Source organism: Carya illinoinensis, chromosome 7 (assembly GCF_018687715.1).
Source record: "Carya illinoinensis cultivar Pawnee chromosome 7, C.illinoinensisPawnee_v1, whole genome shotgun sequence".
NCBI classification, from domain to species: domain Eukaryota; kingdom Viridiplantae; phylum Streptophyta; class Magnoliopsida; order Fagales; family Juglandaceae; genus Carya; species Carya illinoinensis.
This window is the reverse complement of record NC_056758.1, coordinates 18,600,689-18,672,777: the sequence shown is the minus strand read 5'-3', so window position 1 is coordinate 18,672,777 and position 72,089 is coordinate 18,600,689. Positions and strand designations below refer to the sequence as shown.

Sequence of the window (72,089 nt, the reverse complement as noted above, 5' to 3'; positions counted from 1 at the left end):
TGGGTGGGTTAGGACAGCAAGAGGTAGTGATGAAAAGATGGTGGCCGGAGGTGGAGTGACGGCGCCGAAAACGGCTCAAAACCGTGCGGCTTAGATGGGTTGTAGGGGGTGATCGGCGGCACGGATGGGTCTGGGAATTGGTGGGGTGGTGCGCCGGCCGGAGGGGAGTCGAACGATGGTGGCTGTGTTGGCCACATTGGCCAGCGGCGGTGGGTCTGGGAGGAGAACCGATCGGCGACGGGAGAGAGAAGGGAGAAGCAGTTCGCGCGGGAGAGAAGGGAAAAGAGGAAGAAGAAAAAGAAAGAAAGAAGAAAAGAAGAAAAGGAAAAAGAAAAAAAAAAAAAAAAAAAAGAAAAAGGAAAAAAGAGAAAAGAAAAAGAAAAGATGGAGGAAGAAAATGAGGTCCAATCTTTCAGTAAAAATACACGTAAAAAGGGGGTATCACAGCCTTGACCCTTCAACCCAAACGGAAGCTACATCACTTTCAATTTAGAGTAGCCTGCGTCAGAAGTAAATTGTGGAACAACTTTTTCACGTTCAGCTGCTTCACGTTATAGGAAGCACTTCATGCAAGCCCCCTGCGTCAAACGGAAAGCACATAAGTAAAGCCAATATCATGCTTCAGCCCCTGCTACTCATTAACTTTACGGAATTCACGCATGGGGTTTAGCAGCATCACATGCTACAAAAAACAACTACTCCTTAATTCACGTTGCACCTCATGGAAGCCACAAGTCAAATGCGGAAATTATTCATGCCAGCTCCAGCCTGCAAAATACAGAAGTGTTGCAATTTTAGACACACTCCAGGATTTTCTTGTTTTGGGTCTCTTTGGGTCTTGAAGAAATGAAAGGCAAAGAGTAGTTTTGCTCTATTGGGATTGACAAGACGCGACAGGAGAGTCAGGGAAAATTTTGTTTGGAGTCATGCTGCATTAATTTTTGGAAGTTTAGGCTTCAGCTTGCCAAGAAAGGAAAGAGGAGCAAAACAGGGGATTTGGATGTTGGCTTGCGAAAACAAAGAAAGGAAAATGAGTTCTTACACAAGTATTTTCCTTTACAAAGAACTCAATCTTTGCAAGAACAAATTAGTCAATTCATATAGAGAGCAGATGAGACCTTCCATTCAAGTTGGGAAAGGTTCAAAGAGCTAGTCAACATGCGTCCTCATCATGGGTTCTAGTCATGGCATTTGGTAAATTACTTCTACACTGCTTTGACCCCTGAGTCGAAGCAAATTGTTCATACCATGTGCACTGGGGAATTTTTTAATAAGGACTTTGACGATGCTCTTGGTTTTCTTAATTATTTGGCTGAGAATGCTCAACAATGGAATACAAGGGTCGATAGAAAACCAAGGAGAGCAATAGGTGGTGGAGGGAGGTATGAACTAAAAGATGATATTGATGATTAGGCACGGTTGGCTGCTATTGTTAGAAGGTTAGAAGTCACAGAATTGGAAAAAGAGAAAGCAGTGAATAAGGTTCAGGAAGTGTGTGCTCTTTACGCCGATGCTAGTCATAAAACTTTGGAGTGTCCCGCTTTGCCAATGTATCAAAATGGTGATGTTGAACAACCTTAGGTTGTAAATTGGGTGAGTCAGCCTCAGAACCTACCAATGTCAAACACCTACACTTCGGTATGGCAAAACCACCCTAATTTTTCATGGAGAAATGACCAAGGACAATCAAGTCAAACAGTCGTACTCCCTCAGAGTAACTTTCAGCAACTTCCCATGACTCAGTATCAGCAGCCTTTCTAACTTTCCAACCATTTTTGAAGTTCTAGAGGAACAGTGAATATCCTATGACGCTTGCCTGACCTAAATGGCTCTAGAAGAATAATGAATATTTCGCCAAAACTATGTTATACACAAGAACTCTAGAAGAGCACAACTCTAGAAGAGTAGTGAATTTAATGTTAAAATGATCTTGAATTAATATGGTGAATCTGTTCACCAAAATATTACCAATTACATCATTTAAAGAGTTGATACACAATATTGAGATGCATTAACGTAAGGACCTTTTACTATAAAGACATTAAAGTTCTACATACATTTGAAAGGGAGAAAATAATCAGATGGATTTTACTCTCTTCATTTTTCCTTCATTAAAGTTTTATTTTACTGGGTTTTCCTTGGCAAGGTTTAATGAAGCAATCTTAAAGCTTTGAAAGACACAGTAGAGTGTTGTACTCTTTTTCCTTTGCCACAAGTTTTTCCCATTGGATTTTCTTTAGCAAAGTTTTAACGAAGAATATTCTTCGTATGTGGTCATCCAAGGGGGAGTGTTGTAAGTGCATGCATTTGGTGGATGACCATGTTGTAAATATTATTGTGCATGTAAATTGGTTGTTGTGCATGTGATGGTTTGTGGTACATGTGAATTGTTTGGCACAACAAACGACCATGGAAGTTGCCTATAAAAGAAAGTCTTGAGGATCATTTGTAACATACAAGAATAGAAGAGTAGTGAATGATATTGAGCTCTTGAAGAGCCAAGTATATTGCAGTCTCTCAATCTTGCTACCTCTCTCTTAAAATCTTTCAATCAATTCCTACTTCTCTTTAGTTTTATAACATGAGCTGATTTAATGTATATTTTGAGATGTGTTAATGGACCTTATTATCATTAATTAGTTTCAGCAAATGTCATTAATCCAGATCAAAATTTTATCATAACAAATTAATGATATCCAAAATTATACTAACATTATTGATGTCTCAAGTCGCATGGTTGAAGACAAATATAATCGAGTGATGTATATTCTAAAATTTATGTGTATAAACTTTTAACTATCTCGTTTCCATCATTCCCTCTTGACATGATATCAAATTATAATCAAGAAACTATTTATTATTTTTATTCTTGACCAATTATTTGATACCAAATTAATTAAGTAAGGAAAATTCTTCTCATTAACAGATTTAATAATTTTGCACCCTATGTGGTAGACCAGGTTCACTAATAAATGAACCAACTCTGTCCCAAACTCCTCTTTTGTGTAGCCGACACCACTCTTCTCTGTGAAGCCAAGGAGAAGCCCGAACCCTCTTCTCCTCCCTTCATCCCTCTTCTCTGTGAAGCCAAGCAAGCCCATCAACCCTATGATGCTAGACATCTCCTTTCCTCCCTTTTTCATCTCCTTCATTATTTTGAAATTGCAAGTCTTTACTCCTCTCTCTTGTGTCTTCGCGATTTTAGGGCAAAGCCATGCGTATGAGATTAGCACCCATGGTCCTCTCTCCTTCTTGACTCCATTTCTTTGTTTCTCTTTGATTTTAGGGCAAACACATAATATTGTTCGAGGGCAAGGGGTATATGGACAGATTTGCGAAAGAGAATCTGCCTCCAAGTCCAAGGTATAGTAATATTTCCATCCAAAGATTATTCAATTCAAAATTGTGCAATTCAACGTTTTCTAATTTGTTGAGAATGGGTTTTTGCATAGAAATCTAATGAAACCATGCTAGAGGAGAAATTTAGCTATGTGTTGGGAAAAAGAAGTAAGGATTGAACTTAAGAAATTTTGAAATAGTCTAATTTATGTAGTTACTAGAAACGAATATTTTTATATGAATTTTGGCTTGAGATTGGAGTAGGATTTTATATCAAGTTTAATTCTAGAAGGAAGTCCTCTTCTCTCAGGTCGAGTCCTCTGCTGTCAGGGTAAGGTTTCTCTCTAGCATAGAGTGAGTCTCTTGAGCTAGTTTCTACTGGTTCGAAGGGTAAGATATGGAGGAAGAACTAGCTAAACAATGGGAGGGACTTTGTCTCACTGATAAAGAAAGAGAAGGGCTGGTTCTACCAGCAGATGCATTGAACAATGCATTGCACTATGGCAAATTCTGCCTGCTAGCAATGATAGTGGCTGAGAAGTTTGTAAACAAAGAAGCTTTTAAAGTCACTACGACTAAGGTTTGGAGTTGGGTCCAGTTTTCTGAAGTTGGATCCAACAAGTTCTTGGTTGAGTTTAACCTGAAGGAAGACATGGAGAGAGTAACAGCTGGAAGACCCGGGTCCTTTGATAGGTGGCTGATATGCTTGCAGGTCCTTGACAACAGCAAGTCCATTGGTGAAACCACTTTCACCAAAGAGGAATTCTAGATCCAAGTCTTTAACATGCCCTTTGATTGTATGACACAGGAAATTGGAGTGCAGATAGGCAATACTATAGGTAAGGTGCTACAAGTCCATGCTGACCAACGAGGCATTGGCTGGGGAAACTTCCAAAGAATTGGAGTAGAAATGGATGTAACAAAACCTCTTCTAAGGGGAATGATCATATCTATAGAAGGAAAACAAACTTGGGTCCAGTTGAGGTATTAGAGATTGCCATCTTTTTGTTTTAGCTATGGCACAATCAAGCACCCTACACAAGGATGCATCTCAACTTGAAATGAAGAAAAGAAGCAATATGGAGCTTGGTTAAGAGCAGCTGCAGCTAGGGAGAGTGACCTGTCTTTCAAAAAGTATGGAAATGATTTGCACCAGGAAGCTGGTTCAGAGAGGCAGTCATGGAAGAAAGAAGAGGAGGTTAGGGATGAAGTCCATTCGAGGCAACACAGAAACCAGAATAGGGATTAGAAATTGACCAGGGGGGCCAAGACCCATTTTTGGAAACTGCTATATGACTCACTCAAAAATGAGTAGCACTAGAGCTATCCCAAGTGCAGGAGGATGTCGTGTAATAATTAGGAATAAATTCCTAGATCGTCTCCTCAGAGAAAGTTATTTAAAAATCAAACTCGTTGAAAAATGTGAAAAACTTCACAAAGAGAAAATAAAATGATGGTATGTGCAATGGATGGGAGAGGACACTAGTCTTGGACTAGATTCATATTTTTGGATTTTGATTGTCGGATTGGAATGTAAAGGACTAATGAATTAAACTCAGAATTTAATAAAACTAAATTAAGAATTAAACTAAATTAGAAAGTAATTGACAAAACATGTACTGAAAATTGAAAAGCCCCAAAATCAATGTTCTAGGGTTCATCATTGTATTCAAATCACAAATTCTCAAATTAAACCACAGTAATTGTAATCACTATTAAAATGAAAGCTTAACAAAACGATAAAAATAAATAACATGAATTAAATGAATAACAAATAAATTACTCAAACGTCTAAATCAAAATTCTCCAAAATAATTCAGAAACTCAAAACTAAAATGAAATAGCAAGTAGGGAATTAAAAAGATCAAGCCAATTGAATAGAGATGAAGATTCGAAGCGGTGGAGGAGGCTGAGCTGCAATGACAATTGGACCCCTCAAGGAGTTCTTCAATCTGCTGCAGTGTGAGTGAATGATCTAGTGGAAGTTGTGTAGCTGCGTGAATGATCGATTGTATGAATCCTCCTCTCCGAATCTGAATGAAAATCAAAGGAAAAATAAATTCTAAGTGTTTCTCTAATCAAAATAGAGTTTTCCCAGCCAAAAGTCCGTCCTAAGATGTAAAAAAACATATATATGCTCTGACGGCGGAATAAACCCTGATCTGTAAAAATGCGATATTCGCTCGAGCGAAGTGTCGAGCGAACATCGAGCGTTCGACTCTACCTAAGTTAGCTCGAGCGGCTTGTCGAGCGAACATCGAGCGTTCAACTTTGCCTGAATTCGCTCGAGCGGCCAAATGCCTCCGCTCGAGCGATCTCTTTTCCCGCAACTCGCTCGAGCCCACTGTTGAGCGGAAGTCGAGCGTTTGAATCTGCCTGACTTCGCTCGAGCGGCGGCTTCGACTTCGCTCGAGTGGCCAGAAGCCGCCGCTCGAGCGATATGTACCATAATCCATATTAATCAATAGTTGATAAAATTAGAGCAGAAATTCATGCTTTTAATCAATTAAAATCACAACTTTGATTTATTCATTTTTCCATATAAAACCAATGATAAAGTAATGAAAGAATTAATATATATTGGTTCCAAAAGAATTAAAAATACAATAATTCAGCTCAATCACTATACCTATAGCTAAAGAACTAGAGCAGAGTAGATAGCAGAATGGCAGGATTCTGACCTCTCTGAAAGCAATCATCAAAAAGGAAAGTCAGACAACACCTTTCCAAGAGAGGCTGGCCACTACCAAATCAGTGAAAGAGCAGAATCCTATGTCACTGCCTCAGAAAGCTGAAATAAAAAGCAAAGCAATTGAAACAGTAGCCCTTGCTCAAATGACCTCGATTGACCTTAAGGCCCAAGCAGCATTCCTGAACCAATTCATGACTGAACAAGTCAAAGAGCTGGAACAAGCCAAAAAAAGGACCAGCTGGAAGAGAAGAGCTCGAGATAATTGCTTTGTAGGCCTTAAGTTAAGCCCATCAAAGATACAAGCAGGTATATCAAACCATAAGAAGAGGCCCATCAAGTTGTTCCAGGGAAGACACACCAGGTCCATAGCAAAAAAAGCAAGAGGGGAGGAGAGTGCCCCAATGGATCTACATCAATCTGATATGGTGGAGGCTGTCTCACAGTCCCACCAAGAACTATGATTTGCCTAAGTTGGAACTGTTGTGGGCTTAGGAACCCAATGACAGTTCAAAACTTGCACCAACTAGTGCAAACAAAGCTCCCAACCTTTGTTTTTTTGATGGAAATAAAGGCTAGAAGAAGCAGTATTGAAAGACTCAAGAGGCAACTGTAGTTTGCCAACAATTTTATCATTGAAAGTAAGGGGCTTAGTGGAGGTCTAGCTCTCTTCTTGAGTGAAGATATGGATGCTGAGGTTCTGTCATGTACTCAACATCATATATCCTTACCGATCCAAGGGGAAACAGGTAGTAAAGAGTGGGTTCTTACAGGCTTCTATGGAAATCCTGACATAGTAAAGAGAAAGGAGAGCTGGCAGCTTCTAAAAGCTCTCAACCCTACCAGGGAGATAGGGTGGTTATGTGTGGGTGACTTTAATGAGGTACTTAGCTCAGGAGACAAGCGTGGGGGTAGGCAAAGACCATTCAACTAGATGGAAGCATTCAGAGCAACAATTGAATCATGCTCTCTTTCTGATATGGGATATATTGGTAATAAATTTACATGGACCAATGGCAGGTCAGGACAAGCTTTTATCAAAGAAAGGATTGATAGAGCTTTGTGTAATATGGCATGGTTTAAGCTATTCCCATTCTCCAAAGTCTACAACCTCCCAATCTTAAGCTTAGACCATTGCCCCATCCTCATTACTATGGAACAGTTTGAAGTTGATTCAACCAGAACAGCTAGACCATTCAGATATGAGGCCAGCTGGGCCTTGAGGGAAGATTGCTATGAAGTAAGAGAGAAGGCATGGAGCTCATCTAGAAGGGTTGATAACAAACTACACCAGGTCATAGAAGGCTTGAACCAATGCAGAATGGACTTGGTACAATGGAACAAACAACATGCTGGAAACCACAGGGACGAGCTAAAAAGACTCTGGGACCAGGTGTCTGAACTACAGAATGATAATGAAGGTCACCTCATAGAAACCATAAAGCAGGTGCAAAAGAAAATAAAGAAGATGCTTGAAGAAGATCACATCAAATGGAAACAAAGGGCCAAACAAAAATGGCTGAGATAAGGGGATAGAAACATAAAAATTTTTCATCAATGTGCCTCCCAGAGAAAGAAAACAAACCTAATCAAGAGGCAAGTCAATGACAATGGGCAAGCTGTCACATCAAAAGCAGGGATATCTAACCTATTCCAAGAATATTTTCAAAATTTATTCTCTTCATCAAATCCTATGAATATTGCAGGCAATAACCAATGGACGCCACTGTTACAGAAGAGCAAAATAAAATGCTTCTAAGGCCTTACACTCAGCAGGAGGTGAAAAATGCTCTTTTCCAAATGGACGGACTTAGCTCTCCTAGCCCTGATGGATATCCTACAACTTTCTACCAAAAACATTGGAGGTTAGTGGGTGATCAAATCAGCACAACAGTGCTTCATGTGCTTAATGCAAATGGTAGCTCATCTGAAATAAATAGCTTTTACATTACCTTATTCCCAAGAAGAGAAACCCCACCAAATTTTCTGAATTCAGACTCATATCTCTATGCAATGTGTTATACAAGCTGATATCCAAAATACTAGCCAATAGACTCAAGAAAATACTACCTTCCATAATATCCCCATCTCAATCAGCTTTTGTTCACAACAGACTAATCACAGACAATGTGATTGTTGCCTTTGAGGCTTTGCACACAATGAAGGCCAAGATGATAGGAAGGGAGGGTTGCAGGCCTTAAAACTCGACATGAGTAAGGCAAATGACATAATTGAATGTGAGTTCCTTAAGAAAGTCATGCATAAGATGGGCTTCTGTCATCAATGGGTGGACCTAGTGATGAGATGTATTGAAACTATTTCTTATTCCATTATAGTCAATGGAGTGCCACAAGAAGTCTTTCACCCTACAAGAGGTATCAGACAAGGTGACCCCATTTCACCTTACCTCTTCATCCTATGTCAGAAGCACTTAGCAAGCTCATTGGAAAAGCTGAGGCAGCTGGTGCAATTCATGGAGTACCAATAGTAAGAGGCCCACTTCGAGTATCTCATCTCTTCTTTGCTGATGATAGCCTCTTATTTTGTGAGGCCAATGCATTTGAATGGGGAAGGCTATTTAATCTATTGAGAGTCTATGAAGAAGCTTCAGCGCAAAGATTAAATATGGACAAGACATCCATTATCTTCAGCAAGAACACCTCCAGGTTAACCCAACACTACATTTTGTCAATTGCTGGAATGATATCCTCTATGACCAATGAAAATACCTTGAATTGCCATCTATTGTGGGGAGGAACAGAAATAATTCTTTCAAATGTATTCTTGATGCAGTCAAAAGGAAAATGAGTGGATAAAAAGTGAAAAGTCTATCTCAAGCTGGGAAAGAAACTTTCATAAAAGCAGTAGTCCAAGCCCTCCCCACCTACACAATGAGTGTTTTCAAACTTCCCAAGACCTTGCTGCATTCCATCAACAGTGTCATTAATAACTTTTGGTGGGGCCAGAAGGAGAAAGAACATAAAATCCATTGGATTTCTTAGAAAATAATGGGAAAAGCTAAATCTGAAGGGGGCATGGGATTTAGGGACCTTGAGTGCTTCAACATGGCCATGCTCTCTAAACAATGCTGGAGACTACTACAAGAACCTGATTCAATTACAGAAAAAGTCTTGAAAGCCAAATATTTTCAAAATAGCTCATTCATGTCGGCCAAACTGGGTTCAAAACCATCCTTTATGTGGAGAAGTTTCATGGCAGCTAGACAAGTGGTGAATGTAGGAACTTGTTAGAGGATTGGTAATGGAAAAGAGGTTCAAATTTGGCAAGAAAAATGGCTTGGTCATACAGTGCCTAGAAAGATCTTGAGTCCAGTGACACAGCTTGATAGCAGAGCAAAAGTTTCTGAACTAATTAACCATACCTCAAATCAATGGAAGGAAACACTTGTGTGGGAGGTGTTTGTGGAAAGGGAAGCCGAATTGATACTACAAACCCCTCTAATTTCCATGAATGTTAAGCATAAAACTAGCTGGTAGGGGCTAAGGATGGCAGGTTTTGAATAAAGAGTGCTTATCACATGGAAAAGTCACGAGATCAAGCAGAAAAGGGCCAAGCCTCTTGCAGTAACAACCTCAGGGAAGTGTGGCAACACCTATGGAAACTAAAGGTACAGCCTGGTGACAAGGTATTTTTATGGAGGGTTTGTCTCGTGGCCCTCCCAACTCAAACCAATCTATAGAAGAAAAGGATAGTGGATCACCCACTATGCCCTATATGCCATAAGGAAGAAGAATTAGTGGTGCATGCAATATGGAGCTGTGTCTCAGCTAAGGATGTTTGGAGCCTAGCTTCTAAAAAACTACAAAAAAGATGTCTATCCCCCTCCTTATTTGTGGAACTTTTTGAATCCTTCCTACACATATTGGATGAGTCTTCAATTCAAGAATTTGTTATAGTGGCTCAAAGGATTTGGTGGAGGAGAAACTGTCTTATTTTCAATAACGAATTTAAGCATCTCAATTCAGTTATAAGAGAAGCTTAAGTTACACTTGCTCTGTTACAAGGAGATGACATTAATATAACCCCCAAGCCCATCCAGGTCTGTCCATCTCCTGTTGCTTGGAATCACCCCCCACCACATTGGTATAAGATCATCTTGGATGGTTCAGTGAACAAGCAGAAAAGCCTAATAGGAGTTGGAGTGGTTGTAAGAGACTGCGAGGGACATATCATAGCTACTATGAGACATAACAAGCACCTATTCCTAGACCCTTTGTGTGACGCCCCCAGATTTTCGTTTGGGATCAGACGGATATCCGAAGAGTCGGAACATACAACATAAGGTTACATGCCCCCGTTCATGACATATAAGATGCAATGTTCTTAACATGCTTCTAGCATTATTCAATATTCGCAGCGGATAATTTTTTTGAGCAATACTATGCACCAAACTTATAAAATCTCAAATATTTAAATCGTAATTCAAGCATACTTAACAAAATAAACATCCACAATTTCAGTACGAGTCTTAGAAGGCTGTAATCTTAAAAACATGGGAGACCAAACTCCATATTTACATTACCAAAATACACTATTGAGGAAGTTCGTCGAGTAACTCGTGTAACTCGACTAACAAGGCTAGAATACTATCCATAAACTAACTATGGAAGCTATAAGTTTCGCGTCGTGTCTATGGCATCTAGTCAGCCTCCTTCAGTCTACAAACGTTCACTCCCTGCTCTAATCCTGACACATTGCCTACCATTCGGGGGGAATGGTAGTTGGGACTACCACGGTGAGATTTGATTACAAATCTCAGTAAGTTAACAAGAAACTTCCACATAGGTTAATGATACATACATGGTAGTAAAAGCATGAATGCATAATTAAAGTCGTAAGTAAGCATAACATAATTGACATAACCTGAATTGAAACATGAACCGAACTTGACTTGACATGATATGAACTTGAACTTAAAATATAGCATGGACTAGCAACATAACAAGAACGTAAACTTGAAACATAACATGGACTTGAAACATAGCATGAACGTGAACATACATAACATAAACCTGAACTTGAACTTAACATAAACCTGAGCATAACATGACATAAACATGAACTTGAGATATAATGTGAACATGAACATAACATAACATGGATGTGAACTTGAAACATAACATGTACGTGAACATAACATAGCATGAACATGAGCTTGACCATAACATAAACATGAACATAATATGATATGAACATGAACTTGAAACTTAACGTGAACATGGACATAACATAACTTGAACGTGAACTTGAACATAACATGACAACAGATTTTAATCCTTCACCGTAGTACTCGGCAGTGCATTGCCTTGATCTTAGTACTAGGCAGCGTGTATCATCCTTCTGTAGTATGACAGATTATACTCCTTCATCAGAATACTTGGCACCGCATAGCCTTGACCACAATACCAGGCAGAGCGTATTATCCTTGACCATAACATATTGCTTATTCTTAACTTCATGACATAAACTGGGAATCTTGTTCAATAGACTTAATTAATAACGTGACCATATGGGTGCTACACGGATCTCCTTGAGCTGTGTGTCCCTGCTGATTACCGCATCACAACACTGGTATCTATACTAGCTGTGAGTGCGATAATACGTACTCCATATTTGTTGTGGCCCCACGTATTCCACGTGTCACAATTGTTGTGTCACACGTAGTGTATGCTCCACAATTGTTGTGGCCCCATACTCCATAGTAGTTGTGGCCCCATACTTCATGCTCCACAGTTGTTGTGGCCCCATGAATTGTTTGTGTCACACTTGCTACAAACACATGTAAAACAAAATATGGCACCATCGGCATTAGTGCCTTGTGCGCTCCGGTGACTAGCTAATTAGGTCACATTCGCAACCTGTTGACTGTACCTCATCAATTTAGAAAATTTCACACCTATTTAGACACTCCAGTGTGAACAAAAGAGTTTCACTAGGATATTACCTCATCCTAACACTTAGGGTTATGATTGACATGAATAACTTAACATAAACTTGATTTGACTTCTTTACTTATCATGGCATACTTGTAATAATGAATATTACATGATATGACATACATATAACATGTGGGATACTTATAACATATAGCAATACGTGACAGAATAGATTATGTAACATATAAATATTCGTGACAGAATAAAACATGCATAACAGATAAACATGTAATGACGTGGCATGGCATGGCATGGCATATATGATAATATACATACATAAATTGTAGTTCCTTTACCTATCATACATACACAGTAAACTGATAGTAAGTTAGAAGCTAACTTACTTCGATTGTCACGTTCTACGAGAATAAAGCGCGAAACATGACAAACTATAAGAGGTATTCTAAATTTTAGAAATTTAATTACTAATAATTAGAAATGTATAAAAGAGACAACTTAGAGTAGAATTATCATTTTACCCTCTACATGTGGAAAAATGACCATTTTACCCATAACTTAAGGATTTCACATCCTAACTCCAAAAATTTTCAAAATGTACATTTTTCATGTAAATTTTTCATGTAAATTTTGTCCTAAACTCAAATATTAACTCAGAAAAATTTAAAACAAATCACAACTATGAAAAACACACTATGGCTGAAATATCTATAGCTCATTTCTCTTATTTTTGTTACAATTCCTTCTAAATTCAAAACTCATGCTTAAACTAAAATTTTGCAACAAAGATCTTCCTATCCTAAATTTAAAATCATACTTAAAACATCCATTTACAAAAAGCTAATAATCAACTCCAAACTTTTGTAAAAAGGTCCAAACACTTGAATCACAAGCTTTGACCCTAAATCAAAACATCTCCAAGAATTCAAAAAAAATCAAATCTTACTTCTAACATATTCATAACATCATCCTAAGATCAACCATGTTTTAAATCATCAAAATAAAGTCACTAAAATCCCAAAATAACACTTGGAGTTATTTGGTTTTACATTTAACTCGAAAATAGAAACTTTTTCCTCAACTAGTTCTGATAAATCTCTTGATCAATGGCTTAAGAAGGTGAGATCTTCGAAATAGATCATCACATGGTTTAGAAATGTGTCCTAAAGAATATCCAACCATCAAACTTAAAATCACATGGCTAAAAATAATAAAGCATGGATCTAATCCAAAAACATCAAATCTTATGCCTACCGAAATCCTTTTGCATAGAAAAATCATATCTTTGAAGCTAATACTAAATATCTTCAAAATAACATCCTAACATGAAAATAAGAGACTTAGGATCATCATATAAAAATATCAAAACCATTAGAGTAAGATCGAACCACGAAATAGTCAAACTTCTCTAAATAAAAACGGTTTTTCCACTTCCAGTTTTCAAATTTCTAGATCTAAGAAAATCTATCATCAAAAACTTTAGTCATGCAACAAAAATTCAATGAAAAATATTAAAAATATTATAACAACACTCCATAAAAGTTTCGGATGAAGATATGTCCATTAGCTTGGTCAAAAATTTCAAAACATAACATACTCTCCAGTTTCATGCCTAGAATGACCTTTACATGGTTAAAAATACTTTTGACCAATCAAATAACGATGGAATGATACAAATATTATATATATGGAAACTAGACTTAAATGAGAACAACTTTTATGAAGAAGTAATAGTGTGAAAATGTGACATCCCATTTTTACGTGTATTTTCACTAAATGAGTATTTTAATTTAATTAATATATTAATTCTTTTATTTTAAATTATTGTATTTTAATTAGATTTATTTAGTTGTAATATTTGTTTTGTGGACCTTTCTTTATATTAATTATCGTTTTGAATTTAAATTGCTGTGTAATTTAATTTAGTTTGTTTTTGGATTTAAAATTTAGTTCTTAGTTTTTATTAGTTATTTATTATATTTTAACGTGATGTGGTGTTTAAATTAATTTAGTCGTTCTATAGTTTTTAAAATTGTTTTTGTCAGATCAGTTTTTGGACTCCAGAGGTGAGAATTGGACCTCATTTCTTTTCCCTCATCTTTTCTTTTTCTTTTCTTTTTTTTTCTTTTTCTCTTTTCCTTTTCTTTTTCTTTTCCTTCTTTTCTTTTTTTCTTCTTTTCTTTCTTTCTTCCCCGTTCTTCTCCCGCGCGCTGCACCTTCTCTCCCTCTCTCTGTCACCGGTTGCTTCTTCAGCCCAGAACCGCCGCTTGCAGGCAACGTGGCTGGCACAACCCACCCACAAAATTCTCCCTCCGACCGATGAACCACTCCACCAAATTTCACCTCCATCCGAGCCACCGAGAGCCCATCTAAGCCGCACGGTTTTTGTGCATTTCTACTGCCGTCGCTCCACCTCCGGCCACCATCTTTTCACCACTTCATCACCTACCTCTTGCGGTCTAAACCACCCATTTCCGGCCCCGATCATTGCCAGAGCAGTTCTCACGAGCTCAACTCCGATTTGCCCTTTTTCCACTTCCACCGCCATTTCCACCGCCACTCACGGCCAAAACTCACTTCCATTAGCTTCATAAATATCTCTAAGCCATTCCCTATCAATCCCAAGTTTTGGTTTGTTCCCGTTCGAAAGTGGGTATTTTACAACCCACGGCCACAGTGTAAAATATACTATTACATTACTTTTTCTCCGTTGTTTGTAATATCGTGATCTTTCAAAATATCTTATAGCGCTGTAAGTATTTTCCAAACTCTATTTTAGATTTAAATATATTATTGCTCTTACAATTATTTATTTGACTGGTTGGTTAATTCTAGACTGAGTTCGAGGAGTCGGGGGTCAGATGGATTTGACGACGGAGTGTTTGGTTATTGTTGATATTGTTATTTGTTGAATGAATTGTGTCTTGAGGTGTGCATTGCATGTATGTACATGTGTTGGAACTTGAAAACTGGGCTTTCAAGCGAGAAATATTTTTGGTTTATGTGAACATTTGATTGACTAGTTTGAGTCAGAGGCACGTGTAGGGATGGTGGTAAGCAAGGACGGTGGTAGAATCCCACCTGTGGTTCCCGCCTACGGTGCACGCAGCGTAGGGATACGGTGCACGCAGCGTAGGGATTGTGGTAAGCAGGAACGGTGGTAGAATCCCGCCTGTGATTCCCGCCTACGGTGCACGCGTAGGGACGGTGGTGAGCAGGGATGGTAGTAGAGTCCCGCCTGTGATTACCACCTATAGTGCTCTGATGGTTTGGTTTTTGGGCCATTATAGGGGATAATGGCGAGGTTATGTTTAAAGGAATGTTTTGGGCCAAAATATGATTTTTTGGCTTGCATGGAAAATGTGGATTTATGGGATATGTGCATTTAGCATTCTTCATGCATATTGTTGAGTTTAATATGTTTTTATCTTGTGGCATTTGGATCTTTACTTACCTGCGGCACCATTTTGGTACCGTAGATTTTGATGCAAAGGTCGAGGAAGAGGAGGAAGCTGAGTCCGAGGAGGCGGCTCCGCCGAAGTTTTGATTTGGAGTTTTATGCCTTGTAGTTTGGTTTTGAAACGATATTTGAGGCTTGTAATATTTTATTATGTATGTTTTAATCAGGTTTGTATTAAACAAAGAAAAATTCTTGTACTTAGTTATAAGACTTTTGTTCTCCGCTGCGTATTTTAATTTGCACACTTGTTGCATGTACACACACTTGGCACTTGTCGATAGGGTGGTGACCCGTGTTATCATCATCCCAATGTCTCAATTTCCACGTGTCCGTACATGAGATTTGGGGGCGTCATAGAAAATACTTACAAAGGGTAAAAAATCTCCAAACAAAAAGACCTAGAAATCTGCCCGAGAGAGCTCTTTTGGGTTTCTCTCTAATAACGGGGTGAAGAAGTGATGAAAGGGAAGGAAGTGTGTCTTGTATGACTCAAGGCTTCTGCAGGGGGAAGATATGGACCTCAGTGACCTTGATTGGAGGTGGCTATGTGACATAAAGTGGAGAATAGTAAGGGGCAAAGGACAGCCTGCAGAAGCTATGAGGTATAGAGGTTGATGGGGTGGGTTTCTCCATCTCATCAAGACACTATTGGGTGCAGCCAAGGGCATTGGATGGTCTGCCATGTGGGGGAGCAAACTTCTTCAAGAAACCTTGCCAAGGTGGCCAAATTCGTAGGCCTTGGTGGGCCTCAACCAAGTGGGCTTCAATTGTTTAAAGGGGGTTTGGTTAGGTTTTGAGATGCTATCAAGCCCAAATTCAATTTTTCTTGACCCAATCAAATTTCCAAGGTCTAAAAGGTTGGATAATGATGTCACAACAAGAATTTGAGAAATTAATAGAATGTGGAAGTGATTTAATCAAGTGATCAAACACAATGTTAGAAATTGGATCAAAAAGGATATGAAGGCCAACTTTAGGGTTTGGGGAAACCGTTTAGGGTTTCGGTTTCAACCAAAATTTTGGAGTTTTTCAATTGAATTCCAACCATTTAGGGTTTCACTAGAGTTGAAACCCTCTTTAATTTGGCTCAAATTGGTTGATCAGATGAAAAAAGGTTTTGCTTAGGTGGTATAATCTCACACCTTGATTTCCTTCACAAATCCATCTAATGGTTCCTTTTGTACCAAGTGTCTAATATTATTCACTATGTGTGACTAAAATCTTACCAAGTGTTCAAATAAAACTTCTCTAACCTAATTTGGACATTTCACACTGTGATTTTGAAAACACTGCACTTAGTACGCTTATCAAGATTACTATTCACTCCTAAAAAAGCATAATAAATTTAGTACTGAAAAATTATAAATATTCATATTAACCTACAGTGAAAATCGTTTACCAAAACTCAACCCTGAAGTGCCCCTAAAAAAGATTTCATAATTTCAAACAGGCATTTCATTCGAAATTATGAAAATGAGTTATTATACCATAAAATCCTAAATATTCAACTGAGTCTAGTGGTATAGGTTATAATGTATTCTGATACTTCTAACTACCTCAAACAAATAAAATCACATTTCTGGCACCATAATGAGTGATAACACTGACTATGTTGATAGTCTAAAACCTTTGCGACTAGTCGATTCATAAAAATTTATGGAGTTTTCACGAGATTCCTAAAGTCTATAGAAATTCCACCATTGAGTTTCTAGTGAGCCGTTACACTTTGCTTACTGAATCATATGTGGCTCTTCAAGCTATCAAATTTGGTATGGAATTAGGCTAGAGACAAATCATTTTAGAAGGTGATTCTCTACAGGTTATCAATACTCTCCATGTTCTTGAGGCTATTCCTCAATGTATCTCCTATTTAATTCAATGAAATGGTTCAAGAGTTTTCCCTTAAAAAAAAAAAAAAAATCTAGAAAAAATTTAGCTATGTTCCTTCCTTGTAACTGTTGTTGGGAAAAAGAAGTAAGGATTGAACTTGAGAAATTGACTTAAAGATTGGGGAAATAAATTGAATTAATTTATGTAGTTAATAGCAACAAATATTGTTATATGAATTCTGGCTTGAGATTGGAGTAGGAGTTTATATTAAGTAAGTCCAATTGTAGGAGAAATTTAGCTATGTTCCTTGTATTGTTGTTGGGAAAAAAAAAAAAAGTAACCTTGATAAGGATGGGTCCTCAGCGATGTAGAGTTGAAGGTTTCTTTTCTTTTTTGCTTATTTGCAACTCTTACTTGTAGCAGGTTTCCCATCTATCTGAGTTATGTTAATTTTTGCTTAGGATAAATGAGGGATCTATTGTGGCGCCCAAGTCATGTTGGCCTTGGAATTGACATCCAAGATTATTCATCTTGTTAAGGAGCCCTGAATTTCCCACCATAATCCCTCGTGCACAAAATTTGAAGTTCTATTAAACTTCTTTGCTTGAGTATAGCATACCATTTAGTTCTAATATCATGTAATATGTAACTAAATCATATATGAACCATATATACCCCCCATACCCCCCCCCCCCCCCCCCCCCCCCCCCCCCCCCAAAAAAAAAAAAAGGCTGTGAAGCATACAATGTTTGTTAAAAATGCTTACTGCTGGTTCTCTTTTGTATAGAGTGTGGAGCTGACAAATGAAGCCATTGAGTATCTAAGAGGAATCTTTGAATTGTTTGATAGTGATCATGTATGTCGTTTTATGTACTCTCTGAGAGTTTTCTTTTCCAAACTTGTTAATTATATATTATCATATAAACAAATTATCCAAAGACATGTTTAGACACAAATGAATGGGTTGGAAATACAAGCTAGATTGCAACTTGACCACCATCACTAAACCACTTAAAGTCACATGCCTGCACAATGGGAAGAATGCTTAACCTTCCAAAGACAGGAAGATCGAGAGAGAGAGAGAGAGAGAGAGAGAGAGAGAGAGAGAAATCTTAAAGAGGAAAAGCGAAAATTATTAGTCATATTTGTAATAGTGTTTGCTTGGTTTGGATACTATAAATAGCACTTTGTATAAAGTAGATGGTTTTTGAATGAATCAATTGTAACGGTGCTCTCCCCATGTTTTGGTTATTATATACAAATGGGGTATCCGTATGTATGGGTCAATTGTGTGTATGAAAATGTTGGTTCCTTACATTAACTTGTTGGTACAGAGTATGTCGATTAACTTGCTTCTGAAATGCTGGTCTTGACCTTGCAAGTGACTTATTTGAACTGTTGTTGGTTAATCAAATATAGGAAATTTCGTATGGGTCCCATCATCAATTTGGTAATGAAAACTTGTGTAATTAACCTGCTAACATGTACATACGAAGTTAAATTAAAGAAATTCTTGTAGGAGCACATAAAATCTCCACCAAACACAACATCATATACTTGAACTTCAAATTAAACACAACATCCAAATTACTTGAACTTCATATAAAGTTGCTATATTCATCATAGTATAGTAATCCAAGTACATATCAGTATATACACAAGGTATATATGGATCATGCTACTAACGCCCTTAGTCTGCATACAACACCACAATATCTCCACAACCTTTCCAGAAGGGACAAAAATCAAAACACAACATCTCCAGAACACATAAACTGGATACACACAAAGCCCCTAGTTTACAATCTACATATTCAGCATCAGGTGCATCTTCACAACTGTCTAATAAAATAAAAAGCATTACAAACTCCCCTTATAGGGCCACCCACCCATGCACCTCAGGCATACTAAGTAAGACTTTGCAAAAATCTCCATGGAGTTACACAGCATCAATATGCTCACATATATGAAAGAAAACAAAACACATTTAATAATAGGCATTATTTATTGGAAAAAAATAGTTAACCAAATAACAAGATCTAAAGACCTCCTCATTTCCTGATGGCCTCGATTGTGTGACAATGTTGTTTTGGGTTCTAACGCCAACCACCTCATCAATAGTGCCAAGTCTAGATCCCAGGTTATCACCCAATTGTGAATCCTCATCAAATATTTTCCTGCAAGCCTAAATCCCCCCCCCCCCCCCCCCAAAAAAAAAGCATATTAGTGTAAAAGGAATATTGACTATTAACTTGCAAAAAGTAATTACCGGCTTCTTCTTTCTCTTCGTTGCTATCTTCTCCACGGGCGGAACCTTTCTCTCAATTGGAGGTCTCCCTTTCACTCGAACAACATGGGGGCTCGATATCTTCTTACCCTTATCCCCAACCTCCTTTGGTCTAGCATTCGTTGATTTTGATTTTGACTTCAGTTTTATACCTTCACATTTTGTCTCAAAGTCATCGACATAGCGCAGGAATGCATTGACATGGTCATCACTTGGGGATATCTTCGTTGCTAATTTCAAACATCTTTTAACCACAACCCCTTACCTTCGTGCATTTATACTGCCCTGCAAGTCATCATAATTACTTTTGATCAATGTGTATCCCCTTTTTATGTCCTTCTCCAACGATTTAAGACATATATATATCTAGCAGCACATTAATCTTCTTCAGTTGACAAACTCTAAGTGCATGCCTAAATAGAATCCCCCTCGTTTCAAACAATACACATGTGCATTTTAACTTGCACTCCTTTTCACTATAGTAAACTAAGTAGTTGACTGTTTTGGTGCAGTCATCAGTAGATATTTCATTCAAGACATCAAAGGTTGAAATGCACCATTGTGTGCTTATAAGTGTGCAATTACAACACATTAGGTCTAACAGCTCTCTTTGGACCTCTTTAAACTTTGCACTTGTGACTTTTGAAATTGCTTCTTAATGCCAAAAGGGGACATGCAGAGAATTATTTTGTTGCAGGAATTGAAATTAGCCTTTGTCTCTACCTCCACCTTCTTCCTTAGAGTATTATTAAATTGGTTGAAAAATTCCTTCAAAGTCATACCAAAATGGACATACTCGTTAAAGAAAGCATTCATGCTTTTCGACCACGATGTCATGCTCATACCAGTCCAAAATACACTGGAACCTAAAAAGACCTTTCATTGTATAAGGACTAATGCCATGCATTACCTCCAAGATCGTACTTCTCAAGTAGTTGCCCCCACCTGTCCTCAAATTCTATGAAAGTCTATGAATCATATAATACAGTCTGTATGGAAGTCTTCAATTTTGCATTGAATTGGAAGAGAGATCCTAACTTCTCTAGAAGTTTGTGCCTTATATGTCATTGATAATATCTATGACGAGTTTCTGGAAATATAGTGGCAATAGCACTCTTCATTACTTGGTCTTGGTCCATTTGATGGCTTTGGGCACTCGACCATTCATGCAATTTAACCACACTTGGAACAACCAAATAAAAGTATGTGTTTTGCTTGGCAGCAACCCCTCCTCTAATAGTATAGATTACCCATGATGGTTAATATCAACAAAGAGAGCAAAAGGCATCTCGTACCTATTTGTTAGGTATGTCGTATCGAAGGTCACAACATCTCCGAAATACTCATAAGCCGCTCGACTTTATGCATCAACCCAGAACACATTTTCATCCACGTCCATGACAGAAACGAAGCCATCATTCATCTCTCTTATTCTTTGAAAGTACTTACTAAATGTTTTGCCACCTCCTTTATCAAACCTTAAATGTTTGGCCTTATCAATAAAATTTCAACAATCTTTCTCTTGAAAATCAAGATTCTCAAACTCCCCCGTGTCAACAAGAAGTATGAAATAATTCTTATTCACTTGAACACTTGCTCTATCATTCAAGTCGAGCATCCTTTGACTGTATTCATCTACAAACTTGTGAGGTCTCAAAAGTCTAGATTTCTTGGGGCTTACAGTACTATGGTTATGCACATTTTCAACCATCGTCAAAACCCATATGCCATTCTTGTTTAAGGTCGCATTTACCTTCGCCTTATAATACGTTTTGATTGTTGGCTATGGCTTCGAGATATTATTGTGGTTAGGTGGGTACTTGCCACCACGGGCACAACCAGTTGTCACATACAACCCTCCCATCATAATCTCTCTTCGTCCTCTATGTCCTTACACCAAAATCCTCTTGCTTGGCATATCGTTTATAATAGGTCATAAGCACTTTATCACTCTTAAATTCCATACCGAATCTTGGTGCTTCAACTCATATAACATCATCCGAGACAACAGCGGTACCCTCCGCCTCCGCCTCCGCCTCCGCCTCTTCACATTTGATACAGTTTCTAAAAATGCAAAGGCATGAATGGATTAGCATAAATTCAATATTAGCAGCATTAAAGTAATTTTTTAAAAAGTGTAATACCACCATTAGCATGACAACTTTAATCAGTCATTCGTGATGTACTTTCAATATTTTGTTCAAATTCCGTACTACTTGACACACTTGATGCGGGAGTCGCTTCTTGCCTCAAGTCCCTTTGATTACTCAACGGAGGGTAGGGCAAATAAGGTGATGAAATCATAGGATGCTGCATTCAAGGAAGTTGTTAGGAAAAAAAATGGACATAGTTCAAAATTTTTAAAAAAAGCTAAGTCTAAATATACCTGGAAGGTCATTTCAACATGCCTCAAGTCCTCTGGATTATTCAACGGAAGGTAGGGCATATAAAGTGGCATCATAGGATGCTGCATTCAAGCACGTTGTTAAAAAGAAAATGGACGTACAAAAGAATTTGTTAAAAAAATTAAAGTAAATATACCTGGAATGACTCTTCAACTCACCTCAAGTCTTCAATATTTCTTGATGCATTGTAGGGCATATTTAATCCAAAAGAATGTTGCAATTATGCAATTTGTTAGATTCAAAAGTATGCCAAACAAACTTTTTTTAAAAAGGTAAAAGACATCATTCTGGCTACCCGCATGGTAGACGTTTGGATTTCGATAAGTATTTTGAGGTCTCATTAATGGCGGGTAGTATGGATTTATAGGACCAACATACAACTGTGAAGTCCACATCGAATTGGGTGGCATTCCATCTTCCTCTTCCTCCATCAATCTAAAACTAAGAATGCCAATGAGAGGACTAGTCAAGCTTACAGTGCTTAATAATAGCAAACACTTGAGCATTAAGAGCACTGTGTTAGATTGGGAGGAAAACCGTACATGAAGGAAGTATACACAAACTCCTCAAAAAACCAAAAAAATTAAACTAAAAAATAGGCAGGTCATAATAATATAGGTAACCTATCTCATGGCGGAATTGATGTACAAGAATTAATGATGCGCTAAAGAAACTCTAGCAATTAGGAAAAAATGTAGCCTATCTCAAGAATCGTGAAAATAGCATGATGAAGTTTGAGTCAATTCTCACATAAAATAGTCACGTGAAAAGAAAATCGCTTTAGTGTAGGATGAAGCCTTGTTCAGGAAAGGATGATGATATGGTGAAGCTCTAGAATTTACAACACAGAACATGGGTTCATACTACTACAAGTATTGCTAATCAATTTTTTTTATAGGTAAAATAAAGTATTGCTCTGTTTTTTGAGAATCATCAAAAGTTATATATACTTAAATTGAGATAACACACCGCAAGTCATCCATTAATAAAGAATAGCATAGTTAAGCTCTACAAGGACATCAATAAATTCCTACAAGATATATAATAAAAATGAGTCTTCTTTCTATTGTTCCTCGTAGGCGATAAAGGTGAAGTAGTGAGTCTGCTACTATTTCTCAGGAAGTAGGAAGGAGATGCTTCTGATCATTACGGTGGTCGGTGTGGAGGTAATGGAAGGATTAGAAGAGCGATGGGATCGTCTGAACCTGAATGAAGAAGAGCCCGATTGTGCTTGAAATAGAGGAAATAGATGAATTAAAGTTGAAAGGGAAGAGAAGCCTGGTGGGGAAGATCTGTGCTGATAGCGTGATTGGGAAGGAGTTGTAAAATTGATGATGGAGAAAGTGTGGAGAGTTAGTATACAGATGGAATTCAATGAAATTGGAGGGAATTGCTATGTAATTACATTTGCGAATCAAAGTGATAGGGACAGAGTTTTGGATGGATGCCCTTGGTTATATGATAACTATCTTTGTGTGCTGAACATGTACTCAACCACACCTACTGGATTTCTCCAGTGAAAGATTTTGGATCCAAATGTATAACCTCTCTCTAGGAGGTATGAATAGAGAAATGGGTGAGAAGATTGGGGGATCAATTGGAACGGTCAACGAGGTGGATGCTGATAAAGGTGATGTAGCATGGGGAAAATGCCTTAGGGTGAGAGTCAAGTGTAATTTATGAAAGGCACTAGCAAGAGGCAGAACAGTGAGTTTTGAGGGCCAAAATATTTGGATCCCATTTAGATAGGATCTGTTTTCATTGCGGATTTGTTTCACATGGGAAACAAGGTTGTAGGAGTGGGGAAATAGGAGGGTAACATGGAAAGGAGGAATCCATGCATCCATGCAATTTGGATCATGGATGAGGGCACTAGCAGGTAGTAGAAGGAACATGGGGAGGGAAGGGGATGTAAAAAAACAGCAAAGTAAGAGTGGAGTGCAGGAACAGGTTCAAGAAACTATTGTTGTGGATGGGAAATGGACTATGAATGATGATGAGATGAGGAGGAGCCCTGCGGTGGTGGAGGATCTTGATGAGGACCAAAGGGTGATGGTGGAAACAATGGAGGGAGTAAAGAAGCTAGTGGAAAGGGGGGTCGGCTGAAGGGGTGAGGAGTTAATCCTGACTCATGATATTTTGCAAGAATTGGGAGAACAAAAAAAGGAAGTCTTGTGTACCTTGAATGGGCTAGAGAAGCATAAGAGAGGCAGCTGGAAAAGAAGGGCTAGAGGGCCAAAAATTCCTGGTGAGTCCCATGCATCTGTTACTTCTGTTACAATTATTAAGAGGAGTGTAGATAATGTTGTAGTGGAGGGGAAGTTGAAGGGTGGTAAAGGGAAAAAGGCTAGGGTGGAGCTGGCTTAAGGGGATAAATTGATGGTGGATTTAATGGTGGATAACTGACTACTGCCTCTAGAACAATCTTTATACGCTACATTGCATGCCAAGTGCTCATCAACCAAACGACTCCACACACCCATTAATCCAAACGCTGCGTTACATGCCCAATCCTTCTCCAGCAAATGGCGTTGCACTACTGAATCATAACAATTCCCTTCCCTTAAAGAACCTTGCCCTCAAGGTTTAGAGGGCTGGTGTAATTGTCACATACACCCAAGAGAAGAGTATAGAGAATGAAAATACCATCATCCACTCACAAAACTAACATCAAATGTCCAACCCCCGGGGTAAAAAATAAGTATAATCTTTTTACCCAAAGATATATATGCCAGCATGGAAGCTTCAGAAAACCGTGATACCCTAACACTGGCCAAAATAGTGAATGCATTTCCAACCAAATGCATGTCACAAGCTTGCCAAAAAGAACAACCTCTTTATCATCAGTATCATTTAAACAATTCCATGCTACTTTATAAGCATAAGGGGTCTCTTCACCAGTCTTGTCTTCAAGGTCACAAGTTGCAACCCATTCTACAATAAGCTTCTGACAGCAAGTGACAGAAGCATGCAAAAGAGCCTTTAAAACAAAGAGATAAGAACCTGAAAGGCTAGTGTATTTTCCAACCATGGCAATTTTAATTGGATCATGCAACTTGTCAAAAACTATTTTCCTTGCAATCCATTTCTTTAACTCAGGCTCCCTAGCAACAACACCAAGGTTTCCACCTGTACAATTTGTTGGCATGGCATAGTTGAACTCTTCAATGAAAGGTTTGCTTTATAGAGTGAAACTAAGTGTATCCCGTTTCCCCTTCAACTCTTTCTCCTTCTCACAAGAATTGACAACCATATATGCACATTTCCACTTCCCTTTGTCAGATGGCAATAAGCAGATGATGGTTTCTACCAAAGATTTGTTCCATTGGTAATGAGCAATATAACCCAAAGTATCAATAGATTCTAGCGACCACCTAACTACATACATTTTTAATACCTCTCCAATCACCATAGCATCCATTCTTCCCTTGCCTTTTTCAGCAACCAAGTAACTGAACAAATCAAATTAGGCAAAATCCACACAACCCGCATGTGATCTACTCTCTACATCTTTGCAAAATCGAACCACAAAGTCAGAGTCCTCCTTGACAATAAAGTTTTCAGACCCATCCAAATTCTCACATCAAGCCCATTTTCTAGTCCACACTCAAACTTCCTTTCCAACACCCCCTTCTCTAGTAGGTTGAGAACAATCATTTTCTATAGGAAAATAGCCATACCTGACAATAGGATCATGAGGTTGGAAAAAACTCATAAATATAGAACAGTGAAGCTAGAAAATAGCCATACCCGACAATGGGCTTTCTTGGCTTTTCCTGATGCGAAGTCTTTTGCTCCTTATCAAGAAGAAAAAGACTACAGCAAAAATTGCAAATGCAGAGAAAAGAAATGCAGCTAATCCTCCCAATTTGTAAGTTGGCTCTTCTACTTTCTTTCTTATTGCATGTTCATCTACGGAGATGCTTGTATTTGTGATGCCTTGGTCCTCAAAAAAGGAAACAAAATAGTCCCCTTCTTCTAGAGTATCCATCGTAATCACAAGGGGAAGAGACCAAAAAGTTTTTAATCGCCAATTATCAATAACATGAATTGAAGAGCCCTAGCCACTAGAAGCAGAGAACCCAAAATGCATGAACTTCTTGAATGTGTTGGAGAGGTCAATCTGAGAAATGAGAATGGGACTTGAGGGTCTAATCTGCGAGTACCCAAGCCATACTCGGATAATTTTGATGGCCTCTCCATACTCAACCCAAGCCATAATCTACCTCTTGCTTTTCAAATAAATCCCTCTCGAAGAGATCGATCGACAATAGGTTGTTCTTTAATAGCAATACGCAATGATACTGCCTAATAACATTGAGGAAAAATAATCCAGAAGTAACGATATTGTTGACACTGATCGCAACCAGATCAATCCCAATAGTTTTGTGGATTCCAGTTGCAAATACTAGCTTAAGTTTAGTTCTCACACCATGTGTACCGACAACAAGGTATGAGCCACCAATTCCCGATACCATTTTGGCAATCCCATGAACAAGTTGAGAGCTAACATTAATGTCGACATCAGCCCCCTTTTATGTTAGACTCTCAATGATGGAACTGTTCTTTGGCATCGAAAACAATTTTAGAGACATACGCCGAGGGAAAAGTATAGAAAGCCACCAAGAATCGCTGTGCATGGCAACCAAGGAAACCTAATCTTCCTGATTCTCACTCACAGATATAGCTCCTGCACTCGTGACCTTCACAATGGTAGCGATGATGTCCTCGGCCTCTGTCTTGGCTGGAGTAGCATATTCATCTATCTTGGCTTGGTCTAGGTTTTGAAGCCAAAGGAACCAGTTTGAGTTGGGGGGGGGGGGGTTGGTGGAAGTAAACGAAGACGACGTGGGGTTCTTGAATTGAAGGGCTAGAGTCTAGGATTTTTGGGGTTGTTGGACCGAGAGTGAGTGGGGAATGCCTCCTGGCCATGGAGGGTGCCATACGAGACGTACACAAACACCATGGAATCTACAGCCCATCAACATCCTAACATCGAAGACATTGTTGATGGAGTTTGCGATGACTTAGTTTATGGCCCCATTAATGATCTAGTGCTCCATCTCGGTGAGGTTAATCTTGGATGGGGTGTGATGGGGAAAGGAGAAGAGGCACGGAGATGAAGGAAATCATTTTAGAAAATTTTGGTTGTTCAGAAATTAATTTTGGCTTTAGATTTCTAAGGATAGATGAAGTGATTTCTTTGGGAGTAACTTCCATGGACACCACCACACTCCCCTCCACCGCTATTGGCTTTTCTACGCCTTCATCTGCAACTTCAACTTCAATCTGCGTTCCATTTTCTTCCTACAATACCAATTTTTGTGTTTCTTTGGATGAATCCCTAGCTGCCGAGTCTTCTTCATCCTTATAATCTTCAACAACTACTGGTTTTTGTTTTCTCACCTTTAAACTCAGTAATATTTTTATAAGAGCATACTGATTAGGAATATTGTTCTGCTTTACCACCCAGGTAAGTAACATATCTGTCAATTCATCCAAGTGGTTATTAAGTTCCTAAATACTCTGTTCATTGGAGTCTATCCGCCACTGTAAGGCTTCTTCTTGCTGCTAGAAAAATATTTCATCCTCCATAGATCGTCGACTCTGGATACCAATTGTCAGGAACCTGTTGAGAATTATTGTAACGTAACAAGGAAACGAATGGGAGATGGAATGAAGGTTGTTGTAATGTAAATGATAGAAGCCTGGAAGATGTTTGTGAAAAGGACTCTTATAGTCATAAGCTTGCATTGATAAAAAGGGATGAGCTATTTGAGGTGTTCAACGTCCAGTACAATTCAGAATCTTCAACTACACAAAAGATATCCCATCCCCCCACTAATTCTACTAATTATATATGGATAACAATTCCCTTTAGAACTTAAGATAATTGAAAGCATTAAAATGGAAAATAAAAAATTAATAGAAATTGTTGGAATCCTGTCAGACATGTGTCCCTTGCTAGTAACTTACTGCTGCCTCCAAAACAACCTTCATAAGCTGTGTTGCAAGCCAAGGGCTCATCAACCAAACGACGTCGCACACCCATTAATCCAAATGTTGTGTTGCATGCCCAATCCTCCTCCACCAAATTACGTCGCACTACGGAATCATAATGCAAGCTGTAAGATTGTAGCCAATACAACCCTTGTTATGTGTCATTCTGGAAAAGAATAACAGAGTATTATAAAGTTGTTATATCCTTTCAAGATCTCTCTTATCATAGGTGCTTTTCCATCAAATATTTGGAACAAAATATATTTCATTTTTAGAATAGAAAACGCAGTAAAAGACCAAGCCATGCCACTTAATTGTTATTTGCACTTCATAGCATAATTGATTGCTAATGCCAAAAATCACACAACATATTGAAAAGGACAATGATACACCACCAACCACATTACAACCCATTTACCACTTACGGTGTATTATTTGAGGACCTGGTGAGATCTCCCTCCCAGGGGAAACTAGAGCCCCAAACTGGATATATTCTCCAGTTTCTTCTATTTCAATACCTTATGAGTGGAAAATAAAATATATGATGAGTCTGCAACAGGCACAGACTGTTCTGTAGCATCAGAAACTGCATGCTGCAACTCCACTGACCCTTTTGAGAAATTGGGAGGCTGGGTCTCGGCTAGCATTGAATACGAATAAGCTCTTCTTTCATTCCTCTTGTTCATGGCCCTCTGGGGTTGGTGGGGCACGTCAGGGCCCAAGTGCTTGCGAAGGGAAGAACTCAAAAAAGAATGCGGATCTCTCTCTTTTTTGTTCCCCTTGACTATATCTCTTCCTTAGTCATTGCTTGATTGTGCATTTTAAATTTTTTTATTTTTATTTCATTTTCTTTTAAGTATTTTTTTAACATCCTTAATCATTAAGAAAAAATTTAAAAAAATATATAATTTTATTAATACTCACTTCCTTAATCATTAAGTAAAATAAAAAATTAAAAAAAAATCAAATACAAAAAAAGTTGTAGATAAGTTGTAGTTGAGTAGTAATAATATCATTTTCCTATTGAAAATAGGAGAAAGCATCATTTCTAGCCCATGGTGACAATTCGAGTCTTGATCGGTGTGATTTGGGAGCCCCAACTACAATCCGTAGCGACTATACGAAACTCTTACATACATCCATAGCAATGAATAGAAAATAAATACAAGAAATATAAAGACAGATGGAGACACCCAGATTTATGTGGTCTAGCACTAGACTTACGTCCAGACGTTATTTAGAGGGTAAATCCACTATAATATGAATATTTTACAGTCTCTCAAGGTCTCTCATTTCTCACTGTACAATAGAAGTCGGAGATCTATTTTTTGAATAAGATAATCCCTCTGGAGCTCCTGTCGTGAGATTGAAGAAGCTGAAGGAGTCAATCCAAAAGAAGTCTCCTTATCATCCAGTCTGACCCTTTTTTATCTTGGCCTTAGGAGTAGTGTGAAATAACAGCTTTATGTCACTTCCTCCCTCTTGTGTGTCTGACCCCTTCTATTTTCTCCTTTTTTTCCTCCTTTCTGTTGGCTTCTTCATTTCTCTCTGACCTCTCATTTTTCTTGTCCCCTTCTCGTTCCCCCTTCCTTTGTCCTTCTCCCCCCCTTCCTATTCCCCCTTCCTTTGTCCTTCTCTCTTCCTACGTATCTCTCAAAGGTGACCTTTTAATGGGTTGGACTAGGATGCCTTTTAGGGCAAGGGGTTTTAGCCCCCCTAACACTGATCACCAAAGCACTTGGTGAGCAATGGCCATCACATAAACTTAAGTGGGATAGTATGAAAACCATAATTATTTGAGTTCTACCATTTACAAGTCAGTACAACGTACACCACTTATTATGAAGCCATATAAGTCATAGAAAAAAAAAAATTAAAATGCATTAAGACTCCACATCAATAATGTATGAGTATTGCTACATTCACAAAGGAATTATACAAAAATAATCTCACAAACTGATACAAGTGGGTAAATTAACAATCTTTCAAATATAATTTTTTTGAAAGGCATTAAAACTGCCATGAGAAATTGAGATCTGTCCGAACCAAGGGCTTTTGGAAGATCATCTGCATTTGGTTGGACCAAGTGTGGAAATGGGATGTATTCGCTTTTTATTTTCTGGTATCGAAAGTCAATATCATGAATTCCTATGATTTCTGCCTTTGGAAACTTGAACTTGCTCTGGAAATAAGCTTTTGCTTACTAGAAGAGAGGGCCACTTTCCCCCAGAAGAGAGATTATTATTCCCTGAAGATTTATCCCCAAATGTCATGCCAAACATTGCAAAACGGGAAAAAAGAGTTTTCCAAAAAAAGATATTCCATGAGGTTAACAAAGCCTTTGGCAATAAGATGATTCAGATATAACATTTACACTAACTAATTCAGATTGACACTAACAAGGGGAAATATGCTAGAAAAAGGACTACTCGTGTACATGGGATGTATACAGAAGGTTCCAAATTCACAAAGTTCTGATGCTATTACTTACAAATCGTGACTATTTGAAACACATCCCCTATCTGCATAAAGAATTGCGAGTCCATGAGCTAAGTTGAGGCATCTACTACTCTGGAAGACTTTGAATGCTTGCGGACCTTTTGATCAACCCCCAACCACTTTTGGACGTATTTAAAAACTGTTTTGTCTTGTAAAACTCCACGATGACTAGCAGCAACTGCTACTCTTTCAACTGCATCAAATCCATCAGCCTGTGCAATCCAAAGAAAGATTGCTCGACAGAGATTAGATATTATGCAATAGAAGTTGGTACTCACAAAGAAAGATCAAACTCCTACACTGCGGTACATTAACTAATCAAGCAAGAAAGTGAAAATAAATTATGTTCTCGGAAGCATGCACCCCGATAATTTCTCAAGGTTTCAATGTATTCAAGATGTGTATCCAAAGATGAACTTAATTACAAAGTAAGCTCATAGCATATCAAGAACAAATATAACAACAAATAAATCTAAAATGCTCACTAAGCCAAACCTAACATAATCCAATAAACTCCATATTCAGACTACTGTCTTAGTTTGTCTTGTTTAGCTATCTAAAACCTGATCAATATACCCATCATCCCTGTTGTTGCATCCCTCTTGCATGTTGGTTGTTAACCAGCTAATAGATTCATTCACGTGCACCGAAGCATGGAGTAAAATATTTTAGTTGATATCATAGATCACATTTTCGATGACCAAACCATGGCCTCCGGATACTATCAAATGTCTTCACCACGTTCTGCTCCTTTCTTGATGGATAAGGAAGAAAATGACACCGATTGCATGTGCGTCTATATCGCTGATCACAGTATTGTATATCCCAAAAGTTTTAATTATTAGTTGCAACTTGTATGTTTATGTATGACATCAGTTATAATTGGGTAAGCTGGTCGGTTTACATAGTCATCTTTCAGTTATAATTGGGTACCCTTACTCTGCTTCATCCTCTATTCATGAATTTTTTTTTTTTTTTTTTTTTTTTTTTGCAGAACCTTCTAATTGTAAGAAATGAACTTTTCATTTACAATAAATGATACAAGATACAAACAACATTGAAATGTTCGCATTATTTGTGCATGTGAAAATTGACTGGAAGAGAGGTGCTCGCATAACATGCCAAAACTTTTCCACCATGTTCAATTGTCCATTTGTTTAAATTTTCCATGTTCGTGGGTACATAAAGTTCAAAGTTTCTAGCCTCTAGGGTGAAAAGAGCCAAAGTCTATCTGAGCTTTGGTCTGCTTGAGTTTGTCCAGCAGGCTTTTTAGAAAGCTCAAAATGTTAATTGGGCCAATCTGAGTTCAAGCTTGATATTGGTTTTTTTACGACTCAAGTTCTATTTACCAAGCAAGAATTTGGATTTTCATTTCAACATTCTGACACTGGACATCATCGTAAAGCTTTCCTTAAATAACATCAGCTGAAATAATGTGTCAAATGAAAAATTAGATAGAGCACCTTTGCTGATTCAGCAGGAACTGTTCCATCTCCATCAACATAAGAATACTGGGGCTGGAATAAAAAATGATACAAGGTATAAACATACAAAATAACCAGAATGTGTCAGTAGCTAAGGCACAAATTTAAGAGCATGTGCATATGAGCATATTCGTCAGTTTATGTGCACATTAAAATTTGAAAATTGCTGTTTGATAAATCACCTGTGAAAAAGGGCTTCTACCTAAGCAGAGTGTAGTTTCAAGAGGTGAGGGGTTGTTGTATCAATTTAACTTCAAGTTTAACTTAAAGCAGTGGGTTAGTGATTTCACAAACAAATCAAATCACTCACCATTGAGTGGCAAATTTCAGACAAGTCCTCAATTGGAGATGTTTCTGAGCCATAGCTGCATTGAACACACATATGTCAGATGCACTTCTACCATTAACAATTTTCATAATTGTGGTCAGAAGATTCTAAATCTCAGTTCCAGTGAATTTTAACTTGCTTTTGAATTCAAAGAAAGGCATGCCATTTAGAAATCATTAGTTTTGATCATACAAGCCATTGGATTAAATTTCAATCCCTTTTTGACCTGAGCAATACATTAAGAATAAACATCATTTAACATGCATGACTAGAATTAATTAAAACGATCTTATTCATCAAATAATAATAATAATAATAATTAAAATGAGCTGGTGTTGGTGAAGAGAGCCCCTTACGTTTGACAGACTACATCATGCTTTCCAAACCCCTTTTTAGATTTCATATTTTCAAACAAATGAGGACCATTTACTTTAAAAGTTCCCATCCCTTGACCCTTACAAAGCATTTTTAATTCCTAAATTAATTCACTCACATACCAAACGTCAAAAGGTGTGTCAAATGATGTTCCATAAATGTTATAGAAGCAGAACCCATCCGGTAATTTAGCATCATATATAACTTGGCGAGTCCCAGCAGCCCATTTGAGAATCTCGAAGTTAAAAGGCAGAGCTACCATTTTTCCATCATAATTAAGCTGCAACAAATACACATGATATAAGCTTTAGATACTCTTTAAAGAATGTATGGTGGAAGTGAAAATTATAGGGGAAAGGAGAAAAATGCCACAATCACATCATGAAATGTAAGCAACAGTGTGTGTGTGAGTGCTTCTGTTAGGAAAAAATATAGGGGGAGAACTTCAAGTAAAAAGGAAGTAGATAACATATTCTTCAAGGATTTTGCAAACATAAGAAATCAGAATAGATATACTGCCCTTGAAATTGGAGATAAAATTTTTCTTTTTTAATAAGTAAAGTTGGAGTAGAAGTTCACGAACAGTCTTGACTATAATTTCCTTTCATTTCTGAAAGAGGTCAATACCGTAAAAACTTAAGTTCTACCAATTTGAGCTGGTAGCATTAACTGGTTCTATTGGAGTATGGGCCCAGATGAACCTTCGTTTTCAGAGTGAGACTCTCCAGGACTTGGGGTATCCTTAGGTTGATACACATTATGAACATATATATATGTACACAACACATATATCTAGTGTGTTTATGAATTTGGTTGATTCATCAACGAAACCCTTAATCATTTATCAAATATATATTTATATATATATGCAGAGTTTGAAGACAAATATTAATATCTTTTCACGTCCATTAATTATGAACACAGTACCTCATTATCCCTCAATGCTTCTTCAAACAGAGTGATACTTTCAATTGGACCATAAGATTCCAAATCGACAGAAGTTTCCTCATCTGTGGAGTGCTTTCGCCAAACTTGAATTTCTGGCTGTTTTTTCCAATTAAATTCTGGGTTTGCCAACATCTCATATATTGATGGGCACTCAACCAACTATACACAAAAATATATAGATGTCATCTCATAGTCCTTTGTATATTAACCAAAGACATTAAAGAATTAATATGAGTGTAGTCTTGAATAGGGTAAGACAGAGTCATTATGGGAAACACACAGAATGAACTCTCTGATTTGAACAAGATAGCAGCTACACCTAACCAGAGTTTACCTGTCACATGGATCTAGAAGCACAAATCTCACTTCCTTAGACCTGATGGTTGCAAGCTGAATACGTAGTAAATTGGACATGCAACTTATGAACCTATACTAATCTTCGATGGGGTTACATGCATCTGAATGGTTGACCTAAGTTAAACTAAATCCAACACCCTAAAAAATTTTATAGATATAACCCAAAAAGGGCACATTACTGTCCAAACACAACTCTCAGTATCCAACAATTATGCCAATATTTCTTTAACTACATATGGAAACACTGCATTCTGGTCATGTTTCAATTAGAACTATAGCTTCACCAAGAAAAGGTTCGGCACAACATGACTAAGGTCAAAGTTTTAGATTTAATTCCATCACCTGGGGAAAATAGTCAAGTTGAGGAATTACCAGCTGGTGCATTGTCCACCTTGACACAAAAAAGAAGCTTTCAAATCCTTCAACAAACTGCAATCCAGTTAAGAGTGAATCATTAATGCATCCCGGTGCACCTGTCAATTATATTTCAGAATTAATTGGAGCACAGTTTTTTCTATGCATGTTAGTTTGGAGCACAATTTGAGAAGACACAAGAAAAATAATGGAGGAAAAAGAACAAAACAGAAAACTTCAGAACTGCTGTCTGAGCTAAAACTCGTCAGGTGCTTTAGGGGTATTCTTGGACTCCTTGCTGCTCATGGCTCATCATAAGGATAAAAGTAATCTTTGGCACACTTTGTGTACCTTTTCTCCACATTTTCTTATTAACTTCCACCAAGAAAAAGAACTTGAAATCACAATACCCATAAGATCAAACAAAAAATAGTCAGAGAGATGCAAATAAGAAGTCCAGAAACATGTCTGTGGATTCATGCAGCTGAATCCAAGTTGGGGATAAGTCCAAGCTTAACAATACAGGGCATGGAAAGACAATCAAGGTAAATGAGGATGCAAGGACACATTATTGACAATAGAAGAAAAGAATAGTAGGAAACAAGAGCATTCATGAGGATGAAGAGGGATCCCCAGTCAATAACCAGATCAATGAAAGCATCTAAAGATAATTCAGTGCATCAGCCACTAATAAGCAGCCATCGATCGAAGCTAAAAGTGCCTCCAGAACCTGAAGCACTACATCTCTTGAAGTGAAGAATGGAGTTTCTGACACTAGAGACAAGCAGGGCAATTGGCCTCCTCAAGTCTTTGTTGCAAGGGCTCTATCCAACTTGTGGTCTGGATACAGATTAGGAGTTTAAGAAAATTGCATAATACATCTTAAGTGGTTTGGATTATGTTTCCATTGGATTGGATATTTGATGTCTCACATGCAAATGATAGGAACGATGTTGGGGCCACCCCCTTTTCATTCTTACACAGCCTTAATATGTCTGCCAGGTAGACAGACCTTACTGCTTAAAGGAGTGGCTATTTGTAGATTGAACCTCTTAATTACTATAGTGAAGTTAGACAACACATTTTACAGCCACGTGGCATCACTGAGGTAGTATACAGTTTTCTACTATATCAAGCAGCTTCACAAGTCCCAAAAACTTCTTGTGCTTATGTTGGTTATGAGCAGAATATTTTTTCATCACCTTTCATTTTCCTTGCATTCTTCTTTTTCTGGCTTCAGCAAAGCCAAACTACCATTACTTTAAACAATGGAGAAAAATTGTTCTCAAAACAATGAAAATACCTCTTTGAACTGTTTGTAAAATTTCGAGGATATAGTTAATTACATTAACTAAGATCCCCAAGTTTCAAATGTAGTTTACTGAAAAGGAAATGAAACCATTCCACTCTATCTCAAAGAAGTCAAATCCGTTGTTAATAATGAGTAAAATAGACTACCTTGAAAGGGGCATGCAATGCATATCCACTTATTCACATACTTGGAAAATACCTGCCAACAAATGGTAGAATCACCAGTCATGCCTCTTATGACAAAAGAAGACAATTAATTTTTGCATGTCACAAGGGAAAAAAAAAAAACTGATCACCAATAGAAAATTTGCACACCTCATTATGGAGTGACATGAAACACAACACTAGCAGCCCGCCCATTGAATGCGAGATTATATTGACTTTTCTACCACCAGAAGCTTGGTGAGCTGCTTTCAACTTCGTTTTAAGACCTTCCATTAATTTGTCAATTCTGCCAGCAATAAATTGCAGATAACCATGAGCAACATTAAGGAGCTTTTAATATCTATAAGACACCGTTTTATAGTTAAAACCTTGGCTAGAGATTGACACACTTGAGAATCACATCACCAAGACATCAACTTTAACAACCAGAAAAGCAACCAATACAAAATGAATTACCTATTGCTTTGCCGGAAATCATAACCATATCCAAATAATGTGGTTCCCTTCTTATAGCCACATTTAACAAGCATATCAATCATAGCATGAAAATGATATACCTCTGTGAAATGTAAAAGTTTCATCACCTGAAACATCAAATGATATCATATCAGAAGCAACTAAGAGGGAAAGAAACTAACATGATGGTAATGTAATGATGAAAGAAAGATTAAGAAATACAAAATTTGAAAGTATTGAAATGGATGCTTCTAAGACTTTTAAACCAACTGACATGTGTCAATGATGACATAAACTAAGTGTATACTAGTGCATCTGTGCATGTGCAATCCTATCATCATAGAACAGACCAAAATGTGGTACTCATGGAACATTGAACAATAGACAAAAAATCACACACTTCACATGCCACATTTGCTGCAATTATTAATCATTCTAAAAGAGTATATACAGGCTGATGGGGACAATCATAAATTGATTATCTCTGGAAGAATGTCAACATGTGGTTTGAAGGCAAGAAGGAATGAAGTAGTTGGTCAGGATAAACTATGATGCCCCATATTGTGAGAGTTTTAAAGTCTCATATTGGATGGATGGATGGATTGAAAAGGTGTTGCATAGTTGCTAAATTCCACCACACTAAGTGTTTACTTGGTGGGATTCGATTAAATGATTATGTTATCACCACTTGTCCCAAAAGTCTAATAGGAGAATTCAGAATTTGGTTTATATTTTACCACTCCTCATGTGTAGGCCAACTTCTTCTTAATAAGGGTGAAATATTTTTATTTGAAATGGGGAGGAAAATATTTCTCCTGAGGATTTAATCCAACATGTGAAATATTTTTTGATTGAAATGGGGGAAATAAAGTGTAGAGTTAAGGCTCGAATTCAAAAATGTTGCTCTGATATCAGTTAAGTCACTACCTGTCCCAAAAATTAAAACTAATAAGAATAAGTAAATTTAATGATTTAGTATTAGATTCAATGTAGTAACATAATATAGTTGAAATACTGAAACCCAATGCAGACTCTAGTAACGTTAGAGGTTTGTGTGAGATATTGTAATCACTAAATTGTGAACATATTGTATTAGGAGAAATGTCGTCATCCCCAATCACACCTGCTATGTGACAATTTAAATAGCTGCTATTTAAGTGATTGACAAACTACTTAAAATTTGCTAGAGATGACAAGTTGTAGGATGAAGAGTAGCGTTGCTTTTATATTAATTACCCCGTTGCGTCAGTAGATTATAAATCCCACCTGCATACCCCTTTTTTCTTCAGAGAAAAATCCCCCTGCAGGAGAAAATATATTTCAAGCACAGAGTACTGCATGGGTACTAAAGTCCACATTTGATGTTTAATGTAAGTGAGTTTTCTAAGTGATTGCAAGGGCTTCGAATATAACTATAACTGATCTTTTTGGAATATCACATAGATATGGCTATTTCTTCTGTATGTTGTGACATAAATAGCAAATGAGTGACTTTGAATACCATGATAGTATTTGTTTCAATATCTCACTATGAAATTATTGCTAGTTCACATATCAAAAGAACATAGGAATTGAATAGCTCAAAAGCAAAAGCCAAACCCAAGAGAACAATAGAAAGAGAGAAGCCGAGAGAGAGAAGGGGGGGGAGCCTTCCCAAGCATTGGCAGGCAGAAAGAGGAAAATAGTTCCTTATTCATTAATTTATGGCGGCCACAAGTGAAAAAAAAATAAAAAATCTCTCCTTGTTCACAGAAGGATACATCAGTTGGCACGGTTTTTAGGATTTTTTGAGTTTTTTTTTTTTTTTTTTTAATCACAACTAGGTCTATTCTGAATCATGTTTGTTATTGGTGACCACTCAATTCAAGAACAGACACATGTTTTATATACTTAGAAGCAATCGACTGAAAAGAATTAGAAAAGTTCCAGTCATATAATTTCTAAAAAACAATCATTTAATTCAAATTCTAGTACGCCTTGCATGGCAAGATACTATATGCTACATCATTTCAGGATTGTGAAAAACCATGGAGAGGATTTGTTGATCATACCAATGATGGATCTAAAATATCAATTGCATACAGCCCGTAATCATCATCAGGGACCAAAATTTCAGTGTCATCATCCAATGTTTCTGTATAACCTAAAATCACACTTACGCAAAGTTAAGGCAGAATAATTTGAGGAAACCAAATAACTATGCCATTCTGAAAATAAAAACTAAGATACTGAAAAGAAGGCTAAATTGGAGATGGCACTGCTTCTATCTTCCAAACAGTCTAAATGAAACTATTTTATTACTAAACAACATAGACATGGAGAGAGAGAGAGAGAGAGAGAGAGAGAGAGAGAGAGAGAGAGAGAGAGAGAGAGATGCAATCAGGCATTTTGAATATAATTTGGGAATTGGCAGTATAACTAACTCACACTAATTCAAAATTCTGGGAATAATTTATATTTTTTGAATTTCCGGAATTACAACTAACATCTGGAAACGTTTGAAAGTTCAGAATTAATTACCAATTGTTTGACTGTTGACAATAACACTGTATTTGAATTTTCTTACATCTCTGGTTTCTTTCGTTTTCTTACATCTCCCAGCAACCAAACACTGTATTTGAGATTTTATAATCACAATCAATTATTTTATATTTTCCTTTTTTGGAGGCTTTGGAATAAAAAGTATAAGCCATAACTCATAACTCATAATTTAATTCAAATTAGATTTTATTAGCCTTGACAGATATTGCAATGAGTTTTCCGTTTTCTCTCACTTGAATCATTTTTCTTTGCAATACACTTACGAGTCCTCATAACTCAGTCATTAATTAACTTCCTCACCAACCCAAAACATAAACAATGTTTCTCTGTTTCTCTTTTTCCTTCAAAGAAAAACCAATTTGCTCAACAAAATCAACACATATTCGAACTCCAATGCAAAAACACAGAAACAAACGTAAATATGTGCATATATAGACAAACAAATATACATAAACTAACGAGAGAGAGAGAGAGAGATGACCTGTGGTAGGATTATAGACAGACCAGACCTTCTTTTTGAACTCGAGGTCCGCCAGAAGGATCCGGACCCAGACCCGTGTCTCGAACCCGAACTTCTTCTTCTTGGAGTGGAGAATGGAGCCTCCCATGCCGGAGATGAGCAGAACCGGATCAACGTCAGACCCGTCCGCGTCAGAGCTCCGTTCTCCAAAGCAAGGGCAGGAACACAAGCCTCCGAACATTTGTTCGACCCGGAATTGGATACTCGGGTTCGGGTTTTTAAACGGCCTAGGTGGTAGTTGTATTTTGCCGTTGCTCTTTGCGACCATAGACAGAGACAGAGAGAGAGAGAGCGAGATTTTAAAAGAGAAATAAATGAGTAGACGAGAGAGAGAGAGAGAGAGAGCGACAGAAAATAGTTTATTTACATTTTAGTACTTCAACTTTTTCTTATTTTTTAGTCCTTCCGTATACTGTTTCCAAGTTTCAAGTTTTTAACCTCATTTTCTTTAAATTAAATGGATTATTTTTTAATTTTTTATTTGTCAATGTCGGTAAAATATGCCTAATAATATGTAAGCTAGCTGTATAAATTATTATTTTCTATATTTATTTTAGGACTCAACATAATATATTTTATACATTAAAAATTCATTTTTTATTCAAATTAGATGTTAGATATTTATACAAATAACACTAAACTAGCTAAGGTATTATCTGATGTTCTTAAATATTTTTAAATATTTCATTTATAAAACATTCAAATACAAAAATATTTCAATTGCAAATTTTTAATATTGTTATATAATCATTGTCTAATTATTACAACCGTTATAAACTTCAAAATAAAATACAATAAATAATACAACTTTTTTTAAATTTTATAATAAAAATGAAGTTAAAATTATTTAACTCTATAATATTTTCATTCAACCTTTTCTCTCTTCTTTTAAAAAATTCAATAAAAAATCTTAACTAAAACCATTTTATTATAATTTATAAATCATTTCATTACTATTTACAAATATTACAAAATATTCTATATGTCCGAATAAGTCCCAAGACTTATATGTTTTGTTGTCAAATATTGTAAAAGATCTACCTTCTTTTTATTTTTTTAAAACCTCGTGATACTTTGAAATTATTTGTTAAGTAAATTTTGTTTAAGATGAAATAAATTCTTATAAGCTTTTAAATAAATTTTGTCTGAACTTTAGAATATAGAATAGAATATATATTTATGATTATCTGAAGAAATATTTTGGGCAACTTTATACTCAATAAATATTGTACACTTTATTTTATTTTATATATTTATTCCTCTTTTATATTCTAAATTTTAAAATCACAACAAGAACTTTAAAATGTCTGCTGTTTTTGGGTGTTGAGGTATACTCAACACTTTTCAATTCTCCTTATTACTATTTATTAATTTATTATTATTTTTTACTTATTTTTATTACTATTTCTTACTTTTTATTTAATTTTTATTACTATTTATTATTTTATTATTACTCTTTACTAATTTTTTATTACTATTTATAACTCTTCTTAACACTTCTTAACACCTAAATCCACGTTGAAAATATAAGAATGGGAGGGTAATAGCGTAAATACAAAACTAATAAAGGGAAAGGTTTGGGGAAGAAACAGAAATAATAAGAAATAGAGGAATCAAGGAATAAAAAAGTGAAGGCTTTAACAACTACGTGTTTTGCTAGGCATGAATGCATGGAGCAGGGCTTCGGTTTCCCTATTTTAACCCTCTATAAACTTTGGATGTGGATAGATTTAAGTGAAACGTGGCAAAATAGGATGGATGGGAGGTGGAATGTTAGATGGTAGAGAGGGGAAGTACCTTACCAAAGAGTACTCGAGAAAGTTAGGTACCGAAACGCAAGTCAAGTTAGATGGGGAAGATAGAGCGCGAGTACGGAGAATGTATGGGAATCTCAGACCGGATATCCCCTTTGAAATTCGGCTCCCTGACTAATTGCACCATCCATAGTCTTCGTTATCGAAAAGAATAATATTACTATATTCCTTTATTTTGTTTTTTTATTTTAATCTTTTATGTATTTTTTTTACTTACTAATTAAGTAAGTAACTATTAATGTATTTATATATTTTTTTATATTTTTTAAAAATATTTAAAATTGTTAAAAATAATATGAATAAAAAAATTTTAAAAATTAAAAAAATAAATTTTGTCTAGAAGGCACACCCAATGATCATTGCTGGGTGACATGCTAGTAGCACTTTATCAAAAATTTAAAATTATATATTTAAATAGAATAATAAAAATGGTAGATTATATGTTGGTTAATATTTTTTAATTATAATATAAAAATATAATACACGTACAATTATTTTTATAATTTTTTTATATAAAAAAATAATATTAAAAAATTACATTATAATAATATTTTAATTTTATAATATCTTTTATTCAAATTTTTCTCTTTTTTTTTTCTAAAATCCCATCAACACTAACTTAAACTATCTCATTACTATTTACAGACCATTTTACTATTATTTATAAAATTCTCATCTCATTTCACTCTCCAAAATTTCTCATATGATTGTTATTTCCTTGGCTTTGTGGGCCCGCACAATATTATTTGTACCATTCCTTTTCTTTTGTTTGTATTTCTATGTACTATATATGTACTGTTATGAAATATTTAATGAACCCTCTACCCACTCATTTTTTATTAGATTAATGAAATATTTGCTCATAAAACAGATATTAGTGTGAAATTGTGTACAATTCTCTCTTTTAATGATTATATATATATATATATATATATATATATATGTGCCCACGTGGTTGAAGTAACAATACATACACAACTTTTTATACAATGCTTTTTATTAGTACACATGATACATAATTATCGATTATAAAAAATCTCAAAGCAGAGAGAAGACTTTAAATTATCTGCAACCCGAGAAATGTAAGTACTAAACCAAGAATAATTTTTAGGTAATATCCACATTTAATCATAGAATGATAGGTTCCTAATGGTATGCCATTACCTTCTATTTAGAATTAGAATCGGAGAACCACATCATTCATCGTCTAACCTATCTAATTAGTTTTTTCAGACAAAAGGACAAGCACGGGAAAGTGCATGGGAATCCAGACATGGGATATGCATATCCTTTGGAATTATGCTTATTTATTCCTAGTTAATAGTTGCAGGAACCATAATCTAGATCAAGCCATGAAAAATCAGAATTGGATAAGGGCCGATTCAATAAATTCAGATAATTCAATAAATTGAATTGGATGATTCATGATAATTTTATATCGGATATTTCAATGTTGATAAAAACAATAGTATTAAAAATGATATTTGATGTAATTCAATAGTTTATATTATGTATAAAAGAGTATTGTTGAATCCAAACTTTCAAGTTTCATATAATTATATATTTACACGTTGATTTTGATGATAACAAATGAATTTAAAAAATAAAAGAGTCTCAAGTTCAGGTTATCTATAAAATAGAGTCAAGTACATCAAGAAACTAAGAATAAGTAAGAAGGAAACAAGTTCATATTAAAAATCATAGAATAATATTATAAATATATTAAAATTTTGAAATTAGGATTAATACTCAAAATTAATATTTTATCATAAAGTATTAAAATACATTTTCCACATACATATGAATATTTTGAAAATTAAATTTGAAAATTTTGAAAGATGATTGATTGTTATTTTTCACATGTACATGACATGATTAAAGGTTTGAATTTTGAAAATATTAAAGATGATTGATTGTTATATTTCACATGTGCATGCTTTATTTAAATATTTTCAAAAGTGATTGATACTCTTTTTGACTTATGCAAAAGGTAGAAGATTTTGTTTGAAAATTTTGAAAAGTAAAATATACTCTTTTTGTAATATGCAAAAAGTAAATATATTAGGTTTGAAATTTTTAAAAAGTGAATGATGTTGTCTTTAACAAATGAAAAAGAAGAAACTTTTATTTGAATTTTTTTTTAAAAGTGAATGATGTTATCTTTGACATATGAATCTTTTTAAATTTGAAGATGAAATCTCATATGCCTATGAATAGATCATTTGAGAGATTCAAATTTACAACACCAAAAGCATACAACATTCATTCAAAACTTTCATTCTCTCTTCTCTAAATATTGAACCTTAAACTTTGTTCATTTTCAGAGAGATATAGTTTGGGATATATTGTTCTTATTTCATTCATTGATGAGTGTTTTCTAAAACCTACCTATTATCAGCTCTTGTACCAGTAAAAAAGTATGTATAACCCTTATGCGTGTAGAAAGTATTCTACACAAGGAATAATTGAATCACCACGTGTAAGATGATTGCAAGTATAGAAAGTGTTCTACACTGATCTTTTGTAGCGATGTTATTCAAATGTGTAATAAGTTTCTATCTCCACCTGAATGATGTTGAATAGTAAATTTGAGGATCCTCAAGGGGTAGCTTGAGGCGAGAACGTATGCAGTGGGATCGAATCTCGTTAACATACTGAGTTTGCTTCTCTCTTACCTTTACTCTTTATATTTATTACTGCTTCGTATTTTATTTATATTTTATATTGTATATTTGATTTATAATTTATAATTTTGCACATATAACCAAATTCACCCCCTATTGTGTTAGTCATCTGGGTAATAATTGGTATCAAATCAAGGGCTCTGTTATAAGATTAACTATCTTTTGAAATAAGATCTTATGGCTAACATTGCAGTTTCATTTGGTGAAGGTCAATCTAGCAGTCAGCCTCCACTCTTTTGTGGAGATAATTACTCATTTTGGAAAGTTAGAATGAGAATATTCTTTCAGGCTCAAGGTCGAGAAATCTAAAAATATATTGTAAATTGACCATATATTCCAACAAAAGTTGTTGATTGAGTAAACGTCAAAAAGAAATAAGAAGAATTTGATCGTGAAGACGATAGACTTTATACATTGAATTTAACTGCTATGAATTTATTATATAATGCTATCAATGGAAATGAATTTAATAAGATAATGACTTGCACTACGGCACAGGAAATTTGAAATAATTTGGAAGTTACTTATGAAGGAATTTCTCAAGTCAATGAATCAAAAATTTATATTCTTATTCATGAATATGAAATGTTTAAGATGCATGATGATGAATTTATTTCTAGTATGTACACTCGTTTTACTAACATTATAAATAATTTGATAGTTCTTGACAAAGTTTATTTCAAGGTAGAGATAGTAAGAAAAATCCTCAAACTCTTTACTAAAATGTTGGGAATCAAAAGTGACAGCGATTCTTGAAGTTAGAGATCTCAAAAAACTCAAAATAAATGAACTCATCTGGTCACTTATTACCCATGGGTACACATTGAAAAGATGAAAAGAAGAAGGAAAGCGAAAGAAGAGTTTGGCACTCAAAGCTGTTCCTCATGAAAGTGAAAGTGATGAAGATGAGGAAAATGCCGACAAATATGAGAAAGTTACGATGATAACAAAAATAATTAAGAGGTTTTTAAAGAAAAATAAAGCTCCTCCGAGGAAATCTTTCAAAAAAATTTTCAATAAAGATTCAAGTGAAAATGTCACTTTAATTTGTTATAAATGTAATAAGTTTAATCGTATCCAGCCAGACTGTCCTCTGCTAAATAAAGATCGAAACAAGAGCAAAAAAGTAATGAAAGCTATATCGGATGATGATTCAAGTAACTCAGATAGTGAAACAAGTAATGAAAAATCAGCAAATCTTTATCTTATAGCTAAATATGACATTGAGGTAACAAATCTTCATAATATTGAAAATTCTTCATATGAAAAATTGTAAAATGTTTTAGAAAATGTATATGAGGAACTTAAAAAATTGAATATCAAGTATATTGCTTTGAAAAAGAAAAATTCTTTTTTAACAAACGAAATTGATGTTTTAAGAAAAGAAAGTATTGTTTGGAAAAATGAAAATTTTAAGTTGAAGAATAAGAAAACTGATTTAGAAAATATTATTAAAAATTTTATGAATAGAAAAAGAAATTTTGAAAAATTTCTTGGTAGTTAAAGATGTGTTTTTGACAACATAGACTTGAGATATATGGCAAAACAAAAATACAAACTTTATAAAAAACTTTTTGATAATCCTTCTATATCAAAGTCCAGTATTCAAAATTCTTTCCATAAAAATAATTTTGTCAAAAAAAAATGCTATTATAATTACTTAAGTTCTTCATATATGCCACATGCTATTTGTAATTTTTGTAACAGAAATAGTCATAATTATCATGCTTGTCCTATTAGAAGAAAGCATGCAATGACTATTAGTGTCATATGGGTACCTAAAAATCTTATTTTTTTTAATACTAATAAATGAAGGACCTAAAGAACTTGGGTATAAAAAAAATCATTTTAATTATTTTGATAGGTTTGCATGAAGTCTTCCACAAGTAAAAACAAATGGTTTTTAGATAGTGGATGTTCAAGACACATGACGGGAGATAAGACTAAGTTCTTTGATCTTAAATCTAAAGAAAAAGGACACGTGATATTTGGATACAGCTCGAAAGGGAAGATCGTGGGAATAGGTAAAATTGATAATGAATTTTCTCTCATAATTGAATATGTTCTAGTTGTTAAATGTCTAAAACATAATCTTTTGAATATAATTCAATTATGTGATAAAAAATTTATAATTACTTTCAAAATGGATAAGTGCATTATTTTGAATGATCATGATTGCAATGTTTATTTTATTGTTTTTAGAAGCAACAATGTTTATACAATCGATTTTGAAGAAATTACCTCACAAGATACTATTTGTTTTTTAACTCAAAATGAAACTATTTATCTATAGCATAGAAGACTAGGTCATACCAACATGAGACTTATTTTCAAACTTTCAAAAAATGATATTGTGAGAGGTTTACCAAAGGTAAATTTTCTTAAAGACAAAATTTGTTATGCATGCTAATTTGATAAACAAACAAAAACATCTTTTAAAATCAAGAAATATATTTTCACTATTAGACCATTGCAACTGATACACATAAATCTTTCTGAACCAAATAGAGTTGCAAGTTTAGGAGGAAAATATTATGCATTTGTTATTGTTGATGATTTTTCTAGATATATTTGGGTCATATTTCTTACTCATAAAGAAAAGGCACATAATGCATGTACCGAGTAATGCAAGAGAATTTAAAATGAAACTATTTCAAGTATTCAAAGTGATATGGAAAAAGAGTTTGTTAATAAAAATATTGAAACTTTTTGTGATGAAAATGATTTTATGCATAATTTCTCTGCTCCTTGAACTTCTAAAAAAAAAAGGGATAGTAGAGAAAAAATAGATCTCTTCAAGAGATTGCAAGAACAATACTTAATGAGAACAACTTGCCTAGTTATTTTTGGGCCGAAACAGTAAGTACTACACGTTATGTTATAAATAACATAAAACCCCTATGAGCTTTAGAATGAGAAAAAGTCCAATATTGGTTACTTTCATGTATTTAGATACAAATGTTTTATTTTGAATGACAGTGATAATTTAAGTAAGTTTGATGCAAAATCTGATAAATGTATCTTTATCAAGTATTCTATTAATAGTAAAACTTATAAAGTATTCAATAAAAAGACTTTGACTATACAAGACTCTATGCATGTAGTATTTGATGAATATAATTCCAACTCTCCAAGAAATCTATTGCTAAAGAAACATGAGGTATAAATAACACAGAAAGTCTCAATCTCAACCAAGAGAACACAATAGAGGAAGTCGAACATAGAAACATCAGGAAAGATCATCAAAATTTAATACAAGATACAACAAAATTGTGAAAATTTGTGAAAGATCATCCAGTGGAATAAATTATGGAAAAACCTTCATAAGGTGTAAGTACTCGGTCATTTCTTAGAAATATTTGCAATCATATTGTTTTTCTATCTTAGATTGAACCTAAAAATATTAATGAAACACTTCTTGATAAATATTGGATTCTAGTTATGTAAGAAGAGCTGAATCAATTTGAAAGAAATGATGGTTGGACACTTGTTCTTAGACCTGAAAATCATACTATTATTGGAACAAAATAGATTTTTAGAAACAAGAAAGATGAGTCCGGAGTCATTACTAGAAATAAGGCTCTACTTGTAGCCCAAGGTTTTAATAAAAAAAATGAATCGATTATGATGAGACATATGCACCAATCACAAGATTAGAAGCTATTCGATTACTACTTGCATATGTTTGATATAAAGATTTTAAACTTTTTCAAATGGATGTTAAAAGTGTTTTCTTCAATGGTTTTATAAATGAAGAGATATATGTTGAGCAACTTCCAGGTTTTGAAAATTATATTTCTCCAAATCATATTTTCAAACTCACAAAAGTACTATATGGATTCACACAAACTGTTAGAACTTGGTACGAGAGACTCAATGGTTTCTTGATTGAAAATGGTTTTTCAAGAGGAAAAATCGACTCAACTCTTTTAATTAAATACGAAAATGATGATATTCTTTTAATTCAAATTTATGTTGATGATATAATATTCGGTGCTACTAATGAAAATATGTGCTAAGTTTTTGCTAAGACTATGTAGAAAGAATTTGAAATGAGTATGATGTAAGAACTTACATTCTTTATTAGATTGCAAATTAAACAAGCAAAAAGTGAAATATTCATCAATCAATCAAAATATATTAAGGAATTACTCAAGAACTTTGGGATGAGAGGTGATAAGGAAATTGGAACACCAAATAGCTACCCACTAAACTTGATAAAGATGAAACTCGAATGTATATTGAGGTATGATTAGTAGCTTATTATATTTGACAGCCAGTAGACCAGATATTATGTTCAGTATATGCTCATATGCACACTTTCAATCATCTCCAAAAGAATCTTATTTAATTACAGTTAAGCGCATTCTTAGATATATTAGTGGTACAATTGACCTAATGTTATGGTACTCTAAGCACACATCTTTCAATCTAATCAGTTACACATATGCAGATTATACTGATTACAAAATTGATCAAAAAGGCACTAGTGGAGCATGTTATTTCTTAGGTCATGCATTAGTTTCTTGATTTAGTAAAAAAATAAATTATGTTGCATTATCTACTACTGAGGCAGAATATGTTGTTGCAGGTAGTTGTTGTGCTCAAGTTCTTTATATGAAGCAACAACTTGAAGATTTTAAACTCATGTATAATCACATTCCAATCAAATGTGATTATAAATCTTTCAAAGAACCCAATACAACATTCTAGAACTAAACATATTGAAATAAGATATCATTTTTTTCAAGATCATGTGTAGAAATGTGATATAGTACTAGAGTTCACAAACACACATAATCAGTTAGCAGATATTTTCACAAGACCTTTACCAAAAGATAAATTATGTATGATTAGAAGAGAAATATATATGATGCATGTTATGAATATTTCTTAAAAGACATACCAGAGTCAATAAAAATATAGAGAGAATTTTTATAAATACTTTTACATAAATTTGAGGTTCTTAACTTCATGTTTGAAATGCTCACTCTCTTTATACAATATCATGTCATCCTTATCCATGAGAATTGGCAAGTGGAATGAAAAATCTAATAGAGATTTCAATTGTTTATTCTTCTACCGAGGAATTCCTTCCCTTATGTGAGACTCGTGAACAATTCACTGAAGTACAACAATTTGTTCTTTAAACTTTTCAACCTCACAGTTTCTGGCTTGTAGCCGCAGGGAAAAAGCAAATATAGAGATGGAATAGCGAGTCCTGAGACTTACCAAGTTGTAGATAGCATCATAGTTTGACTTATTAGCAAAATTATTATTCTTTTGCTGTAACATGCCACCAATGGTAGCTGCAGAAAGGATAGGAGATTGAGGTGTAGAATACCTCATGGATAAATCCAGACAAATGTTAGAAGAATGAGTCATTAAGAAAAGAATTGAAAGCTTAAAGTGAGAATATTGAAGGAATGCAGATGAGTTATAAAGATGAGAAGAATATTTGATGCAGATTGGATGAACTTTAAGACTAATTTTATAGAGATAGCATAAAAAACAAGACAAACTATCATCCAAGTTAATGAGCATTGTGATTCCTTTTTGGTATCCAATGAATGAAAATGACCATTTTTTCAACAACATGAGGCGATTTTTAAAATCTCCAGCTACACTAAATTCATAGAGTTAGCCCTCGAGATTTTGCAGCACTGGTCGGGTCACGGGTGGCTCTAATTTTTCAACTATCTACAATTTCTACTAACACACCATTTTCTTCAGTCCATTTACTTGCTGCGGATTCTTTCTAATGATGTTAAAAGGGGAAGAAGTTTTAGACTAGAGCATTAACATTGTTTGAATTACTAAACTTGTTATATATGCTTGGAAGTATATTTATATTTTTGTTTGAAAAACTAACGCGCATTCTCAGGGGAAGCTTGAGTATTAATACAAGTTACAAGTTCTATCAAATATTTGTCATCATCAAAAAGGGGGAGATGGTTAAACCCAAGATTTCAAATTTCGCGTAATTATATATCTACACATTGATTTTGATGATAACAAATAAATTCAAAGAATAAATGAGTCTCAAGTCCAAGTTGTTACACAATGGAGTCAAGCACATCAAAAAATCAAGAATGAGCAAGAAGGGAACAAGTTCACATTAAATCTCATAAAGTAATGTTGTAAATCTCTTAAAAATTTGAAATTAGGATTAATGCTTAAAATTAATATTTTATCATATAGCATTAAAATACATTTTCCACATGTATATGAATATTTTGAAAATTAAATTTAAAACTTTTGAAAAATGATTGATTGTCATCTTTTACATGTGCATGACATGATTAAATGTTTGAATTTTAAAAATATTAAAGATGATTGATTGTCATCTTTCACATATACATGCTTTATTTGAATATTTTCAAAAGTGATTGATGCTCTTTTTGACTTATGCAAAAGGTAAATGATATTGTTTAAAAATTTTGAAAAGTAAAATGTACTCCTTTTGTCATATACGAAAATTAAAAAGATTAGATTTGAAATTTTTGAAAAGTGAATGATGTTATTTTTGATAAATGAAAAAGAAGAAATTTTTATTTGAATTTTTTAAAAAGTGAATGATGTTGTTTTTGACATGTGAATCTTTTTAAATTTGAATATAAAGTCTCATATGCCTATAAATAGATAATTTGAGAGTTTCAAATTTACAATACCAAGAGCATACAACATTTATTTAAAACTTTCATTCTCTATTCTCTAAGAATTGAGCCTTAAACCTTGTTCATTTTGAGAGAGATATAGTTTGCGCTATATTGTTATTTCACTCATTGATGAGTGTTTTCAGATAACTTACCCACTATCAGCTCTTGTATCAATAAAATGGTGTGTATAACCCTTGTGTGTATAGAAAGTGTTCTACACAGGGAATAGTTGAATCACCACGTGTAAAGTGATTACAAGTGTAGAGGGTGTTTTACATGGATCCTTTATAGCATTGTTGTTCAAATGTGTAATAGGTTTATATATATACCTGAAAGAGGTTGAATAGTAAATTTGGAGATCTTCAAGGGGTAGCTTGAGGCGAGGACGTAGGCAGTGGGGCCGAAACTCGTTAACATACTGAGTTTGATTCTCTTTTACCATTAATCTTTATATTTATTACTGCTTCGTATTTTATTTATATTTTATATTGTGTATTTGATTTATAATTGTTAATTTTTTTAAATATAACCAAATTCACTCTTTTCTTATGTTAGTTATCTGGGCATAGGTTAGAATCCATGATGTGCTTCTTGAATAGATTAAATCTTGTAGGGAGTAAGTCATGGCCAGCTTTCCAAATGAACTGCTTCACCACTCCTTGTGCATTCATCTTCCATATTGAATTCCATCTAGCTTCTATATCAGCCACATTCGAAGATTCTCCTTTCCTTGCTCTTAGGCTTGTGTGTTCAAAAGGGTGAGCACTTTTCATAGTAAACATATGATTGTTTGAGTGACCCCCCATATCACTTTGTCCTCAGCCCCCATTCTACTTAGAGGTAAATTGCAGATGGATTCAGCCTCATCTTTATTTAAAAAAAAAATAAAAATTGTCATCAATCAACCCTTTCTTCCAAGTACCAGTACTTAAATCAATAAGTTGTTGCAAACATGACTCTTCTTCATGTAGAATTTTGACAGGAGAGTACACTTTGTGAGTAGTAGAAATTGGTAGCCATTTATACTTCCAAATTTTAATGTTACTGCCATCCCCTACTCTATATGTGACGCCCCCAACTCCCACGTACAGACACGTAGAAATCGAAGCGTCGGAATGATAACACCATATTACTGTCATCTCCACATTAGTCCCTCCTTAATCATGTCAAAAGAAGACCATAGACTTCTCCATATTAGGGATGGGCTGTGACGCCCCCAAATCCCCACGCCCGAACACGGGGAAATCGAGACGTCCGGATGGTGACAACCCGGGTCACCATCCTATCGACGGGTGCCGAGTGTGTGCAAAGGCAACAAATGTGCACGAAAGAACACGCAGCGGATAACGAAAGTCATAACTAAGTACCAGAATTTTTTCTTAACGTAATACAAGCTGTTTAAAACGTACATAGATAAAATATTACAAACCACAAATACAGTTTTAAAACCATAAAGAAAAGCATAACATCAGCAACCCGGCGGAGCCGCATCCTCGGGCTCAGCCTCCTCCTCCTCATCCTCATCTCCTGCACCAAAAGCTACGGAACCAAAAATGGTACCGCAGGTAAGTAAAACCCAAACACTACTAGATAATAACACATATAGAACTCAAACAATATGCATAAACCATGCCCAATGCACAAAACCCAAAAACACAGTTTTCCACACACGCCAAAAATCACATTTTTTATTCGTATGCACCATGACCTCCCCTAGGGGTCATCCGCACACCCTGGCTCCAGTGCCACACCGCAGAGTACCACCACGCATGTGACACCTAACGAGCGATGCCCAGTTCCGTGCCCCGCACGTTCGTAGCCAAGCATCCTCTAGCCCTCACCAGCGAAGGGCCACGGAGTCGGTGCGTAGAGCGATGCTCGGTTCCGCGTCTGGCGCGTTCGTAGCCAAGCAACCCCTAGCCCCCGCTCCCGTCGTCTAGCGACAACTCAGGGGACATCACTCAGTTTATTCCGCTCTCGAGTGACCAGAGGAGCTCCACCGGGATAATACCCCATCCCGGCTTGGGGTCGTGATACACACGCACCCGTAAGACCACTTACGCCAATACACAGACTTTTCACACTTAAACAAAAACACACGTGCATGCACCATGAAATGCCATATCAATGCATAATAAAATAACCAACCATCATAAAACAATAAAACAAGCAACTCCGTCCTCCATCCATCCGATCCCCGAACTCCTCGGACTCAGTCCGGAATCAACCAACCAGCAAATTAAATAATTGAAAGAGCAATATATATTTAAATCTGAAAATAGGGTTTGAAAAATACTTACAGCGTTATACAGTAATTTTAGAAAACAAGCGGCGTTGCAAACGGCGGCGGAAAAGTAACGTCACAGTGAAAATTCACTGCGGCCGTGGGTTTGAAAAACCCACTTTTGAACGGGGACAAACTAGGACACGAAATTGATAGAGAATGGTCTAGGGATGGTTGTGAAGCTATTGGAAGTGATGAACGGCCGTGGGTGGCGGCGGAATCGCCGGAAATGGCCGGAAAATGCAAATCGGAAACTAAGCTCGTAGGAGCTGTTCCGGTGGTCGTTGGAGGCCGAAAATGGGTGGGTTAGGACGGCAAGGGACCGGTGATGAAGTGGTGAAGAAATGGTGGCCGGAGGTGGAGCGACGGCGGCGGTACGGAGGAAAAACCGTGGGGCTTCAAATGGCTTTTCCGGCCAAACGGCCGGCCGGCAGGGGAAGATATTTGGTGGGAAGGTGCACCGGAGGGAGGGGGTTCGAACGAGACCGGCGGTGGGCCAAACGGTGGCTGGACGGCGGCGGTCTGGGCTGTTGAAGTTTCCGGCCGTGGGTGAGGAGAGAGAAGAGAGAGAGAGAGAGATCGGGGGGGACGAGCGGGAAGCAGGAAAAGAAAAAGAAAAAAAAGAAAAAGAAGAAAAGGAAAAGAAAAGAAAAAGAAAAGAAGGAAAAAGAGAAAAAGGAAAAAGAAAAAGAAAGGAAAAAGGAAAAAGAAGAGAAAAAGGAAAAGAGCTGCAAAAAGAAATGAGATCCAATCCTCATTCCGGGAAAACAAAACAAACCGCCGAAAAGGGATTAAAAACCACAAAACAACTTAAAGAAATAAAACACAACATCAAATAAATTAAAAACAAATTTTAAAACGCACTTAAATTAAAATAAATAGCTAATATATTAATTAAAATAAAAACAATTATTTCAGCGAAAATACACTCAAAAGCGGGTCATCACATGGGCCATATCCCAACTTAGCCTCTAGTAACCTCCCATGTTTAAAGTATTTCTCCTTCATTATCTTAGCAGCTAGTGAGGAAGGGTTATTAAGAATTCTCTAACATTGTTTTGCAAGCATTGCGACTTTCAAGGTCTCAGAAGCCCAAGCCTCCTCTCTTCTTTGAATCACCGATTTTAAACCAACTTCTTTACCATATTCTTTTCTCATCTTGCATGTGCCCCCACCAGAATCTTGCCATAACAGAGGAGATTTCTTTAGTCTTTACATAGCCTCCTAGGCAATCTGAAGACACTCATTGAGAATATTGGTATTGCATGTATAACTGTTTTAAGTAAAATCTCATTACCAGCTTGTGAAAGGAAATTATTCTTCCAGCTATTAACTTTGAGCTACACCATCTCTTTTAGGTTTCTAAATGTGTTGTACCTCAATCTCCCCGTCATGGATGGTAAACCATGGTACTTCTTAGAGGTGAAAATTTGAACTAGAAAATCAAAAAATGGACCCAAACCAACCGAATTTGACTAGTTGGTCTAGGACCTATTCCTATATTTTAAAAACCGGCTAAACCCATTCCGGTTTCGGTTCTTGGTTTTCCTATACCGAACCAGACCGGTTTACAAAATATATATATAAATTAATTTTTAATATTATATAAATTATTATATATATAATTTGTATATATAGTATATATAATTATATATGAAATAATTTTATATTATAATTTATAACATAAAATTTTAATCTTAATAATGAACATTTGTTTGATCATATGTTATTAATATAAAACATATATTAATTACATTTTATGGCCTAATAAATTCTCAATATATTTCTTTTGATAAATACATAATATATTAGTTTTTTTTATAAGTAAGAAGTAAATTTAATTGAAGTGAATGAAAATAGGAAGAGCCTAAGTACATAGGAAGTATATAGAAGAAATGCCTAAATACATTCTAGGAGTGCTAAGATAAAGAAAATAAGTCAAAACCATTAGGCCCATCAAGCACAATGGCTAAAAACCAGAGCAATAAAGTTTATAAGAAACAATTCTGAAGTTCCACCAAAGTATGCTCCATATCCTCAAAACATCAAGCGTTCCTTTCCAACCAAATGCACCACATAATATACAACGGTATCATCTCCTATGCTGCCTTCACATGTAAACGCCACTATAATGTAAACTCCAGTCTCATGCATTGCATCCTCAAAAGTTTCTCTTCATGAAACTAGTTAAATCGTTAGCTTTTCATTAGGGGTGTGGCCCCAAAGGATTGTTTGTACCCATAAGGTGTTGAACCTTGAACCTTAAAAGGAGTGAGACCCCAAGACCAAGGCCTTCACCACTTGGGCCAAAACAATACCAGCAAGATTGGTTTATGATCAAATTGTCTAGTAGTCAATATCTCCACCTCTCTTTCTTTGAATAGATCTATCCACTGAGAATTGGCAACAACTCTATCTAATCTTTCTTTAATAAATGTTATATATGTGTGTTTATTGCTCCATGTGTATTTCATCCCCTTCCAACCAAGATCATATATATTATTCCGCTCTAGAGCTTGTCTAAAATCTTCCATCGAGCCTTCAAGTCTTGGTCTGCGCCCCACCACCCCACCACCCATCACCTCTGATTGAGAAACAACTTCATTAAAGTCACCAATTAACACTAGGCTTGATTTGTGGCTAGTTTTAATAATGACAACAAATTCCAGGTTTGCTTTCTTCTACTAGACTCAGGGTGGCCATAGAAGCTTGTTAATAACCATGGAGCCTTCTTCCCTTCATATTAGATACTAGCATTAATATGATGCTGAGAGAGATTCACAACTTCTAATTTCACCTCCTACCTCCAAAGTAGCACCAAAGTCCCACTTGTACCTCTTGGTTACACAACAAAGCATCCTCCATGGTCCAACTTCTTTTTTATGGCTTCAAATTTGCAAGCTAATAGTTTTGTCTCCATGAGAAAAATTATTTTTGGTCTCTTCTCCTTCACCAACAGGTAAAGATCTTGAACTGTCTTAGGGTTTCCAAGTCTCCAACAATTCCAACTCAAGATTTTCATGATGATTGGCAGGGCTAACTTGCAGCCACTACCATTAACTTATAGAGAAAAATCTCATCAACTAGCCCACTCTATCTTCCCCTTTTCAAGTGACTTTCTTCATTACAAGTTTCTACTTCATTTGTTAAGTTACATTTGCAGCTAGCATTCATTAAATTATCAACAAGGTTACCTGCATTTTGAGCTCTTATTTTCCATCTTCCTTTGCTAATCATCCCCCTACCCTCACCTTCCTGAGTTGTGCCTTCAATCATAGAGTATTGTTGTTCCATACAAATCTGCATACCATAGGCATTGGATCTCTCCTCATGATGCTCAGTAAGTTTATAGGTCTTTTGCTTTCTATCATGATTTATAAACTTTTTGATATATAGGTTTAGTTGATCCCTTCCTTCCTCATTTATTCCAGCTATTTTCTCGAGCACCTAGTTGGCCGTGTAATTACCACCTCCCCTAATCCCATATGGAGTAATAGTTGACTTCGAGTACTGATATCCCCCATTTAGTTCACAAATATCTCCCCTTTATAGTCTGCATTTAATATCCCATGAAATGCACCCTCTGCTACTCTATTTTCTTGGAAAACTTTCTTTCTCGTGACATCATCATGTATTGGATCAATTCTAGAATTTGACTCTATTCCCCTTTCTACATTTACAGCTCCCATTTATTGTCCCAGATTTTCCCTCATCTATACTATCAGCTCTTTTTGCATTTTTTCTTCTTCTAAGACTATCCGCTCGAAGCCATGAGCCATACTGGGATTTTCCACCATTATTCAGAGATGTGTTAGCGAGAGTATTATTGCAACCTCTTACACCATGTGCTATAAATCCACATTTAAAGTAAGTTCTAGAGAGCTTCTCATAACGCAATGGAACCCAAATTTGATATCTCATTAGGTAGGCCTGTGTAGGAAACCGAGCAACACGGTCAGTTTGTGAAACCCAACCCAAAAACGGTATCAGGCAGTGTTCACGTTTGACCCATACAACTCGCTAAATGTGGGCAAACCGAAGATGAAAACCCTAGCCTCTGCTATTTCTGGCACCGAAGTAGTAATGACTTTGAAAAGTCTGTTTTTATTATTATGCTCTGCTTTGTTCCTCATATTGTCTCTACTCGCAAGTCAATTTGAGTCAACTATACAAAAAGCTTTCTGAAGAGATCCTGGACACCCTTAGTGGCCCTACGGATCCTTCCATGACGTCCAAGACGCTATTCGATCTGATGTCTACCTTATGCTCCATTCTCACGCCGAGGTACTCATTTTCATCCCCACGCCTTTGATTTTGGACACCCTTTGCCACTCTCTTTAATTCTCTTCGTCCATGTCTCTTCCCATTTCCTAGAACCCATGTGATTACTCCCACAAAAATAACCCATTTTTATCTTCGTATGTTTCAAACCCATGGGATTTCTCTATTTGTAGCTTTTTTCATTTTCTGTAATTTTTGTAATTGCTCTGTCAAATTTTTGTGGGAAAATCTAGGGATTTTGTGGGCATCAAATGGGTTCAATTTTTCTATGGATTTTTCGAAGCACAATGGAGAGGATGGAGAAGAAGAGTTGAATGTAGTCATAGAGGTTGATCGTCCCACAAATGTTCATGTTGGATCTGATATTCAAGAAAAGGCTAGTTCTTTAAAAGCTAGGACTCTGAACTTTGAATCTTCTTCAAAAATTGTTGGTTTATCAAATGAAATTGAAGCATGAAGCACTGAAGGCTCCAAAAAATGTCATTGGGAAGAAGAAGAAGAAGGAAACAGGTTGAAGCACTCGAGTTGGGTCGGGTTGGTTTGTGTGATCATGGGTGCCGGGTCACTTCAGGTCGGGCCCAAGCACAAATCAAGTTGGTCGGGTTGCAAGCCTACGCATTAGGTTTACAGTCTTTTCTCTTACTATCATTTTCTTCAAGTTGATCTCTACTTTCACTCTGAAGTAGTTCCTCCAACGAGTTCCACCCTCTCTAACATCTACATCATGCACATCACCAATTGTTTCACCAATTTGTAATATTATTTCTCAGCATGCATACTAATGGAAGATTGTTCAATTGAACCCAAGACACCTCCCTGTTAAAATTCATCTTTCTTTTTTCTTTTTTTTTTCTTTTTTTATTTAATAACAAGATAACAATCTTCATTGCAAACTAAACAACATAAAGAGTTACAACTTGGCATCATGCCTAACAATTGGGACACACTTTCAGGAAATCCCACCAAACTGTTAAACTCTCTACATGCCATGCATATTTGGCCATACCATCAGCTACTGCATTAAAAACACGAGTAACATGTTGAACCAACACCTTAGGCACCTGCTGTAACAATTCTTTAATGGAGAAAATAAGATTCCCTAGAGGAGACAGACTCTCCTTGATCTAATATAGCATTGACACTCAGCAAGGATCTGACTCCACTATTAATTCACTTATGCCCATAGGAACACATAGTTGGAGTCCCCTCAATATAGCCAGGAGATCAACCTCCATTGGATCAGAAACTTCTGGTTCTTTGCGACAAGTTGCCATGATAACTCTTCCTTCCTCATCTCTCAAAATGGCTCCAATTCCTGATCTGCTCAGTTTTTGAAAAGTGGCTCCATCTATATTAAGTTTGAGTGCTTTTGCATGAGGAGGTCTCCACCCATGACACCCTGACAGCTTCTTATTACCGCCATCGTGAGCAGCAGTAGATTCCTTCAACAGAAATAATGCAAACTCGACAGCTTGTTGTGGAAGCTAAAGGTGCCTCTCATACATTTACTGATTCCTTCTATACCATAAAGACCAAGAGATAAGGAAAAAATTTTCTAGATCACCAGCATTCCCAACTTATCTCACCTGCATTGCTAGTTCCATAAAGTCCTTAGGATCACCATCCAACTGCAAGTAATTGAATGCTTGGTTCCAGGAAGATAAAATTGATGGGCAATAAATACGAGCATGACTAGTATCCTCCACGCTATCCTAACAAAACTTACATGAATCCTCTGCTACCACCTTCCTTTGCATCAAATTTCTCAAAGTAGGGAGACCATTCTTACAAGCTCTCCAAGCAAAGCAAACACTAAAACTCCGTTGGGAATAGGTAGCTTCCACAACTGCTTCCAAAAGGTATTAGGACAAGCAACAAATTATCAAACAATCAGGGACTTCCTTCCATTACCCTACATTTATCCTCCTGATATTTGAAAATTAAGACAAATCGGTTAGTACTTTTATCTCCAGGAAATGGAATGATCTTCCCACTTTCCAAATCTGTCATAGTAGATCTTATTACATCCTTCCCAACCCTACGATCTGAGCAGTCTACCCACGGAACTCCTTTCTCTTTTTGTTGTTGTTATACCCAAATTTGCCGATCCAATTTCTATGACAGCGTTCTCTTCCTCAGTCAAGCTAAACTGCTCCCATTTATCCTCCAAGTCCTCCATCACTCCCAACCCTAGTCCCACAATCAGGCTAAGGGAAGCCCTTCCTCACTTATTCCAGGCGCAAGACGAGACTACCATCCATCTAGGAAATGCTCGATAGACCGATGATGTACCCAACACTTGTACCGATAGGTGCCTTTTTTTTAATAATTTTTTTTTTTTTTCCAAATACTAAAAAATGTATCGAATTAATTTTTTTATTTATTTTTGATTTAGTTTTTATTAAATGCTAAAAAATATTTCTTAATGTTTTGATAAAAAAAAATTAAAATTAAAATCTTTTTGTAGGACCAAACTAAATAACCAGTCTTCAGCTGTTACGTGTTCGATGCATGCATATTCAAGGGCAACCTAGGGAAATCGGTAACGAATAATAAAGGAATAAAATTGAGATACTGTTTTTATGAAAGTGAAAAGACATAAAACAACTCGTATAAATAAAGTCTTTTGAAATGAGTTTTTATTAAGATGTAACACCAAGTCCAGTCTACACGTCATGCCGAAAGAAAATGCAATTTTTCTGTTAACTAAGGGCTGCTGCAGTGTAATGAAATTAAGGTCTAACAATTCGAAGCATGAAAATAAAAACGCATAAGATATCTCTCAACTTCTCATGGCACTAGCAAAAACACTCTGGGAGGTACTGCCTCTCTTTACACGTCCTGCACACTCAAACCTGAAAATAAAACAATGAAGCGAATTATCAAATGCGAGCCACAAAATATCTTCAGCAAAGAAACACAAACTTTGAAACCTACAAGGTGCCCACATTGCTCCATAATTATAACATCCACAACTACTAATGTTGATGTCAGCCACTAGTCTTTCTAGTCTAAAGTTTCCAAGGTCTCTGATTTCTTTCTTCCTCAAACTAGGAAACCTTTTACGTCTATATTTTCTCAGATATATTATCAGAAAAAAATAATATGAAAGTGAAAAACAAAGACTGAAGTACAGCACGTGTTGAATGTCAAGCGCTTCTGCCTCAAAAGTCAAACGGGCCAAAATAAACCAAGCTAACAAAATCTGACCAAAAAATTATAGTTGAATAAAAAGTGATACCTGGAGGAAGGGATTGCTTCAACTTGTCAGCCTTCTCTTTGTCGAACACACAAAGTGTGTAAAGGTACTTAGAGCAGCGAACTTTAAACTTCACCACATCCTTGTCTTTCTTGATCTTAACAGAGCGTGCATCCTTCCTTCTAGCAGTCAGAAGGAAATCCTTGATCTCATGGATTTGCTTTGGCTGATCAAAGTAGACAAAAAATTGAAAAACATACAATAATAAAATAAATCTTAGAACCAACAAAACATGTTTTGACCTATCAGCAGACGCATATGATATACACCAACGTTATGTGGAAAAAATATAACAAGATTATACAAAACGGGTTGAAAAAGGCTGCAACAGTGTGAAAGAGAGAACATAAAGAATCTATTTGGTTGACCCGATTAGGATAACATCACTGTGATATTATGAGATTTTTTTTTTTAATATGTTTTTAATAGTTAGAACAAGACTTTATTAAAACAAGCAATTAGGCATAGCACAAGTATACAGGGAGTATACAAGAGAAAACTCCTAATTACGGGATTGGAACTAGACAATGAAAAAAGGAAATCATAAAACTTTGAACCATTAAGCAGAAGCCCAAAGAATTAATGCATGTAAGAAAAATAATCTCTTCCAGCGAGTGTTCCCTCTATCTTCAAAACTTTGGTCATTCATTTCAAACCAAATACACCACATAAGGCATATAGGAATCATTTTCCATACAACTGCAATTTGGTGGTTGCCCTGGAAACCTCTCCAACAAGCCAAAAGATCCACCACCCTCCTAGGCATCACCCATGCAATACCAATCCGATTAAAATTCTCATCCCATAAAGCCTACTAGGATATTACGGGGTTCACAAGTCAAGGCACAAAAAGGGGAGCAATAGCATGTAAAGGATAAAAAATAACTAGGTAATTCAGCAGATTAGGAAAACGTTACTATATCATTTCCTATGGCTATAATTATTTCTCTAAAATAGCCATAACCCATATCTCATCATCCATTCGTACTTCGTGTAGGGCCTGGGTCAAAAGGTACACACACGAAAAGCACCAAGGCACCAGTATTAAAGGCACAGTTATCTTGCCAGACTCATAACTGTATTAACAACCAAATCAAATTTTAATGCTTGACTTGGATTGGCTAACACTGAACATATATTTTATATCATGAATTAAATAGCACAATCTCTTGGCTTGGCACAACACCACCATACACATTTGACTGAAAAACATAAAAAGAATGAAAAAGTAACCATGATTTATATCAATACCCTCCATTTGATTACTAGGAAACCAGAGAAAAAGACTGCCATAAAAATACAAGCTAACACAATCCCTTATCTACTGTGTCAGGAGCTTTCAGGCAACACAGAACAAGACATTGTAAGTGGTACACTTCAATCACTTTTATCATTTCTCACAAACTTTCAGCACAGCTGATGAGATCAAATTTTCTAAGCAACTAAAACAGGGGCAATCCAAAAACTCCCAAGTCATAAATTCATTAACATTTAAAGTAATGCAAAGATGATGATGTCTCACATATCACAGTCACCCAAAAGCAGGGATTTAACTATTTATGCTGTATTCAAACTGAAGTATAAAATACCAGTAATAGTTGAAAAAATACTAGAAATCAAAACCAAAATTCAGAAGAAAGAGCTAACATTGCTTTTGAGATTGATCACTAAGAGTCAATAAAACCTTTTATTTTTCAAAAAAATAAAGTATCGTTATTTCTTTTACAGTATAAGAAGAACCAATAAAATTTAGCTAGACCACAGAACTAGACAAACTCGATAGATAAGAAGAATAATTTAAGATCCAAAATAACCACAGCCATTTTCTTCCAAAATAACCGCACCCTTTATATGATATTTGGAATCTTATGGAGCGAAAACTCCCTCGGATGCCAAATTTTCCAAACAGGCCCTTATTTAATTAGTATGAATGTCACAAATCACAAGAGTGACAAAATAAATATATTGATACCAGATTTGAATCTGGAAACACAAAATATCTTCCCGCTTTGGGGGAATATTGTTGAATCTAAGTTACCACCAAAGCGTAAAAAAAATAAAAAAAAGCTGCCAACCTTTTTTCTTTTTTATTGGTAAACAAAAACCATGTCTTAGAAGTGGTCATCAACCCTCCACATGGTGTTGCGGAAACCGGTGGAACAAACTAAGAACAAAGTAAAATCAGCTCCCAAAAGCCTAGAAGTAGGCTTGTAGAAATTTTCAAGTGACAGAATTAAACAGAGGTAAATTTCGATCTCTGTCATCTCCCAATCAGTAAACATAACAGGTGAGATCAAATTTTCTAAACAGTTAAACAGGGAAATCAAAAAGGTCCAAACCATTAAGTCATTAACATTGTTTTAAATGACAGTAATTGAACAAAAATATTGACCCACGTACCACAATTATCCCTAATGCAATCACCAAGCATACAACTAAAATACCAAAACTCAAAAGCAGGCATTTAAGTACTTAACCTGTGTTCAAACTGAAGGATAAGGTACCGCCTGAAGTTCTACTTCAAGAAAAAAATAATGGATACATAGCAACGACGACTAAAACACGTATAAATGTAGTTGTATATGTTTTGACCATAGGTGAAAACAGGCTCTGTATGTTCGGCTAACAGGAGACTAACTATATCCCAGTGATAATACAAATAAATCAAACAAAAGATTCCTAGAATACTAAACATGTAAATTCGTATTTTAATTATGGAGAAAATAAAATAACTGAGTACTTAAAACTGATTCTGATTTCCAGACTTGACTTATCATTGTAACGCTAAATTTACAATTTTACTAACCCAAAGGAGATTTTAAATTTTATGTTAGTGCCAAACGGCACAAACACCAAAATGAGGTAAGAATAAGGGAGACTAATTAACCTTTTCTTTAATTGGAAATTTTAAAATTAAGAAAAAAAAATAACGAATACTACAATTTAAAAGCATGAATCAGAAATGCGACCTGATATCAATTTGAGAAAGATCTCCAAGCGTCAATTTGGTGTCTGGAAATTTCTAAAAATACTAAATAATACTATAAATTATATAAATATAGGGAATGAGGAAGGAGGGAGATAGAAAGATATACATATATATGGAGAGAGAGAGAGAGAGAGAGACAGAGAGAGAGAGAGAGAGAGAGAGAGAGAGAGAGAGAGTTCAGCAAAAAGATCATTTCGCCAACCATTTGGCAGCCGAGAAAAATTAAAAAATCCAAAACAAAATCTCATATTTTTTCAGTATTAGGATCCAATAAAACTTAGCGAGACCGCTGGGAGGGAATAACTCAATACATTTAAAAAATAATTCAGATCGAAAAGAATCGCACCCATTTTCTTTCTTTTTCCAAAAATTTAACCAGCAAACACACAAATTCCAACACAGGGAAACAGATTATCTAGATTGAAACGAACATAAGCAAAATCATACCCAACGCAGTAGCATAAAAAAAAAAAAAAAAAACAACAACATTTCACTAAATTCAGCAGGCTGTAGGAAACATTGAACTGCGTTTGGTTTCTAAGAAAATCCAAGAAAATAGAAGAATTGTACGCAAATACAGAAAGAGACATACCATTTTTGCCTCGTCTCGCAGGAAAGGTAGTAGGGCTGAGGACGGGAGCGCTCCCAAGCCACTAGTGCCGTCGAAAGAAAAGTACCATGTAGGAGAAACCAAGGACTACGTATATGAGTGAGGGTTCAGAAGCCCTAATTCTAATACTTTTCCTGTTTTGTCCCTCTTATTTTTCTAATGTCCAATTAAGTTGTTGGGCCTGAGGATCGGAGGTGGGCCGAGGTTTTCCCAACTTTAGTTTAATTTGCTCCCCTTAGACCATCGTAGGATTGCAATGAAAACCGCAAACTGCCTTTGTAGTTTGTACCCTCTTTTTATTCGCGAGTTACTCTATTGAATTTTGTTATATATAAATACAGTTATATACTAATCTGTATATTAATATTAATTTATTTATATTTAAAATTTAAATTAACACTGTTTTTAATAAAATTAACTTTTTGACCAATCACATCACATTGGTGCACAGATTAGTATACAATTATACTTGCAACTATATTTTTCCTACTTTATTTATATATAATAGATAAATTTGTTAACTTTATCTACTAATTTTGGCAAACAAATTTTGACTTTTTAATAATATCCTTATAAATTATATATATATGTATATATACATATTCAATGATTAATTCATAAGGATTGAAGTATCCTATTTAGTATTAGAAACTTGATTTTCTCTAATCATTTTAAATATTTAAAATAATTCTCAATATAAAAATATAGAAATAATACTATAAAAATGATAAGGAAAAAATTCAAGGTCGATCAGGTATAAAACTCATTTTCACACCAACCAATAACTATTGGCCACGTAGAAGGTGCAGCCTCCAAACCTACATCCAACCCTTCAAAATCCTTCATCTCCCCTTCCATTCGCAGTCCCCTTTATGAAGAGTTCTCCCCTTCAATTTGCAGCCCTAGCCACCTTTCTGAGCTTTCTCCCCTTCTCAACCCCCTTTTGTTCGTCATTGAACACGATTTCAACAAGATCAATTCATCTCACGCAACTAATTTTCCCACCCCCTCCCACTCGTGCAGTGCCTTTTCCCCATCTCCTCCCTTCCTCGCAGCTATTTCACCAGCCCCTCCCTCTCGCGATGCTGATTTCACCAGCCCCTACCTCTAGCACAATCTTCTCCTTGAGTGGATAAGTTTTCAATTTATGCATTTCACATGCCAGTTTCTGTTGGATTTTAGGGTTTGATTTATGAAGAAATAACATCTAATGCCTAAAATAAAAGAAACTAACTAGGAAATAAACTATGAATTAAACTAGGAAATAACAAAACATATTAAAAATAAATAAATTCCTAAATAAAAAGATCATGGCTGGCCAATACCATGAATGGCGCATCCAACCCTATTTTTTAAGAACTTGTCATCTTGTTATGAAACTCTTCTAGTTGCTCTTGTCTTAGATGCCCATCCTCTCCTAGCCTCGGCACGCCTAGTCTTCCTAGTGGCATTACGAATGACTTGTCTTGCATCTCCATTGCAGTGACTGAGACGCTGGAACATGCAACATAAGGCTACACATCCCTCGTTCATGATAAATAATATGCAATGCTTCTAGATATTCTAGCAATATGCAATAAACGTTCAATGGAAATAATAAAAAGGTAAAGAGAATCTAAGCAATGTCGTAGGCAATTTCAAAGTACATGGTACAAAAAAAAAAACTTCTACCCCAACCTTGTCCCATCATTGACATTGATAAATAAATGGAGTTTTCAAAATATACCAGTTTGGTTCCTAAACTCATCTCATTTAATCATTACAATTTTATCAAATTTCAATACAAAATATAATAAACAATTCAAGTTTTTCAAATTCTAAAATATTAATAATATTATTAAAAAAAATATTTTAACAATATTTTATTCAACTTTTAAGTTTCATATCAAATTAACTCAATTTAGCTCAACATCTAAACGCAGCTAAGAGTTTGCATTTTTCAAAATACTGGACCAAAATATTCCTTGTCATATAACAAGTTCAAAAAGCATTTCTCCCCTTATAGGAAAAGGGTCCCAACACTGAGCATCTATTTTTTCTCCTTATATATATATATAGTGTTTTATCCTTCACCCGCTTCTCCACAGCCTAGTCCTTATCTCTATTATTGAGGCATCGAAACTCCTCAATGAACTGGAAGATCTTAGAAATCTTTTGATCTATAGCCTCCAGGTGCTCAAAAATAGTGAGCGCTCGCCTAATGATGCCTATCTTAGGCACGATCCTCCCTAGAGGAGGGGGTGCCATTCTCTTCCTCTTGGTCATCGGCGTCATCTTCTATCCCTGTAACAACTTCTACCATCCCAGGGGAGAAATGATAGTGACAAAATTGCAACAGTGAGATTTGATGAAATCTCAATAAGTAATTACACAGCATACCATAGTTAATACAAGCATACAAGAAGTATATCATGTAATGCATACATGGACATGTATATAACTCATAACTGAAACTGAATTGAGACTCATGCATTAATCATTCTTAAAACTTGTAATAGAGACTTAACATTTTTGGAAAATATACTTTCATCATCATTCATATATTAGTTAATCACGTGATCTGGAACATATCATATCATATCGCATTATTTACATCATGTGATCCATATCATATCATGTAAGCACATGGCCTTTTTCTTATAACACATGTGGATATATCAGGGCTTCCTTATGCACCACGTGTTCCTGCTAGTTACTGCACCATTCCCGGTCCATGCATCATGATGACTATGTCTTAACATAACTTAACTTATTAACTTGAAAATACTATGTCAGGTTACATGTCTTGTGTACCCACTAGCATTAGGCACTACCTCACTTCGGCATTCTTTTAAAAGAATCCATCCGAGGCACGTTGATGGTTCTTTATCAACTTAGGGGTTACCATTCCATTCTTAATCACTCCAGAGTAGACAAAAGAATTCTACTAGGACATTCCCCTGCCCTAATATTTGTGGTCGTGATAAAACTTTTTAAAACATTACTTTATTACAAAAAAAAACTCTTTTCGTTTTTGAAAACATTTCTCTTTGAAATCACTCTTCCCAAATGCTTGTAACATGAGACTTAAGACATGTGTACTAATACTTGACATATGCCATATGAGATACCATGAATGAAATAACCAAGCATAACATTTTTAATTCATAGCATAAAAACATAGAACTCATAAGATATTGAAACACAAATATAGAATTAGGTAAAGTAGCCTTGGCCGAAACATACATGCACAAGAACATGGAAAATCATCACTTAAACATAATCCAAACTTTATCTAAGATGCTTAGAAATTATGGCATAGTAAAACAAGACATGAAATCATGATATTTGAACAAGATCTGAGTCGCTCAAAATAGGATAAAACCGAATCATCAGAAATTTTAAAACATCAACATCATTTTCCTTAAAATCGAAACATGTAAGGAATCTTATCACAACTTTTCATCATAAACTGATCCACATTAGCCATTCAATAATCATATTATAAGTTCATGTAAGAGTATTCAATTAAGCAAACAAGAATAGCAACCAAAGTAATATAAACAAACCAAAAATTTACACAAAAGTATACATGCATTAACAAGAAGTAAGTTGATTGTATACTTACAAAAATTCACGGATATTAACAAATAGCAAGTTGTAAATCGAAGTGTAACTAGTTAGAATGATGGTTATAAAAATCCTAATCCATGAGGTTAAAGTGTGTGTGTGATTGCTAAAGCTACCACTCGAGTTTAAACACCAATAGGTCAATCGGTTTCTAGGGTTTTGAGTCAAGAAGTCTCTCATTTTCTTATGTTCTTTTCCATAACTTAAAATAAGGTGAAAAAATAAGTAGTTGGTCGAATACATGAAGGATTTGGACTCCTTATTATTTAGCTTATACCAAACCCTATGAAACCCTAGTTGGTTCCTTGAGAATAAGTGTGAGATTGTGAGTGTTTGGTCAAAACTGAAAGTATTTAGAGATTCTCATCTCCACGAGTTGATAATGTGTCATGTGTGGGTGTGTGCATGAATCAAGAAAGCAAATCACACCGTGCTTCTTCCTTGCTAAGCCAAAATCTCTTCTTGAACGTTGTTTTCCTTTGTTTGATTGGAAAGAAAGTGTGAGAAATCATTTGAGTGCTTATGTAAGAGAGAATGAAGAATGTGAGAACATGAGAGGTCCGAATAAAAAAACAGAAAAAAAAAAAAAAAAAACCTTGGCTGTGTAGCTCTCTCCCCTTTATATAGAACTTCCCCACAATCTTTATTGGTCACTTGAAACCTAATGCATGAAGGACAAATGACATTGCCCTTCTTCCTTCCCCTTTGTCGTCCATGTCCCTTTAGTTTTATTATGAGATTGTCTTGGAAAATACCAAAGCTTGAGATGACGTGTGGGGTTCCTCCCCTCTTGGCCGAATGTCTCAAATGCCCCTCTCAAAAGTGTCTAAGTGCAATGTACTTTAGGGAAACTAAGTAAAATTATTCACTAGTCTCTTCTTCTTCTCAAAATAAGATGTTACATGGATGTCACATGGCTTAGGCGTATGGAGGCTTCTAGATGCTGCCCTTCTCTCTCTATTTTCCCCATGGAGATCTTTCCTCTTCCATGCACATTTCCTAGGTAACCTTCCACTTCCCAAAGCTACTTGACAAGTGGCATGTGAGTGTGTGCTTTGAGTGTAGTGGCCGAAACTTTAGGGTTAAAATGGTCTTTTGTGCAAATGTCCTTTTATCTCTTCTTCTAGAAACTCCTTGCACGGTTGACACTTGGCAAAAATCTAAGAAACTAAAAATTCCTTCTTGTCTTTTGGCTTTCCCCCACAAACCTTTCTTGGAAATCCTTTTGGTCTTCCCTATGCATACCTCTCTTGGAAATTGAAAAAGTGTCCATCTAGAATATGCTAGGCATGTGGGATGGCTTGGTCGTGGTTTTCCTTATGTGTTAGAGGAAAATATGAAAATAATATAGTGAATTGATATGTTCAAGAAGATCAATCTCCTGGATTTTCTGTTGGCTGGAAATCAAATGATTTTCATTGATGTTTTCAATAACATTATAAACGATTGACTCAATTAACTGGCAAAATAATTGCCTAATTACAAGGAATTGAAAATAACTACTTACTGACACATGAATGCCTAAATATAGGAAAATTAACAGCTGAAATTAAAGACATAAAAACCACTAAGGACACAACGTCACTAATGTGACGCCCCCAAATTCCGTTTGGGATTGGACGGACATTTGAAGCGTCGAGACATGCAACACAAGATTACTTGCCCCCGTTCATGACATATAAGATGCAATGTTCCTAACATGCATATAACATTATGCAATATTCGCAGCGGATAATTTTTTTTTCTTTAGTAATACTATACACCAAATTGAAAATATCCCAAATGCTTAAAACACACTTCATACATAAAGACCTATTGAACAGATCACAACACTAGTCTAAAATGGTTATGATCCAAAAAGTACTAGAGATGTAACTCCATTGTACAAGTAGTAATTTACGTTAACTACTATATTAACATTGACGTCGCACCGTCGCTTAGTCAACTGTGTCTAGTTGATCAGCTCCTGATTCTCCTTCAGGTCTTGTAACAAGATCTACCATTCGGGGGGAATGGTAGTTGGGACTACCAAAGTGAGATTTGATTACAAATCTCAGTAAGTTAACAAAAACTTCCACACAAGCTAATGATGCATGGATGATAGTAAAAGTATAAATGCATAATCAAATTCATAAGTAATTAAAGCATAACTTGGCGTACAACATAGCATAATTGACATAACTTAAATTGAAACATGAACTGAACTTGACTTGACATGAACTTGATCTGAAACTTGACTTAACATGAAAAATACATACTCCACAGTTGTTGTGGTCCCATGTATTCTACGTGTAAATACATACTCCACAGTTGTTGTGGCCCCATGTATTCTATGTGTAAATACATACTCCACAGTTATTGTGGCCCCATGTATTCTACGTGTAAATACATACTCCACAGTTGTTGTGGCCCCATGTATTCTACACAAACTTGACATAACATGAAAAATACATACTCTACAGTTGTTGTGGCCCTATGTATTCTACATGTAAATACATACTCCACAGTTGTTGTGACCCCATATATTCTACGAAAACTTATTCTTTAACTACTTAAATACATACTCCACAGTTGTTGTGGCCCCATGTATTTTACGTGTCACAATTGCTGTATCTCACGTAGTGTATGCGTCACAATTGCTGTGACCCCATACATAAGAAATCAAGATAAAACGTGACTGGAATACGAAATGACTGAAGCCCTGACGTAACATAACGTGACTTGAACATAACTTGAAATACATGACTAACTTGAGATAGAAACATTTCGTAACATGGTATAACATATAATAGACAACATATTTAACATGACATACTTGCAACAGTAAATATTGCATGACTTGACATACATGTAATAGATGGTATACTTAGCATGACGTACTTGTAAGGTACAGTAATACATGACAGAATATATTATGTAACAGATAAAAATTGATGACAGAATAAATTCTGTATAATAGACAATTACGTGATAACTTGGAATGGCATGACATATATGATAACACATATACATACACTGTAGTTCCTTTACTTAGCACACATACACAGTAGACTGCTAATAAGTTAAAAGCTAACTTACCTCGATCTCCGCGTTTCTTATAAAACTTCAAGTGCGATCACGAGGAACTGTAATTAGTGATTTTAAAAGTTAGAACTAAATCATTAATAATTTGAAATATGGAAAATACTAACTTAAAGAGTAAAGTTTTCATTTTACTCTCTACATGTGGGAAAATGACCGTTTTACCCATAACTTAAGGATTTTGCATACTAACTCCAAAAGTTTCCAAAATTTACATTTCTCATATAAATTTTGTCCTAAACTTAAATATCAACTCAGAAAAATTTAAAACAAAACACAACTATGGAAAACACATTATGGCCGAAATATCCATAGGCCATTTCCCTTGATTTTTTTGTTGCAATTCCTTCCAACTTCAAAACTCATGCCTAAACCCAAATTTTGCAACAAACATCTTCCAATCCTAAGTTCAAAACCATACTTAAAACATCCATTTAGAAAAAGCTAATAATCAACACCAAACTTTTTTGTAAAAAGATCCAAGCACTTGAATCACAAGTTTTGACTTAGATCAAAACATCTCCAAGAATTTCAAAAATCAAATTTTACTTTTAACATATTCATAATATCATCATAACATCAACCATGTTTTAAATCATCAAACTAAAGTCACCAAAATCACAAAATAACATTTGGAGTTTTTGGTTTTACACTTAGTCCAAAAACAGAAACTTTTTCCTCAACTAGTTTTGATAAATCTCTTGATCTATGACTTATAAATATATGATCTTCAAACAAAACCATCACATGGTTTAAAAAGATGTCCTAAAACATATATAAGCTTCTAATTCACGATCACATGGTTAGAAATTAACCAAAACATAAATTTAGCCAAAAATATCCACACTTTGGCTTATCTGAATATCTCTTTGCATAAAATTTCATATCTTTGAAACTAACATCAAATATCTTCAAAATAATAATATAACATGTATATAAGATGCTTAGGATCCTCCAATAAAATTATCAAAGTCATTGGAATAGGTTTAGACCACCAAAGAGTTAAACTTTCTCAAAACAGAAACTGTTTTTCCTCTTCCAGTTTCTAAGTTTCTAAATCTAAGAAAATCTTTCATCAAAACTTTTAATCATGCAAAAATCCTCAACCAATAATCATATACACATGTTAACAATACTCCATAAAAATTTCGGACCAATATCTATCCATTAGCTTGGTCAAAAACTTCAAACTATAACATATTCTCCAGTTTATCTCCCAAAATGACCTTCTATAGTTTATACAATATTTGACTGACCAAATGATCTTCAAATGGGACAAATAAGATATCCACGTAAACTAGACTAAAAAAGAAACAACTTATATGAAGGAGACTTTATGATAAAATACTTACAAAAGTTTCGAAATGGGTGTGCAAAAGACCTCCTAAAAGCTGTCCGAGAGAGAGTGTTTGATATTCTTTCAATGGAAAGTGTAAATGAAGATAATTTCATGGGGAGGGGTGGCTGGAGATACTTATAGATGAGATATGGAAGAGATGGGGCTGGAGTGAGAGTTAAGTATAGGACTCTCTTACTCGAAGTGAGAGTTAAGTGTA

General features: G+C 35.5%; 2 protein-coding genes and 1 long non-coding RNA gene across 6 annotated transcripts; 1 reads left to right on the top strand and 2 right to left on the bottom strand.

Moving 5' to 3' along the window:
- Positions 1 to 18,802: 18,802 nt before the first annotated feature.
- On the bottom strand, positions 18,803 to 39,565 carry LOC122315744 (phospholipase A(1) LCAT3). Of its 4 annotated transcripts, XR_006244103.1 has the most exons (13): positions 39,225 to 39,565; positions 38,254 to 38,345; positions 36,203 to 36,330; positions 35,897 to 36,032; positions 35,729 to 35,780; positions 34,289 to 34,389; positions 33,539 to 33,718; positions 32,734 to 32,891; positions 32,219 to 32,273; positions 31,888 to 31,941; positions 30,417 to 30,636; positions 21,907 to 28,091; positions 18,803 to 21,830 (listed from the first exon to the last, which is right to left on the bottom strand). XR_006244103.1 is itself a non-coding variant. In XM_043131864.1 (11 exons), exons 1-11 carry the CDS (start codon positions 39,529 to 39,531, stop codon positions 30,475 to 30,477), a joined length of 1,425 nt encoding a protein of 474 aa, XP_042987798.1. In that variant the 5' UTR covers positions 39,532 to 39,565; the 3' UTR covers positions 30,228 to 30,474. The 4 variants fall into 4 exon arrangements, 1 of the variants encoding a protein (XP_042987798.1); XR_006244102.1 differs by having other exon boundaries at positions 18,803 to 28,091; XR_006244101.1 differs by lacking the exons at positions 18,803 to 21,830; positions 21,907 to 28,091 and adding an exon at positions 29,701 to 30,173.
- A 16,585-nt stretch (positions 39,566 to 56,150) lies between these two features.
- On the top strand, positions 56,151 to 57,792 carry LOC122316544. The gene is made up of 2 exons (XR_006244269.1): positions 56,151 to 56,988; positions 57,219 to 57,792. It is a non-coding gene; the product is annotated as an uncharacterized LOC122316544 (long non-coding RNA).
- A 1,806-nt stretch (positions 57,793 to 59,598) lies between these two features.
- On the bottom strand, positions 59,599 to 63,984 carry LOC122316543 (60S ribosomal protein L38-like). Its single transcript, XM_043133154.1, has 3 exons — positions 63,826 to 63,984; positions 60,227 to 60,410; positions 59,599 to 59,840 (listed from the first exon to the last, which is right to left on the bottom strand). Exons 1-3 carry the CDS (start codon positions 63,826 to 63,828, stop codon positions 59,818 to 59,820), a joined length of 210 nt encoding a protein of 69 aa, XP_042989088.1. The 5' UTR covers positions 63,829 to 63,984; the 3' UTR covers positions 59,599 to 59,817.
- Between the last annotated feature and the right edge of the window lie 8,105 nt (positions 63,985 to 72,089).

Bases quoted from the DNA above. Each gene is read 5' to 3' on its own strand.
- LOC122315744 (XM_043131864.1), bottom strand. From the start codon at position 39,531: ATGGTCGCAAAGAGCAACGGCAAAATACAACTACCACCTAGGCCGTTT. The intron at 36,033-36,202 runs GTAATTCATTTT...TATTGCTGGCAG, and splicing joins GATTTCCGGCAAAGCAATAG to AATTGACAAATTAATGGAAG. The intron at 31,942-32,218 runs GTGAGTGATTTG...TTTTTATTCCAG, and splicing joins CTGAAATTTGCCACTCAATG to CCCCAGTATTCTTATGTTGA.
- LOC122316543 (XM_043133154.1), bottom strand. The intron at 59,841-60,226 runs GTATCACTTTTT...TTTTATTTTCAG, and splicing joins GAAGCAATCCCTTCCTCCAG to GTTTGAGTGTGCAGGACGTG.